Source organism: Plectropomus leopardus, chromosome 6 (assembly GCF_026936395.1).
Source record: "Plectropomus leopardus strain MGB_pleo_1.0 chromosome 6, ASM2693639v1, whole genome shotgun sequence".
Classification (NCBI taxonomy): Eukaryota; Metazoa; Chordata; class Actinopteri; order Perciformes; family Serranidae; genus Plectropomus; species Plectropomus leopardus.
Genome location: NC_142181.1, coordinates 8,812,734 through 8,877,218, shown reverse-complemented (window position 1 = coordinate 8,877,218; position 64,485 = coordinate 8,812,734). Strand labels below are relative to the sequence as shown.

General features: G+C 38.5%; 1 long non-coding RNA gene and 1 pseudogene across 1 annotated transcript; one reads left to right on the top strand and one right to left on the bottom strand.

Moving 5' to 3' along the window:
* Positions 1–9,976: 9,976 nt before the first annotated feature.
* Positions 9,977–36,813, top strand: LOC148189316 (uncharacterized). Its single transcript, XR_015776776.1, has 2 exons — positions 9,977–10,221; positions 35,601–36,813. It is a non-coding gene; the product is annotated as an uncharacterized LOC148189316 (long non-coding RNA).
* Positions 36,814–36,981: 168 nt separating this feature from the next.
* On the bottom strand, positions 36,982–38,843 carry LOC121942930 (cytosolic non-specific dipeptidase pseudogene; annotated as a pseudogene).
* Positions 38,844–64,485: the final 25,642 nt, after the last annotated feature.

Here is a 64,485-nt window from a genome sequence, read left to right as displayed (position 1 = left end):
GGAAGAAGAAGCACCAGTTAGTTTGATGGTTATGTTGTTTTCCATCTGATAGAGTTGCAGAAGTTCTATAGATGTTGTTAACTCCTGAGTCAGAGGTCACAGCAGTCAGTCTTGGAGAAAATCAGTGGAGAATGTGGTAGAGAAGAGAGAAAAAAAACAGGGTGATGAAAACAGATTAAGCACAGTGATGGACAGGTTGGAGTTTAGAGGAGGACAATGGCACAGAAAAACAATTTAAACTTGGATCAAGAGTTTAGTGGGGATGGATACAAAAAAGTAACTCTAAACTTTAATCATTTTTAGAGCTTGGAAATATATACTGGACAATATCAAACGCCCACTTCTAAAGCAAAAAAATAAAAACAAGATGACTTTATTGTTTCCTTAAGACACCAATAAGAAATAACATACAGTAAATATGCTGCAAATGGTATGAAATGTACTGTGTGATGCACTGCAGTCAGAGGGAAGGGCCGAAAAGAGATGACAGGGGATAATGTAAAAGGAATTATATTTATAAGCTCTGTCATTTAACTCTCTGCTGTAGACACTTTGGGTTACCTGACTTCTCAAGTGTGTCTAATGGGCAGGACAAGACCATCGCTTAAGGAACAAAGTTTGCTTTACATGTCAAACTAAAATAGTGACGCATTATCGTGGTCATCAAGGGTCATTGAATCCATAAGTCCTCATTTTAACAGTTAAGTGGTATTGTCACATATGGCCTCTCTGTTCCTCGCTCCAGTCACATTCCCACTTCCTCAAACCTCTTCTTTGCCATTCTCCACCTGTCCACCAGATGCCCTCTGACTTTTTCCCTCACTCCCACACCCAGCCACCTCTTCCTGCCCTGCAGTAACCCCTTACCCTCTAGTCACCTGACCTGCCTTGCTCACCTCCTCACCTGTTCCAGCTTTCCCCATCAGCCCTGCAGATCTGTAAACAAGCTCTTTTCCACTCATTCTCTGCCAGTTTGTTCAAGTTCCTACTGTATGTTGCCGCCTTTGCTTTCGAGCCATCTGAACCCAAACCCTGACCTGATCTGTTCTTGTTTTTCCCTTGTTCCTGGACTTTGACCTGTTTCCTGTCCCTGACCTGCTCACCAGCCTTGTTCTCTGGATTTGTTTTCCTGTTTGGACTCCCAGTGTGGAACCCTGCCTGCATTATGAATCCTGTACCATCCTGCCTTCCTGTAAGCCTACATATACCTTCACTTTGCAAGTATATCCCTGAACTTTGCCCACCTGTTTTGTCTGCATTTGGATCCTATCAGCATTGCCCCACACTTACCAGTCAAGACAGATATACTACCATATAATCTGTTGAGATGAAACAATAATAATTCCTAAACATAATTATAAATAGTTTCCTGGACATTTTCCCCCTAGCTTCTTAAAGATATTTTCCTTCCACTAATTCCTTGCAATATGCACAACATTTCTTGCCAAGATGCTAACTGCCATTCCCCCCATGTTTTAAAGATAAAACAGACCAGTTGTTAGAGGTTCAAAGGTTTTAATACTTGTGAAAGCTGTATGAATGCAGCACAAGAAAGTAATGTCTGTTCAGGTTTCAGAGGTTTTTTTTATGATATCAAAATATTTTTAAATTTAATTTAATTTTAAATCTGGAATGTGATGACCATCCACCAACTGAACATGTCTTTGATTCTTACCCAGCTATGCATGGATGCTAACTTTTAATATGGTTATTTGCATATTGTATTGCCATAGTTTTATTTATTTTCTCTGTCATATAAACACCAGATGCTTTATTGCAAACTTTTTTGTGTGCAAGTATCCCATAGATAATTTTGCCTTTCCTTGCTCTGGAAGTGGAATAAGAAGACATAGAGAAACTCTCATCAAACTGATCTGCAGTTTTCCTGTTCGCATAGAGACCTATAGAGAGAAAAAGCCTGCTGGCGTGTAAAGCCCAGAGTGAAGATCTACAGTTCCCCCCTGTCATCTCTCTGAAACACAGACATGTACTGCACATGAATATGGAGAAAAGGGAGGCAAAAGTGTATGCTGTACTGTAAGTGCAATGTAACACACACACACACACACACACACACACACACACACACACACTTCTTTATATGGTCACACTCACATAAATTCAAACACTTTAATTCTCAAGATGTGCTGAGTTTTGCCTCTGCCTCAATTAGCTTGAGGCACCATATAAAAAATTCACAGTGCGTTAAGGATAAAGGCATTTTGTGAGGGTGTGTGTGTGTGTGTGTGTGTGTGTGTGTGTGTGTGTGTGTGTGTGTGTACCTTTACAACATTGTCAGGAAAGGGAAAGTAAAAGCAAAAGTCTCCCTGAAAACAAAACGCTAGCTCCACTCGATCATATTTGCATATTTTGATGAATCTGGTGATGGAGAAAAGCTAGAACTTTCAGTTTAGAAAATGAACTCCTTATGAACTTGTCAAAGCCAAAAAAATATGTAAAAAAATGTTCTCATTAAAAAGTAAAGAGGAGAGGGATTAGATGAAATGACTCAATCATTTTTTTCTGTCATAGGAGTAAAGATATGGGATCAGATCTGGCAGACTGGGCATGGGATGCAGGTTGTCTTGTGGAGCAGGGAAACCACAGAGCTTTCAAAATAATCAGACAACTTGACATGACACACAGAGAGAGAAATGCTAAGACACATTTTCACTTCATACTGTGCCAAGTTTTCTCAAAGCTGTGGCTTGACACTGCTGTTTTGTTTGAATGAGTGCCTTTTAATATACAGATCCAAGATTACATTCCCTTGCAGTGCTTTACTGTGGTTCAGCTTTGACCTCTTTACCATGGATGTCCGTGTATTCAATGCTACAATGCAATAATCAAAATTGAGATTTCGGATTTGTTCAGTTTCAATTACAAATAAATGCTTTAGGTTAATTGGTTAACCTTGGGCTTGTTTAACCCCCCCCCCCCCCAATAGGCTGATGCTTTTCCATATATGACTTGGCTGTACATGTGAGGTGCTCAGTGTTGCTGCACATCCAGAGCTCAGCAGTAAGACTCAATAATGAAAATATCCCATTGCCACAATTTAGAAAAACACACCTTAGAAATGCAAACTTGGCCCTACATAATGTTAAAAGGTTTTTAGGGAAATTATTTTCCCTTGTAAGAAACATTTTACATCTTTGTGAAGTGAGTGAGAGAAAATCCCCCACAGTAACACCCCTTTAATGAAATGCTTTTGGGGAGACAATTGAAGTGAAGTGAGGGGTCATTACTGCCTCCATCCTGCCTCATTCTCTTTATAAATGTTGGAGTGGTGGAGCCTCAGTCTTTTCTTTTTGCCTCCATGAGAAGAAAGAGAAAGGGAAGATTGCATTGCAGGATGGAGAGGATGTTGCAATGGCATGATGGAATCAAATTTAAGTCTGTGTCAAGGCCTTGCCACCTGTCACATAATCGGTTTCCTAGCTGCTGGCATGGACTGTTCCTCTTCCCCCTCTGTGTCTGTTCTCAATCGATTTCTACCCCTTTCTGTCTGTCTATGTTTGTACCCTCTTTCTCCTTTCTTAGTCACCTTATCATTTTGCTTGCAGTCGTATTGTATTTGTCCAGAAAATAGGTCTGTTGGACATCAAACAGTTTAACATTTTATTTGCATTGTGGTAGGATAAGACAGTGTTTTGCTATTGCATATAGAATTGAAGGTGAGGTTTTTTCTGATAATTTGCCTTTTTATTTTATTTTATATTAATTTATTTTATTTTATTTTTAGCTGCCCCTGACTACATGGAGCTCTATAGCAAGTTTTAACTAATAGCTGTCTGGTTCGCAGACTAACTGTTAATGATCAGTTGTTGAACACATTTTGCATTCATGCTCTCTTCACACAGCAAAAATGAAAGAGAGGGTTTGCTGGATGGTAGTGATACCAGCTATGGAGAATGGTTTGGAGGCAGTGACACTGACAAAAAGACAGGAGACCAAGCTGCTTTCAGCGAGAGCAACGATGGACAGGATCAAGAATGAGTATATCACAAGGACAGCACAGGTTAGACAGTTTGGAGACAAAGTGAGAGAGGTGAGATTGAGAAGATGTGTGCAAAGGAGAGATACAAGGTAAATCAGAAGAAGGATGCCAAAAAATGTCAGTGAAGAAGAAAAAAAGAAAGCTGAAGAGGAGGTTTTTAGATGTACTGAGGGGAGGAAATGCAAGTGGTTTTGTGACGTAGGGAGATGCAGAGGACATGGCATGACAGATGATCAGCTGTGGCAGCCCCTACAGAAAACAGCTGAAGAAGAAGGTGCTAGTCTTTTCAAATGCACTTTTGTGAGAGTCATTAGTTCATTCTTGAAGCTGATGACCGGCTGTATGTTCTTTCCCGATCACCACTTTCAGCTGCCACACATTTCTTGCAGTTCTCTCAGAAACTATTCTTGCCTCTCCAAAGCTCCATCAGCTGTCCCAGTCTGCCTTGATTTCCCTCCAGCTGTTCTCGTTTGGAGAAAGGCAGCTCTGATTCTTTCATTTGCGTCCTTCAACTCCAGTCTTTTTAGTCCTTTCTGAAAACTCAAACCTCTGATTTCGTCTGAATATAAAGTTTCAGTAGAGGGGAGTCTCTTCATTTTTCTTTATATCTCTGTCTTGTTTTGATTATGTACTCATATCTCCTTAAAACTCCTGTAGATATGTTCTCACTTTGAATTTGCAGTTGTAGAATTGCTTTTATTTCTTGCACTTTAAGATCAGTTATTGTCAGAGGACTATCAGAGGAGCAGCTAAAACTATTATTTTTTCATAAATTAGACAGGTGTTCTGGTGAAGCTCCATTTCTAAGTTGTCGTCCTTATTTAGTTTTGGAAGCTTTATCATAACTCCCAGTGTTGTTCCCACTCAATCCGTCAGTGTGATTCCTTAAAGTGAATCTGAGATGCTTTATAAATAATGTCCCAGGCAGTCAACAGAACAATTGGGCAAAGAACAAAAGATTTGACAGCATGGACAACTCTGACATCTCAGACAATCTTAGAGTCACAAAAGCATCTCCCCGTATTGAGAGCATTGATAAACAAATGCAGAACAGCTGGGCTGGCAGGTGGCAGGTGACACAGTCAATCATGTAATGAGCAGAGGAGAGAAGCTCTCTGGAACCAGTGAGCCTGTTGAATAAACACTGAACACACAGAGACAAGGAAATCAGAGAGCCAGAGTGTGAGAAGGCAGATGGTGCGGGCATCACCATGACATGAATGCAGTGATTCCATATCCCAGAGGGAGGTTTGGGTTGCCTGAGTGAGCAGGTCAGTTCTACTTGGGCTTTCCTTCCTTTTGACAGCTGTGAAACTATTTTTGAAGGGTAGTTGACAGCCAATCACCTGCTCAGCGGACTGGACAATGGATTGGCTGCTATCCCTGAAAAGAGAAAAAGTGGTAGAAAGCCAGACTGCAATAAATATTTAAGAATGGTTCTGGATATTAACCAGCAGAATTTGGCTTGAATTTGACATGATACAGGTCAACTGCGCCAAGTATTGGACTGGAACCAGAAGGATACTGTCATCTCATTAAATTAAATAAAAATGAAAGGGAAAGGAGTGGAGGAGTAGGACAAACTTTTCATAATTATTCAGTCCTCTGTGTTATCCAGAACTCAGTCTGAAGACGATAGCAGACCGGGGGATCCTGAATGCCTTGAAAATCACATATAATTGAAGACATGTTCTGGAGGAAATATGGAAATATTGTATATCAGAAGGAAAGACTAAATTGGTACATATAGATATAGATAAACTGCTTATAGTCGTTGGAAAAAATTGTCTTTACAGCTGAGAGCTTGGCTCTGTGCTCTATTACCGTACTGTCTCTGTCCGTGGTGCTGAACTGGTGGTTTGCAAAAGCCACTTACACTATGATGTTTCAACAGACATATCACAGCACCGGGTAAATAGCACAAACAACACAGTGGCTGCTCTCTATTCGCTATTCAAGGACTGTGGTGCTGAATGAGCAACAACATTAATCCATTAGTGTAGTTCAGCTTAGTTCAGTGTCCCTGGACTTCCCTTGGCAATGCCTTCACCCATGTCCTATTCACCCTGAATAAACAGCAAAAAAGGCATTTCAGTGGCTTTTACCTCAGCGGAGCATTACAAAAATGATGATTTCCTCTATTTGGGCTGACATAAAATGCTTGTGTAAAATCTTGGACTTTTTTACCCTTTTTACCCTGTTGACAGAATGCAATAAGGCAATTTCACCTACACTAATTAAATGTCTCAGAATGCTTTGATTTGGAGGCAAGTGTGAAATTAAATGGACTGTTAAATTCACCATGTTAACCGCATGATAGCCACTTAACTTAATCCTTAATGGGTTTTTCAAAAATAATTTCACACCAGGAAATTAATAATTCTATTCTACAATTTATTGAGGCTACCATGCGGTCACTACAGATTTATATTTATTGTTAACAGTGGCTAAAGACGGCGTGTTAACAGCAAGAGTCATATAGTTTGTTACACAAGCCCTGCTCTGAGACACTTTTCCTCTTTATTGCAGTGCTATGAGGTTACTCAGCATTTGCAATGGGAGCATGAAGACGCACATACAGACATACACAGAAACAGAAAACAGTGATGGTGTCATGAAGAATGTATGAATATATGCAGTTTGTATGCTAAAGAAGATTTTTAGATGTCAGCTCTCTGGTCTGTGGTAGTTGCAGTTTTCACACATGAAACAAGACTTCCCATCAGTGGGAAATACCAGTCTCATATGACCACCTGTTGGGACTTGTACATATTAATTGATTTATGTCTGTCCCCTGTCCTCTCCTATTTTTTCAGTCTTTTTATCATGAGCATATATTTCCCATGTCCCTTTTGTAACACCTAAAATACAGAGAGATTTAAGTAGTATTTTGACATGCTGTTCAAAATGATGACTGTGTCCGCACAGTTACCAGTCTGAAGCTAGGTACAAAGAGGTCAGATGAAAAGATTATTCATGCAATTGCTGCAAAATAAGCAAGGAAGATAAAATGATAAAAGCCACATACATAAACATGCACAAATGCATCTGCTCAGCAGAAACAGTAGCTGTTATTAAAGCTGGTTGCAGTGTATTCACTTTCTCAAAGCAGAGTGACACAGCCCTTATCAGTGCTGAATAATTCATGACTCGCCAACATTTACAAACTGACTGATGGCAAATGTTCTGCGCTACTGTACACTGTTCTTGGAGAAGTGTTGCACCAATCTCCTTTGCTCCCTGAATTATTAAGCATTTGTCACTTGGGGAATGCATTTCAGTACTGTGGTCTGCCATCTCAAAACCACAATGCATTGCCCTTAAGGGACCCAACAAGCTTCAAGAAAAAGACAACCCTACACACAAAAAACATGTCAAGTGTTGTATGTGTACTTCTGTATGTTGAGGAAGATGTGGATAGAACTGGAATGGATGCTATATGCAAATGTTTTCTGTGCTTATCTAAGTGTAATAAAATGTAGAGAACCAAGTTCAAATGCAAATGCATAGCTAATGCAGCAAAACACTGACACACTGCCAGACACACTTGTGAAGCACCATATCCATCCATCCATCTTCATGTCCTCACCCTATCATTGTAAGTGAGGACACTTATCCTGCGGGGAAATCTTGCATCCAAACAGAGATAAAGTGCAGCCCAAGTGGGTACATGAGGCCAGAACAGCCTTTCAGCAGGACAAGAGGTCAGGAGAACTCTTACAATCTGTAAGGACTTTTGTGAATGCTTGTTTTTCTCGCCTTCTTAAACCTAAAAAAGAGCTGTTTTCAAGTGTCTATCACTGCATCCAGACTGTGATCCAGGATGCCTGTAGAAAAATTCAGATCAAAGTCCCTGCTGAAACACTGTATGGCCCTGAGTATAGTAACATGCTGGAAATTTCAGAGCTGATAATTACACAAAAGCTCCCTTGTAGCTGAGAGAGTGTCAGAGTTTTGCTAGAGGCCCCCTCATATGCACGGATAATAACTTTGCAAGTGAAGATCACTGAAAAGGACTTGGTTCAACTAAAGACTTAAAGATATTCTTGAGGCTTTTTGCAGAGCCCAAAACGTGGCAGTGAATGTGGAAAGACAAAGGGTTATGTTTGTACTATGTTACTTTTAGTGCTCCCGCCACAATTTAAAATAAATGTCTGTCCCTCATGGAGGAGTTGTTGGGAGAGACAGAGGTGCTGCCTCAACACCTTGATTGATATCAACAAGAGTTAGATTACACAAGCCGAAGTTTCAAAGGTAGGCCCAGGGGTAGAATGTTCTCCTGGGACTAAAGCTGAGATTAAAGTACAAAGTGTGTCAATACTGTGAAAAAATATATTTAAAAAAATGTCTATCTCTAATTCTTGTAATTACTTTTCAACATTTCTACTTGGTAAAGGCAAGGGCATGTCCATCTAGCTGAGAGGCTTGCAGCAAAAAATTAATTGGAATTTTTTCATTAAAGCTTTGGGAGTTTACAGAGTGTGCAGACTTTTGCATTTATCAATTTGTACTAACTGTTGTCCTTAAAAAACCCTTTCATGTCCAGCCTAACATTTAACAATATTCAGTATATTTGATGGCTTGAAAAATATAGACAATGAGTTCTCAGAGCTTTGGGTCTTTCGATCCAGGTCAAGTGAGTACCAGGACCATTGTTCTGCATGCAAGAGATCACCATACAATGCATGTTGCCCTGAGGGTGGTTAAATACTGTATTTTCTGCACTGATGCCCTGACAATGGTATAGCTGCTTGTTAAAATTTCCATGTTGCCTCTGACTGTAACCACAATGCCATCTGTAATGCAATGGAGCCTGGTACATCATTAACAAGCAGCAGAAAAAAAGCTGATTTGGTGCTCAACAACCCCCTCAAACTCTGCCTCACAATGAGTGTTTAACATCCTTAATTATTCATGAGTTTCAATTCATTTGGTAGTCATTAATGAATTTTTGATTGTGGAATACTTTTAAAAACAATGTTTAACCAAGCTTTGCAAAATATTACTAAGATATTCAAAATAAACCAAGGCTTTTGATTTGCAAATAGATTAAAACACTTTTAAATAATGTATGATATGTTGATGATTAACTGTCAGAATTATGTCATCTACATCATTTTATGTCATCGTGATATGGACAGCACATTGCAAGTCTGAATTCTAAACAGGTTTACCAATCATGGAATAGTCTGGTTTTCTCTTAATGTATGTTTAATAAAAAAACACATAGAAAACAAATGTCAAAGTATGGTCTGTCTATAAAAAAAATAAAAATAAAATCACAGTATAGCATGTTAAAATAGAGGGAAAAAAAATATGTTGTAGTAAATTATGCAGAAAAAAAAGTCATAGTATAGCATGTCATAAAGAGAAAAAGAAGTCATTGTATAGTATGGCGAGAAAACTGAAGAAAGAAACGTTGCAGTATAGCAAGTCAAAAATTATATAGATAATTAAATAAAAATTTCTGTTGAAAAAATGGAAAAAAGTCATGGTATAATATGTAAAAAAATGGAAAAAAAGTCAGAATATAGTATGTCAAAAAAAAAAAAAGTCTTAGTATAGCATGTTCAGTGTGTTAAACCTGAAGAAAAGAAAATATTATAATAATATTTATTTTGAATAATAGGACAATTAGCTGATTTTAATTGTATTAATTGATGGTGGTACATTAGACCAGAGGGAGACAGGGATAACTGATGTTATCAACTTCATGTAACATATTAACAATATTTGTCAGCGCAGACTCCTTGGAATATATCTCCATGGCAACCTCAATTAACCTTGATTTATTCAAGACACGGTTTTTAAAAACCCTGCTGAGATAACACACTGCTCTAATGTGGATAGTGGCTCATTGAGCTCAGCTTGAGTTCCGCCTCCGTAACAAATTCTCCTTTTCTATAACACCGCTAGATGGCAGCGCAGGCCAAGTCATGATCGCCGCGCAAACACATTTAGCAGAGTGAGACTGGGTCCAGTGTTTGGTTCTCCAGCACTTGTGCGGTTCGCATCGACTGCTGCTGCTCAGCTGTGTCACTTTGAGGCTTTATTTCCCGAGGATAGCTCCTTACCTTCGTGATCAAGATACTACAAGTGGACACCGACCCTCGTCTGGAGACCAAGTTTTGCCTGGAGGACCCGATTAAAGGACGCCATGCATTACTTCTGGATATACAGCGTTTGGATCCCCGGCGTTGCTTTCCTCTTCGGATTTCAAGGTAAGGATTTGCTGTTTTTGTTCATTTCTTTTACATTTACCCGGATGCATTTATTTTAGATTTCAATTTAAGTGTGGTGATGTGAAATGGCGCAGTTTGTAGTAGTTTTTGGCGATTGTTTGAGGCAGTGCTGATTGCCTGTTAGTGACTGTCATGGTTCACCAGGCTCTTGCTAATAATGCCTGGCGCTTTGACTTCTGGCTGTTGCGCATCTTGGGTATTGTATCTGCATTTGGTGCGTGTTTGAAATGTCAAAATATCCTGGGTGAGACAAACCGGTGCTCAGCAAGGTGTAGATGCACTCATTTGCAAACTTGATATGTGAGAGAGCTGAAGGAATCGCACACATATTGTAGACTCTATCTGCACAAAGACGCATGATGAAGTCATTGTTTTGTTGGGAGACTCATCGCCATTAGGCATAAAGTAAATCTCTTTCCAAGCTGTAAGAGCAAAGCTATAATGTGCACTTTACTGTGACAGACACACAATAATCTGTTGCATTTTGTGTGAATGCCTGGTGTAGGCTGCAACAGCACGCTCTTATCCTGAGCAAGAGAGCTTTGATGGCCCTTCTGGCAACTGGCTGCTTGTCATTTACTGGCCCAGGCTTGTAATTTATGGTCATATGTTGCTGGCCAGCCAGCTTTGTTGTGTCGTTTAAGATGGTGATGACAGAGTTGGTTAAATGCCAATCAGCCAACCATGCCCTCTGCACCAGTTTAACCCTTTGAAACCTTAGCAAATTGGCTGGATTTCTCTCAAAAAACATGAAATGAAGACAATAAGCAAAATTCATTTGCAAACATTTGCAAGAAAATTGCCAGAGATTAGCATAATCAAATACATACATAGATAAATATATTTAAGATACATAAAAACACCTTGACATTTATCCCAGTCATTGGGTAATATTCTGATTTTTATTTCATTTTTAAGCTAAAATCTTATCTATTCATCGGATGTCCATCAAGTTTAAAGCATTGCAGCTCATTATTTGTGTTGGTTGCAATTTTGGCAAGTAAAAACTGGTAAAGATTATGACAACAACACACAGTTGTCTTGTCTTTTCTACCAGCATCAGACAACTTTCTGTAGTACTGAAAATGACCAGCAATAAGCATCAGAACCTGATGTTGCTAGGATATGTGAAAGAGCAAATTCCACTTACCCTTTGTGAAACTAAGGAAAGTGACTGTCACATTTCCTTTAGTCAATTTAGTGTAGACTGAGTCTCATATCCTTTTAATTGCATCGCCTGTCCACACTGATCTCTTTTCACTCTGAACATGACTTTTCACTCTGACCATAGAGCTGAATTGGGAGCTGAGAGTTGAATCAATTAGCTTCTTTAGTCTCCCACAGGAACACAGGAACACAGTACCTAGAACAGTGTACAGCCCGACCAAGCATTGGATTCACTTTAACAGTGTTGTGATGCTGGCAGGCAACGTGGATGGTGTGAAGTGCCAGATGGGGAGGAGGAGAGAGATGGAGAGAGGGGCAGAGTGTGGGAGAGAGTGTGAGGAGAAAAAGGATGGAAAAAGAGAAAACTGTGATGACTGAGAGAGAATCCTTTAAAAAAAGGTACATGTAAGGGATACTGGTTTGCAGTAAGTTTCTTTCTTTCATATTTGTAATTAGATATCAGCCGTTAGTGATGCTGTTCTGCGTTCTATTATTTCACCATTCTACATTGTGTAAATTAATCATTTCACTGTCATGTTCCAAACATACACCGTGTTTCATTCACGATTCCTGAATGTGAATGAGCGATTTTAAAAACAATGACTGAATCTTTCATTGTGAAATTAACTGTGACACCACTATTGTTCTATCACAGAGCAAATGGTGTGAAAGTGTCTCACCACAGTCTCCCTTCACTGTTACTTACAGTAGTAACTCTCTTTATTCTGTTCTTTCTTCTTTCCTCGCCCACACGTCTTCTTTTTATTCTTATTCAGCTCATGTAGAGTTTGCTGCCTGTTCTGAATTTTAAAGTGATACTGGAGCATTTCTGCTCACAGCAGAGCAGCTTTTTAACTTGGTAAGATTGTGAATTGTTTCACATAATGGAAATTACTGCTTACTACTGCACTGCAAACTAGCAAAATTTCACATCTGTCTGTCTGTACCATCCTGATCCAAACCCAGACTCTTCCATCCAGTCACCACACAGTCATGTTGGTGGGTAAACAGCAGGTGATTGCAGTGATTTTAATATCACAGACAGCAAAGTGTGCTGTCTGTTGATGTTTTTCATGACTAGAATGTCTTTCCAAGATGATGAGGATGGAAGCTGTAAATTATCTCTCTCAGAGTCTCATTACATTTGAGATTCAGCAGCTGCTTCTGCTTCCTCCTTCTAGCTGTGTTTCAGTCTACTCCTTCTTGCACAGCTCAGCAACTCATCCACACACACTGTGTGTGTCTGTGTGTTTATAACACTGACTCACTCTACAGCTACTGTGAGCTCTATGGAAAAGAGGATCTCCACCAGTTTTCTAGGAATATTCCAGCTGGATGGAGGCCTCTGACTCTGTGTTACTTTTCTGGTTGTTTCATATTTCATAGGCTGGACTCTGGCGAGCTGTAGAGTAAAGACACACACAAAACAGCCACATACAGAGAGAGTGAAGTAGCCTCAGTGTGTGTCAGAGACCAGACTCAGCATGTATTTTTACCACTAATGTCCTCTGAGGTGAGGATAAGTTATATTTAATGACAGGTTTTAGTTTTTACATCCTAAGGTGGAGGATCAAAGTGTCCTTGTCTTTCTTTCTCTGGCTGCAGCTCTAAACAGCTGAAGTGCTGTATATGTTGTGCTTCAGTGAATCTGACATCTTTTAGCTGTCAGGGGTTCAACCTCAACCTCTGGGGGCCTTAGACAATATAAACGTGTTTGTGAGGTAGGTGTGTATTCTTTTCTACGACTTAGGTATGAATAATATCTGAATACGGTGCTTCATCATCAAAGATCACCTGTCTTTTTATCATCATCTCCAATAAGTAGACAAAATTAAACTAATTCAAAGTGTCCTGATATTATTTGCTGTTTTCAATACCAGAACCTTGTCTGTTCATCCTCCTGTTTTCTGTCTCTGTCAGTAGACACTCTGAGCTTTACTGAGGTCACTGACTTCCCTTTTCTTTTTCTTTTCAGTATGCATCTGCCCTCAATGAAATCAAGCTCAAGCTCTTTCTGTTTTACTGACTGGAACTATCATCGTGAAATAGCTGCCTTAATGCTCTGAACTTCATATACCTGTTCATCAGGGAAACAGAGAGGTTTTATTTAATCAATTAGGACAAATTACATAATGTAATTTCCATCAGCTGCAGTGTACATGACCTTCATAGTGTGACAGAGATATACTTAGAAAGATAAAGACTCATGGACAAATTATGTTTCATTTTCTGAGAAACATTATCTTGTTCAGTCCCTTAATTAATTAGTCAATCCCAAAGCACCGATGGGATGATCTGACTTCTTTATTGTAAAAAAAAAAAAAAAATAGATGCACACAGTTCTTGTTTAGATTAGGTATTCCTCAGCCATTCCAAAAAGAAAAACTATCAGAAAGCATTATGCAGGTTTAGAAGCTCAAAAGTAGTTTAGGGCACAGATAAAGATAAAGTAGCACTGAGATTTGGATAATCAGAAATTGGAATCTCTTCATTCTGCTACAGTTTTTCTTGTCAAACAAAACCCATTTCTAAAGTTCTCTCGGACAGGTTTGCTTGCTGTCCATATAAAAAAAGTTATTTGTAATGAGCTGGTAGATATTGCCAAATGTGTTAATTAATCAACTTTTTATATGATTTACTGGCATTCTGAAGCTCTTTTGGAGCTTGTCTTATTCAGCCTCACAAGTCATGATTGTGGAATTTATTATTTATTAATTGATCTCGCTTCAATGATGCATCATATCCAGTGAAGTCCTCAAAGCCTAAAAAATGTTGGCTTCCTGTGAGACATGAAACTTTCATCCTGTGTGAATTCATGGCTTCGAATTGATCGTAGCGGGATTTAGTGTGTAGGAGGACAAGAGCCCACAAGTAGAGATTTGTTGTGTAATGACATCAGGGAAGTGCTTTGAATGTGCTCACTAACACTTTTATTAGGATCTCTGAACATCCACTCTTTGATCTGACATTATTAAATTGGCTTCATCAAATCACTGTGGGAAAGGTTTCATGGCTTTTGGGACTGTAGCAGCAGCATCAATTAACTCACACTATGTATACAATATATACACAGTGTGTATGGCAGAGAATATCTTGACAGGAACTATACAGATAAGGAAGGATGGTCCAGCAGAGAAAAGGTGGTAGAAGGAAAGATGAGCTGAGAAAAGCTTGATTCCTCTGTGATCGGAGTGCCACTGTGCAAAAAAAGATTTATCCTGAGACTCTCACTGACTTTGATTTCTGTTCAGTGACACCATAAAAGTCTGAGTCCTATTTGACAGACACACGCACGCACGCACGAACACACACACACACACACACACACACACACACACACACACACACACAATATTTTAAGGAGAAAAAAATTAATTCTTTGACATATTTTTAATTTGGAATTGGTAGAAGCATTTTGAAAGAGCTTTTCACCAGCGACTGTTCTCGTAGTTGACAGTAATACCCTATGTGACCTACAGAGCTGAGAAAAAGCTCTCTAAGTGGTGTTAAATTGGATAATTTCCCCCCTAAACCAACATGCACTCAGCTGCTCCATGGTTAAAGCTTGGATTGTATTTCAGGGAAAGCATTCAGGTGTTTAGGCACCAGGTGCTCCAATGAAGTGCAGCAAAGCTGGAGAGAAAGGAGCAGAATCAAACCCTGAGTCAGCTGTCAGTCAGACTGTAAGAGTGTTTCTGGTTATTGTTTCATTAGTGCTCTGGAAGTGACAGTTGTCTGCAGTGATCATTTTGGTTGTGAGCAAACACTTACAAATATTCCCTCAGCTCTGTGATTAAAGAGCGGGCACAAACTGGGTGAGTTTGTGTCGTTAACACCATGATGCCACTGTGGTGTCTGTTACAAATATAATGTCAGGTTCACCTCAGACAGTCTTTGAGTATGTTAATCACTTTGCTCTAACTTGTTTGCAAATTTGCTAAAATGTTTTTTTATCTCAGTAAGATCATGTGCCAGGTTATTACACAATAAGTGTCATAGTAAATCCTATTTCTTAACAGAATATTAAAATGGAAATCTCATATTGCTTTGGCTCTGCCTGTCAATATGCAAATATTTGACAGTTTCTTAGTTCTAATTTCATGTCAGGGATAGACTTAATCTGTTTGTACAGTGAGATCTGTCACTTATTGAGGAGAGTGCAGAGGGAATATAGACAAATGATTCACCCCTTTGAGCTCATTTTCCTTTGTCTCTGTGTTAAAGTGGACATATTTTATACATTTTATGCTGCATGTTGAACACTTGAATGTGTACTAAGGTGCTAAGCTGCACATATGCTTAAATTCCTCCAACATCTTTCCATTATTCTCTGAAGATAATTTTCAGTGACTTCTATTATTCAGAACATTCCGCTAGGAATAAATTGCCCCATCTCATCTTAATGAAAATAATAACTTTAGATTCTTCCATTAGAACAGTCTCTCTGCTGACACTAACGTGATACTAAACTTTTGACTAAATATCAATGCTGCCTCAGCTCAGTCCATTTAGCCTCCATGGCTGAGTGAGCGCAGCTTTTCGTGAGCGATTGTTGGACTAATCTGATCTGAAGACTTGAAATAGATGTTGAAAGGTCAGGAAAGGAAATGTTGGTTACATTACCAAAGCCACCAAAATTCAAGACGAGCAGGAAACAATAATTACTAACAAAAACAAAAAAACAAACCACAAAAAAACAACACATGGGAAGTGTCCTCATGACATTTTGAAAGACTGCTTGCTTCCCTTGACTCATTTGCATCCTTCTGCACAACCAACAGCCCGAGAAACAGTCTGTTATGTTAACAAATATTACAGCATCCCCCCACTAGATGACACCATGTCTCATATGAGACCAAGATGTTTCAATCTCAGCACTGAGACACATTACGTAATGTTTTGAGTTTCTGTGAACAGGCGGCATCAGATCAGGGAGATGTAGTGTGACTCCTGCTGAAGGGGGGAGGCTGAGAAGAACCAATCAAACACTCTGTAGCTGTTCTGTAGCTGCAAACCTGTAAAGAGAGAAAATGAGTCTGACTGGAGCAGCTCTGTCTCACAGAAACAGCAGCAGGAGCACCACTGAAGCCCAGCGTCTCTTTATGAGAAAGACCTGAGGCACTGAGTCTGCTCATGTTGGATGGCGTTACACTGCCTGCTGTTAAATTGTTAGCGAAGAGCATGTTCACATTGACAGAGGAAAATGTTGTTTTGTTGCAGTAAGTCCTATGTGGAGTTAGGACTTGACATTTATCTGTGGAATATTATGATTGATTAAGGACTAATTACTGGCTTGGATTCCTCAATTAGGTCAGACCAGCCCATTTTCCAAAAAGCTGTTTCCAACATTAGGATGTGATTTTAGATCTGAAGGGCCTGTGTGTGTTTCCAAGGCTTTAGTGTCAAACTCATGTTGCATCGTTGTTCTGGTGAATGGGAAAATAAACTGTATGAGGTTAAGGCTTTATCAGGGATAAAAAAAAAATATAATAAATAAATCAGGGAGATGCAGGATTTAATTTAGCAGCTAATTAATTCCAGTCTGATTGACTGGATGTTTTGTATAGAAACTCTGGTGCTTTGTGTTACTTTTGTGACTGTAAAAAGACAAATGTGAATATTAGGAATCACCTGCTGTCTCTAAATGTTGGCTACCGTTAATGTGTGGGAAGTGTTTTATATTAAGTACAGGGCGTGTTTATCAAAAATAAATACGTAGTGTATGTGTGTTAACTTTACAGAGTCATTTCAAAAGTTCAGCCTATTGTCACTTTAAGGGCAGAGCTGAGGATCTTAGCTGAACAAAAGAAAACTGAAAAAAATGTAGCTCTAATTGAATCAATTATTTACTTTCTATTCAGTGCATTGTGGTCTAAAACCAAAGTGGCTGAGCTTTTGTTAAACCCTAGTTGCCCTGAGTTATTTTATGTGATTAATTTCCACACTACAACTAAGTTTGTTAATCAGTGAAACAGGTTAAGTGATAATTCTTATTAAATAAAATAGTGACAGCCAGCAAGGAAAATTGAGGAAGAAAAACCATCCATCCAAGTGAATCCTTCCCTGTCTCTCTTTCTCTTCCTCTCTCTCTCTCTCTTACTTGTGGGTTTGTATCTAGTCGATTATTTAGTGAGTTGACACTTTCCTGACTATTTTGTTGCGTGTAGAGTTCAGAGGAACCTGTGTGAGAGATGGACAGTGGCACAAATACAGATAAAGAAAGAGATAATGTCTAAAGGGATGGAGAGAAAAAAGATTTTAATGCCACCCTTTAACAAAAGCCAGGTATACTCTCTCGCGCGCCTCTCTCCTTTTCTCACCACAGGCTTTTTAAAATGAACCTTGATAAGCAGTGGCAGTTATTTATATGGTAATTCACCAAAGAGACTCATCACACAGAGTACCCACATTTTAGTAGAGTGAGAATGAGATAGTCTGTGTGTGTCTAAATCTCTGTATATGTGTAAGCAGTTGCTTTGGCTTTGTGATGTTATTATCTGTGGTCGAAGGCAGAGTATAGACTGTGCACCTTGAAATGTTTCCTCCTGTTGTCAGACATACTGGAAGTGACACATATTATGTGACATCAGTCAGATTTTGAAAATCATGTTTTTATGCCTGGGCCACAGCAACATATTAGACATTTAATGGGGAAAAAATGGTCTCTCTGTCTTTATGCAGTGTAGCCAGGACCACATTCCACCTTTTTGTTAGCAGACACATTACTGCAATACAATAACGGGGAAGATAAATTAAGCAAGGCCCTTTTAGGTCACAGAGGAGAGAGTCGGAGCATAACAGATGCATGACTTGGCAGATCAAGTCAGTGGAATACAAAAGTTGGGTAGTGATATGCTGCAGAGGTGTTTGATTCACTCCTGATTCTGTCTCTCCAGTCATAAAACAGAGGTGGATTGACACACAACCATAAATTAACTTAGCAAGAATGTCCTCTCAGATGACCCCTGGCCACAGTTAACCTGCGTATCTTTGGACTGTGGGGGGACACCCAGACAGACAAGACGATGACATGTGATTATGATTTTTTTAATGGCTTTTTGGCTTGGTAGGCTGCTTGTGTTTGCAGTGTGCGCAGTTCCTGTGGTTGTCTGTATTTTTGTAATGTACTGCCTCAGTTTTACCCATCATGATCTAAATTTTTTGATTTTTCTTTCTCTCTGTATTTCTTGGTACTTTTTAAAAATGTTGCTGCGTCCTTGCATCTTTAAAAAAAAGTAAAGTTACAGTAATGTTATTTATTTGGTAATTCACCAAAGAAACATATCACACAATTTTAGTTAAATTGAAATGGCAATGCTTTGTGAGTGTCTGCAGTAATAGTGCATTTTGTTTAGTCAGGGTTATATCTCTATCCTCTGTCCTCCCAGCCTTAATTCATCATTGCTACAGTAACCATAAATCCTCATTTATAAGTAGAGCTGAAACAAATCATTGAATGCTTGGTCTATTGACATTTAATTAACTGGCAAATATACATTTTTAATCAATGAATTGTTTACCATAAAAGCCAAATGGTCCATAGTTCCTCCTACTGTGGACTCGCTGCTTTATTTTGTTGGATATGAGGAGCTGTCTGTGGTGCTGAACCCCAGGATTTTCTTTTTCTACTCTTTCCTGCAGTAATTTTTTTTAACTTAAGGTTTTAGTACCAAGATGTCTTGTTTTGACAGTGACATGTATCACTTAAATGTTTAAGACTTAAATATTTAATTCAGCAGTTTTAAAGACTGGCCTGGCTCACCAGCAGCTATACCAAGATCTTTGAACTGTCCGTGATGAGTCACTCCACATGCACTCTATGACATTAAACATCTGTTCTGATCATGATCATCCACTTAACTTTGCTGTTTGATGCTAATCTAAGGCAGTACACTGTGGTAACCTGTAAGAACCACAAATGCCATGAGTTTATTGGCATTTCATTAACTGTAGTCATTGATCTGCACAACATTATCTGATCAGAGCTTTCAAATAGATGGAGAGGATGATTGTGGGTAGAGCAAATTTACAATAGAGAGATAGTGGGTGGAGATGAAACATCTTCATGTGAAATACAAACGCTGTGCTGTTGCCAGGTAAGTTAAAGATCACTGTAGCCTGTGACTTATGTGTTTTTTCTAGGCAGCAAAGGCTACTATTTTTGGGTATTGTATATTCTCTGTTTTTTAGTGCTCGTTGTTGTTGTTGTTGTTGTTGGCTGCATCTTTGTGTAGTGGAAGTGCATATTTACCTCTCAGTTTGTCTGCTGCCGTGTCACTGCAGTGAGTTGAGACCAACATTAGACACAGTTACAGGTCTATAGACACACTCATTCTGGGTTCACTCTCCACAGGTTTATGGCATCAGGGTCTGTCGTGTTAATGTCATGTGTCATGCTGTCAGTGTCAGGAGAAGCCCCAGGAGTGGATGTGACCCACAAAGAGGTTAAGAGAGACACTGCAGGAAGGAGAGAGGAACATGCCACAATCCACTGCCAGATTCACACACTGACTCACTGCCAGAGGTAACTCAGTTAGCTGGCATAAAGATTTCCACTTCTGAACCAACCAACTGTCATTAACAGCCTCTTGGCAAAGGACAATGAACAGCCAGTCACAGCAAAAGAGACCAAGATGGAAACAGTGAGGGAGCAAAGAGACAGAATTTGTCCCAGAAGGAAGATACAAGACTGACACCGACAGTGATGGAGGTTTAAATGACAACGTTGCACTGTAGATCTGACTCAGTTCCAGAGGAGAGAACACTAAGGTACAGAGGAAGAGAGAGGGCCACATATTCATCTGATGCAGTATGTTTTATTCAGCACTCTATAGAGGTTTTACAGATGACCCTTACTATGCTGTGATCACTGTCATCCATTGTGCTGCATGCTCTGATAGTCCTCTGGCATGCCTGCCTGGAAGCATGAAATGCACACCAGACAGCTAGAGAAAGAGAAACACTAAGAAACACCACACATCTGGTGTTTATGAACATTGCTGAAGCAGTTTACTCAAAGTTTGTAAAGCCTTGACTCTGACTATAGGTTTCAATACTGTGATACTTGTAAAACTATATATATATATATATATATATATATATATATATATATATATAATCAGGCTTTTTCAGGCTTTTTCCTTATTTTCAGCTGTATCAAAGATTTGATCAGATTATTTAGAGCTAATTTAGAAACTAAATTCTTGTCAGTCATATAAATGTATTTGATAAAGAATAAGGTGTAAAAAGCAAACAAACAACATTATCAAGGGAAACATAAGGACCTTTGTTTAACAGACACAAATCAGAGGATGTTCTGTGCATTTTATTTTTCACATTCTGATGTTCAGTGCAGCTCTCTGAATTGACACATTTTTAGTCCATGTGTTCATTTAATGAAGCCACTGCAAGGATATAATTAGAAGATCAGTCTAAAACAGAGTGTGACAATAGACTTAAAAAGGAAAAAGAAAAAGTAGTCGTTTACTAGCTTTTGTCCAGTTGATCACCATAACAGAAGATAAAGCGCACGAAACAACCAGTTCTTTATACAGCAGGCAGCAGTATTTGCACACTTCAGAAGTTTGAGAAAGGGAGGACAAGCTTTTAGAATTTATTCTGGGCCCTATAGCACAAGTTATTGAAGGTGCCCCGAGCCTTGGGATGTTCAAACATTAGGCAGTTTGACTTCTGACTTGCTATATCGATAATTGACACATTAAAGGTGAAGATGATGAACTGAGACCACAGAACAAAACGTCATGGGGGGAAACATCTTTCCACTCTTACAATGTGTTTTTATTCCATGTTTATTAGTTCGAATGAGATCTGGAAGAAGAGCAAGTCTAAGCTTTATTCTTAGCAGTGACTGTGGGACTTTAGCATGAAATGTGAAGTCTGAACTTTTTTTTTCTTCTGGCCTAATTCTGGCTTGTTAGTTTGGATTAATGTCACTTAAGGAGTTTTTAAAAATGTATGTCAATAATTTGCAACACAAACACATTGTCCCAGTATCTCTGGTCCAGCTGGAGATATGTGGTGCTGCAGCCTCCAGCAGTAGAGAGGAAACATGGAACTGTGAGTGAATCCGTAAATCGCTGAGACATCCCTTCCAGCTGACTTTATACATGAGGCTTCACTGTCACCTTCATTCTCAGTAAATATTTGTTTTTCAGGTGCTGTTTTGCATAATTTTCACAAGCAGAAACATAGGAGTAGAACTGCATTGACCTCCCTCACACCTCAACAATAAATATTCATGAAAACATTTAAATAATGTGATGTTGTTTAGACAAAATATCATTTGGAGAAAATAATGGTGGAGAAGAAGGTGGTGCAGAACAGATGGACTTTTCTTGGGAGTTTTGGAGGTTTTTCTTTTTCTTTTTCTTTTTTCTAACTAAAGTTAGTACCTGTTAAGTAGACCGAGCTAAAGAAGTCAGATCAGCCTGCGGTTCTCTTTTGCTTATGCCCTGCCATTTAATTTACTTTGTGTCATTATGTTTCATTTTGTTTGCACTCTGCAATGCAGTTTTGTTTTTGCTTGCTTTTCGTAAAGTCATCATTATTATCTCTCAGTAGACTACCAGGTACAACAGCAGAATGTGTCACGTTAGATAATTATCTTTCATCTCAGAGTTTCAAGCAGAAACTCTGATCCCTCAAAAAACCTCTAAAAGATGCTGAATCGACTTCCATCGTTGCTCAAAGCAGAAAAAAAAATGTCAGGAAATAAAACAAAACAGAACAAAAACAAACAGCACAGAGCTCAAAATGGTTTTTAATAGATGATGACAGACACAACAGAATGGAGAGAGAAGCTGAGATGAGGGGACGAATGAGAAAAGGAGACTTAAAATACAAGCAGTTGAAGGTGAGAAATGTTTTATTTAATTCAGTCAAACAGTTCTCACAGCAGAACCAGTTTACAAAGCAACTGGTCAAATGTCTTGAGTAATTGTAGTCTTTAGCCTGTTCAGTATATTGTTGTCTTTACTTTCTGTGTTTTTATTGATATTGAGTTGAGTATATAAAGAAAATGGAAAGACATCTATAAAAACACAGTTGAGCTTCGATGAATTTCCAATATATTTCCAATTTCCAAGAGCAAAAGACGGTCTGAAAAGGTTTTACACATTATCAAACTCAAAGAACTCAAGTTATGACATGTTAAAATTTAAACTTTTCCCTTTAATTAATTGCAGTTTTGTGTTTTACGGAAAAGATAAGATGACAAATAAACCCAGATAAATTGACCTTGTACTGTGTGACTATTGTAGTGCATTCAGTTTGGCAATAATAAATAATAAAATGGGTCTAAATCAACACTGCTTGTGTGACAGTGACAGAAACCAGTTAAACTGCTGAGTAGAAACATTTTAGAAAGTGTTAGCTCAGTTTTGCTTTATTGGACAAAGTGAATTAATTTCTGCTTAGATTTATGCTGCTGCAGAATAACTGAAGGTCTCTGGCTGCCAGTTGTTCCTGTTCTGCAAGCCTTGCATTTTTGTAGATACATATAATATGCATGGCTTCTGTGTTGTCATGAGAAAAGCACAGACACTTAATAGTTAGAATAATTTAAATTAGTAATGTGTCTGAAAAACATTCGGACAATCATCCATTACATCCCTTCACTGAACTTCCCCCAGAGACTAAATCTGATTTAACCAACACACAGAGCAGTTGTTAAGTTCTTAAACTCATACATATTTTAAAAAAGGCTCTAAAGACTCAGGCTGCGCTGCAGTAAATGTTACTGTTGCTCCCAAGCAGCAATCATATCACCAATGTATCATTTCCCTTTAAAGCTGTCAGTCAGAGCAGCCACAGTGTGCCTGTTGCTCTGCAGGAGAAGCAGCAGCAGACAGAGACAGAGGTTTTGCCATCAGTCTCTTGTGTATCCATTGCAGTGTGAAATGCTGCGCTTCACTCCGTCTCCTCAGGTCTGATGGTCCTTTTTAATCAGCAGCTCCTCAAATATGAGTTGGGCTGTGAACCACATGATGATAGCCAGGAATGGAGAGGACATACAGATAGTGCAGAGAATGATAGATGGGACGTTATGTAGGACTGGGCCTTTGGTCATGCACGCAATCTGTTGTGTTAAAGCTGCAGTAGTTTGTGTCAACAATGAGGCTGAAACACATCAGGAGGTTGGACTTGGGGGAAAACTTTAAGTGTTTGTTCACAGCTTATGGCAATATCACAGATAAAGGGGCTGCTTTATGTTTTTTAGTGTAATGACTTGTCACAGTGTGATTTTCAGAGTGCGTGTTGTACAGTGGGTTACACAGTGGTACACTGACACAAATCAACTACTGGCTGACTCTTTACCCTGTTTTTTTTTTTGAAACAGTCTTCCACATCATTGAGCCTGTATCATTTAAGTTACATTTGTGCCTTTTTGTGCAGAATCTGTCTGGAGGTGTTACAGTGTTTGCTTATCGAAATTACATTTTTTTCTACCTTTGCTCTTTCTCACGCTTATCCCTCTTACTAAGTCACATCCCATGGGCAAAAGCACAAACATAACATACACTGTAATGAATCTTTTGGACGATTAATGAGGCTCCTCCGCTTTCTGTGTGTCAGTAACATGAAGTCCAGCAGCTGTTTCATCAGCATCATGCTGAGCTGCTGAATATTTGATTGTGTCTGTGTGGAGATCTTTCCTCATCAGCTGAATCTTTCTGACTGTAAATGATAGTCATTAGTAGCTCCTAGGTCTGGTTGCTGACAGCAGGGCAGATCTGCTGATGTGTCTGTGATTAGGGCCCAGTATGCTGCATTATAGCTTCCTGCTGGGAGATCTGTGAGATTTTAGCTACATTGTAACTAGTATGGAGGTTGCATGAAGAGAATGGAGATAAAATGTACTGAGATGGTATTTTGTGATGGTTCTGTCTGGTGCTTGTCTCTTTTTTGCCGGCTGCTATTTAGAAGTAGATTTACAGGATGTTATTGCCACACAGTGACAGAAGTGATCACAGAAAACAAGGTGCTTTTGTTGCTGTATTAATAGCTGTCAGTGCTCTGGACTGTAAAGCAAGATATTTTTATCATCCATGCATGACTTAAAGAACACAATTGTGTTAAGTCAATCACCAGAATCACAACTGCTAATAAGAGGTACTTATTTTTCATTGTAAACTAAACTCTTGGTCTTGAATTCTTTAGCATTTACATACAATAATTGTACAATCTGCTGTAACACAGAAAGCATGAAACATCAGCATCTGCATCAAATTCAAACAAGAGGATGGATTTAGTCTAAATAAATAGATGAATGAGAGATGTTTGTCTCTGCAGCTTTACGTGTCAGTAGAACTTATCATGTTGTACTTAACTTATATCACCATTTTTTTCTAATACACATCAGTTGCATCAATCTGTCCCTGCCTAATGGACAAAATTTGTAGATTTTATTTATGATGACAGCTGATATCATCACCACCAATTTAATATGCTGTGTTCACATCCTATTTCTCGCTAACAGTTTTAAGGTAATTCCCCGTAATAAGCAGAGCTTTTGGATGACTGCATCAACTACAGAAACCATTAAGACTTTTAATATTTTAAATGATAGGAAATCTTAAACATTTTGCAATCTCATCAAATACACATCAAAGGAAAAATCAGCAGGTTTCCAACCCTTTAACCAGTGAAACATTTCCTAACATCCTGCTCAGTCATACTTAATGTTAATTAGCATCCTGTGTCTGCAGAGATCCTTCCTGCTGCAGGATTTCTTGTTTCTGAATGTTCAGGACATTTCTGTTCTGTGTCCACGGGCAGATTTTCATTCACCCTCAAACTGCACAAATTGCGAAACTGCAAATGTAAAATATGCCAAATGGAAACACATCAATAAAAAAAAAATCCTATTTATAGAAAAAAAAGTTTTTACACTTGCATGAGGTGGTATTTCAGGCGATTTGAAAAAGCCATGTTTCGCAAAACTGCAATGGAAATGCTTTTTTGGCTGTTATAGGTCATGTGATGTTATGGCTAGGCACTCGTAGAAACTAGCTCCTTCGGGCATGATGCAGCAGGTGCTACAAGACTTGCTCACACACATAAAAGTTTTGACTTCACAATTCCCCTGTGAAATCATGAACTATTGTCTCCCAGAAATCCCTCATACTTGGCCGCTATATAGGTATCGGGGGCTTGCCTTTCCATTATTGCTCGCATACCAGGCCTATGTCGCCTTTGATTGGAAATTATGACAACTAGTGGCTGCAACGTAAATAAACCTGCTAATGTTATAACTTCCATCCCCATGCTTCTTGGAAAGCTATTGTGAGAGGAGAGAAGTCGCATAACATCACTCAATGAAAACATGGTCTTCTTGTAATTGTGTTTTATCGACATTTCAAAAATATCGCTCAAGTTTTAATCATAATCTGTAATAGAAACCCACCTTAAGTTGTGTGGAGCTGAGTAGCAAGCACATTTTTGGTAGAATGCTACTTACTGTGCTGCATTTAAGGTTGATGCTGTTCATTGATCTGATGATGGTAGTTGAGATGGTGCTGGATCATTTTATTCAACCATTTCTACATACTAAGGCTGTTTGAACTCAGTCACATGCGCGCGCGCACACACACACACACACACACACACACACACACACACACACACACACACACACACACACACACACACACACACACACACACACAGGTGAACACTCACAGCGGCAGCAGCTGCACCATGCTGCTGTTCTGCAGACTTCACTGAGCCAGTCAAAGACTTGGCTCTTGTGTGTGCATGCGTACGTTACAGTTAGTGTCTGTTTTTCTCCTGAGAGTCCCCTGGCTCCACAGGAGTCCTGAGAAGGTCTGACTGACACATTACTTTAGTTAGTTTTTAAATGTCTCACTGACACATGATGGATACATTAAAGTCCAGGATGCTTCAGCTGTTCTCCAAACGATTCTACAGTGAAGTTTCTGCAGGCCTTGCATCAGCTTTCTCAACCATATTTCTGACACACCTTTGACCTTACTATTTGCTCAGTCAGACACCTTTGCATTGAACTGAACATACATCCTTTACAGACCTTCAGGAGAAGTTGTCAGTAAAAATTGAAGCCAGTGTGAGAAGTTATTTTGAGACTCAGTTACCTGTGTGTTGTCTGCCCCGGAGAATAGGGAGCCTTTCATGTTGGGGAGCCTGGGGATTCTACCCTGTGGCACTAACAGCATAAGAGCAGCCTTATCAAAGGATTGCATTGATGTTGACACGCAAACACACACCAAACACACACCGAACACACACATGCACACACACATACACACCAGACAAGAGGTGTTCTTCCCCTGTGTCAGTGTCAGTTACAGTACATGATAGTAGTCAGGGTTGCAAAAAACAAAAACAAAACACTGGCACATCATTACAGTATTTATTAATCATGTAAAACCCACAGCATTATATATATTATTTTTCATATCTATTTATATTCTGTTGTCCAAACAAATATGACACTTGAATGTTTGATGCATGTGGCTCTCTTAAACTGTTTCTCCTCCTCCTCCTCTTCTTCCTCTCTGTTTTGTAACTCTGATCGATGTCTGACCATGACAGTGTTCAATATGGATCTGAAGCTGCACAGCAAAAAACCTTTTAGCTGTATTAAACTGTCAAGACGTCACACATTATGCAGCTCAGAATTGTAACATGCAGCCTGAGAGTGCGAGGGAGTTCAGTGGAAGAGTGTCCTTCCTTTTGTGATTCTGTCTGGTTACTTTCTCTGCGTTGTCTGTTGCTTTCTCTTTCTCATGTGCTCTTTGAAAAGTGTTGGGTGGTCTAGAAAAATATGTGAATAAATGATGATGTTAAAGAAGAATGTCATAGTCATTCATGTTATTCATGTGGTTGATGGTGATTTGGTGTCCTGATGTGTGGGAGTCACAAAGTGGAGTTAAGTCACTGGTTTCTTTTCACAGTTTAAATGTTGGTTGTCTGTGAGTATCTGTAAATGTGTTTGTGTGTGTGGGAGAGAGAAAGGTTAAAAGAGGAACTTTCTTCAGCATTAAACATACTAAAACACTGTCTGGCCTCTGGAAACCTAAGCTAATGTGAACTTAAACTTCATTAAATTTAATTTCTAATCATAGTGAGAGAAGTCCTCTATTGTAGTCCAGCTGGAAATTTTGAATGCTGCAGCACAATTATGAAACAGGATTCCTGTCTTTATCTAGTGACCCCGTGCTTGGCCTTCTCAGTGTGGTCAAAAAGATTAGATTAAACTTTAATGATCCTCCAGGGGAAAGCACATTAAAAGGTGATGTGTCATGAGTTTTACCTCCTGGGCTCCAGGACTGGCTGTTTGCCTCCATCCTGTGTGTTTTGTCCTCTCCCACTGCTCTTTACTCTTTTCTTTTTTTTCTTTTTTTCAGAACAGGCTACGAGCATGTGAGGCAGATCGAAAACAAAATAATTGGCGTCTGAATATCTTGGCCACTGTCTTTCTTCTCGTTTTGCTAAGTTTCGTAGCTTTAACTTGTTTGCCCTGTTGCATGCTGGATTTTTTTTTTGCTTGCTGTGGTGTTTATGTTCCTTTTGATGCAGGATTGTAATGTCAAGCAGTGATCAATGCGATTATGTAACTTGTACCAAGAGAAGGAGTCTTGATTTATGTAAACCTACATTTTTTTTTTAAGGTGAGGCTCAGGAAAAATACAAAACAGACAAACAAACAAACAAAAAAGAACCACTGCTGGAATGTAGAAGTTTGGTGATTTGTCTTTTTTTCTTTTTTTTTACATCAAACATTTTATCTATTCAGCATTCAGTTTCTACATCTTCTACATCTAAAAATGTTCTTGTTGATATAATGCAGTTTTACATTGAGTGTTACTAGTATGCACAAAGAAACAAACAAAAAGCTCATCACTTTAAACTAATGAGGCTGCTGTTTTTCCAGACGGCTGAACACAGTCACTCTAATCCAGGTCTATTGATTATCTTTCATCCTCATATCCCTCATTTATGAAGAGACTCTGCTATATTGACCCTCTGGTTACAGCAGTGAAGTAATGAAAAAGCAGTGAGATGAAACGTATCATCTCATATCCATTCAGTCATGACTTTCTTCTCCATATGGAGATTTGCAGACTTGATCTCATGTTGTTTGCTCTTAAAAAAAAAATCTAGGTAAATTAGTCAAATTAAGACAAAGAGTGAGCCAAACAAGAACAGCAGTTAAACTGAACTAGTCAAATGTGTTTTAGTTTTGACTCTTTCTCCTGACTCATCATGTATTTGTCCATCTTTACCTATTTACATTATCTATCCCAATTACACTTTGTGTCTTTTAGTGAAAAGTCATTAAACCGTCTGATCAGAACAGTTTGAGTCAATGAAACTTAAACACGCCAATCAACTGAATGTCTGAGGTGAATGAATCACTAGACAGGGCGACACTTAATTCAAGACCAACAACATGAGCCATTTGTATCAGAATGAAACTACGACAGATTATCTGCAGCTTCACAGTAAATGATCCTCTGGAGGTCACAGCTCAGAGTGGAGAAAGTGCTGTGTAGTGTGCTGTCATAAGCTAAAAGATGCTGAGAAAAAAACAAAAAGGTGCCTCTTAGAGAAACAGTTGAGTAAAATCCGGGTGAAAAAAAAGAAAACAATATTCTCTGGTTTTGTCTCTTCTCTTCTATCCTCTCCTCTCCTCTCCTGAAACAATGTTACTATGGGCTGCGTGTTAGTATAGTACATAAAGATGATGTAATGCACATTAAATTCACTGGGAACAACGACACACTTTCCAAATATATGATCCAACACATATTTTATTTGCCACAACTCTGTTTTAGAGATTAAAAACAAAACAAACAGCTCCACTTCCGTTCATAGATTTAAAAGGGGTAGAAGACTTGAATCTGATTGAAGTAAACTTGATTGCTGCTGCATTTTTCAGTAATTAATTAAACATTCTGATTGGCAGATTTATTCGGGTTTCGAGTCATGTTGTTGTGTAAAATTGGCTCCCTTTATAATTGATGGCTGATTTCTATCTTCCACTGTGCTCAAGCTGCCTTCTGCCCACATATCAATTACTCAAGACAGTTGTTAGCGGGGAATATTGTATATTCATGCTTTTTGTTCTGCTTTTGTTCTTCGTCTTTTTTTTCTTTTTTTTTTTTAAATCAACTTTCTGATTTCTTCTGGTCTAATCCTAAACAGCTTGATGTGTTTTTATGCTCTGCACATACTGCTTGCTTTGTAAAGGTCAAGAGGTTAAAAGAAGGTCTGTGCTGTTGTTATTGCTTGTTTCACTGAGATAAAACACAATTCAAATCCTCTCTCAAACAGATCTGATATCATGTAGCAGTGACATGAATAATGTATGGAAACATGCAGTGAGGATGTCAAGACAGAAATCATTGACATTCCATCGTCCTGGCCAACAGCCTCTGCACTTTTGACTCCAACATGAAACAAGACTTGACTTGTCTTTGATAATCAGTTTCCTCATCATCTGTGAGTCATTTTTCATTGTCGGATTCTGATAATGTTCAATCTTCTCTTTGTTTTGTTTCTGCTTTGCATTGCTGCTGACCTGTTTATTTTACAACGTGGTATTGGGGAAATCTGAGGCTAAAATACAAATGAGCAGTGTGATGGAAACTGGTGGCAAATATAACTTTAATGTCTTGTGTTGAAACTCTACATGCATTAAGAAGAAAATGAATGCAATACATTTAATACACAGCAAAGTTCAACTAAATTGATTATTAGATGTTCGTAACACAAGATATTACTGTAAATTCTGAAGAAATTTGTCAGTGATGCAAGTATACTCTGAATTAAAAAAGGGGATGCACTTCACTTTTGCACACTGTTTAATTGCTTTAACATTGCATTTTCAATCAACATTTTAATGATCTTTCGCGGCATCTGTACATGGGGCACCCGCTCTACTATCTGCGCTACCAGGCGCTCCATCAATAAACATTTTTTAATCAAGATTGAAAAAAGACTAAAAACTAAAATCATGCTGTGCTTCTAAATGTGTCAGCAACTTGTCATTTGGCAGTTATTACTGTGAATAAGTGATTCACAGCATCATTGTCACCACAGTAATTATATATCTTTCTCGAACGGGGTTATGTGATAATGTATCATCACTGCTGTTGTTTGGCAGAATGATTTTAATGAGAGGAAACTAACTAGAGGAATTAAATTTAATAAAACATTTCCAAATTATAGACCTCTATAACAACCACATGACTTCAGATACAGTGTATTTATTTAAATGTTAACTAAGATATACTGGTTTTGGACTTGTTTGTTAGGGATGGTGGAGCTTGTTTTACAGATGTATTTACTGTCAGGTAAGAGGTTAATACCTTAGAAAAATAATGTAAAAATTAACAGAGGAAGTAAAATGTTATGTTAGTTATTGTTGATCCTTGCAGTTATACTGCATTTCCCAGTGCTGGGGAACTTTTTCCTGCAGAGCCTTGTGAGGTGATGAGTCATGTCTTTTAAATGATACCGGTTACAGAGCATTCAAATATGACAGCTACAGTAGGCGACATGATGCAGTTCTCTCTCTCTCATCTGACAACACATCAGTGCTTAAATTGAAATGATGTAACTTTTGAATAACATGCTCAGAGTGGGAGTTAATATGTGGGATTCAAAGTGTTTTTATAGTGAAGTGTTGTATTAATCATTATGATGGAGTGGCTCTGCTGCTCTCTGGCAGGTGTGTGTTTGTGTGTCTTTTTCTAAAATCAATGAGTCACTTTCTGCAAATCTCGACCCGAACAAACCAGATAAACGAAACAAATGCATTTGAGCCAATTTAGTCAATATCTTTCTCTTTTGAAAATCCAGTCAATTTCGAAATAATAACACTGTAGTGATGTGAAATGGTATCATTATTAATACATTTGGAATCATTAGTTCCTTATACCAGGAGATAATTCCGGCCCACGAGGCTCAAGTCTACAGTCCAGAGTCTTAAGTTCAGATCTTATTTAAAAAGTTAATGATTTATCTTAAATAGTTCACAGAATATTAGAAAAGGGGTGCAAATATGGAAATCAAGCACTCACATTTGGGAATCTTACTGATGCTAATGCACATCATCACAAATGTCCTCATTCCCATACTGGGAGTAAAATTCAGCCCGCCTGGGTGACTAGGAACTAGGAATCCTGACCACTAGACCATATGGGAGTCAATTTTGATTAAGTATTAAAGTACTGACAGCAATTTTGTCTAACCCCAACTTCCTGACCATTAAATTTTGGGATATTTCTAGCCATCCCCTCCTGTCTTCATATCCTCTATGGTCTAGCGGTCTGGATTTGGTTTTGGTTTTCTCCCAGGCAGCCTGGGTTCAGCTCTCAGTTTGAGAAACAAACTGCCTCTTAACAGTTAAATGTGATATTCAGTTGTTTAAATATCCATAGCCAGATGTTGGTTTGAATCTTGATGATATCAAACGGATGTTGATATATCACAAATTGAATGCAAACTATGAACACTATGAGTTGTTCAAACAGGTGTTGATGAATCTTAGTTTGTGCTCAATATTTCAGATACTAAATGTATTCTTGCAAATTAATGAGCAAATTTTTGCACTTACATTCATAGTCACAAATATGTTTGTGTCCATACTGGAACTTTACCCTGGGCCACCTAGGTGTAAACCAGGGCCCTCATTTATCAGTTAGCATATTCAGATGTGTGCATGGTGAGTGTGCAAGAACATTCCCACACAAATTAGGGTAGTTATCAACTTATATATATTGTTTGTAATATAAGCACAGCTCTAAACATGCTTATGCACATGATTTAGTAGTAGAATAGTGAAACTAGAAAGCATTTCAAGTGTCACAGCATATATTAAGCAATCTTAACATCAACAGATGTTTCGGTTTTCCTTGAATTAAAACCACTTAGTTACAAATTCTGTCTCATTTGAAATAGATAAGTTACATGATTGTGGTCAAAATGAATAAGTGGGATTTATCAACACTAATTACACACTGATACAGATTTTTTTTTGTACTAATGCATACTTTACAGCTCATGAATTAGTTTAATATTAAAGATGAATTTCCATCACCACTAACTAACTTCAAGAAATTTAACTGCTCCTTAGTCTTCCGTACTCAGAAGTCATTATGTGTTTCATAAGCTGAATAATGAAGCTATATAAGAAAAAAAGGTATTTTAGACAGCCAGTTTAAATGTCAGTTGTGTCTTTTTGTAGAGGTGGAGCAAATCTATCTTGATGTTTTCCACTGCTGAGTTCAGGTCAGTCAGGGTTAATTGTATAGCTTTTAACACTGAACCTCCTCATTCCTCCTCTCACCTGCTGTGTTCAGGTCAGACCTTCATTTTTATCTGCAGTTTAATGTGGCCAAATATTTTAGATTTACATTCTTGTATCTGAAGCAGGTGTCTAATCCAAACAGAATGGCACTTGTTTAAGCTAACAATCACAACAACCACAGTGCAGTGAATGATACTTTATTATCTGCATCCTGTCTGCAGATGGTGGACTTCAGAGAGAAAGTGTTGCACACAATTAAGAGAAATACTTAAATGACCTCTTAACTGTTCCCTTTATGTGAAAGCAAAACTGATTTATTTTCAGTTAGGGGATATTTGATCTGGAAAAAAATTAAGAAGCTTTATTAAAATTATTATATGCCTATATTAAGGTGCAAAAGCTATCTGCACTTTAATTAGATCTCTTGAAGTTGTGTAATGTATTGAATTTAATTAGGTACATTATAACATTAGAAGGACTACCTTTTATCCAATTACAGTATTTTCATTTAAAACACTAATGAAGTCCACATCACAAGGTCAGATCTTTCTTGTTCTTCTGTTGCTCAGCATAGTCACACTGTGGATTCGGACTAGAGGTGGATGAAGGTATAGACACTCTATAAGGACAGCAACGGTACACTGGAGATATATATATATATATATATATATATATATATATATATATATATATATATATATATATATATATATGTGTATATATATAAATATATATATATATATATATATTTCTTGGATGTTTGTGTGTGGGCTGATGAGAACTTGAGACTCCTCTGACTCAATGTAATAAAGTAGTAACGAGGCTTTTATTTTCTACAGTAAAGGATGTTATACATTATGAAGGGATTAAGTGGCTCTGCTGCTAAAATATGTGAGATAGAATAGAATAGAATATTCCTTTATTGATCCCCCATTGGGGGAAATTCCAAATGTTACAGCAGCATGAAAAAAGAAAAGTGAAATGTAACAAAGAAAATAACAATAACAAATAACAATAAATAAGTAATAAAATAAGTATGTAAAATAAGTATGTACATAGAGGAAATAGGGTATGTACACATAATAATAATTAAGTAATAGAATAGTATGTACACAAAAGATGTATTTGGTGATTTGGGTTTTCTATGCAGCTGCTATAGATGACCCCATCACATGCACACCTTTTGTGTAATTGATGAATAATTAATAAATAAGGACTTTTATAATTGTAATTTCTGCCTCTGCATGATTTCTAAATAACTACAGTCATCTCCATGATAACCCACTGTGGAGACCCCCCACGTTTTTTATGCTATTAGTCTGTTTCTGTTGCATTTAGTGAAGTGTAATCTGCACAGGCAGCTGTTTAAATCAGTCCTACTGTAAATGTGTTTTTCAGCTTCTGTTTTCTGTCATCTTCCACTTCATGTATGTTGCCCAATCATTTTCCATGCTTGGGGCTATTCCAATTTTCTGATTAGCCAAAACAATCATTTTGGTAACTGCAATTATAGACTATTGTTAAGTAAACAATAGACTGTAGAAACAGTATAACAGAGCAGCTTGTTGGCTGCATTTTCACAGTTATGTCTTAATGCTGAAACAGCACGGCATGTCAATTCAGTTCAAAATACAGAATCCTATGATAAAACCAAAACTCTTCCATTTGGGATTTTCTGAATATACCAAGACCATTGCAAAATAAAATATAGACAAGAAAACAATTCACTAGGTTGCACAGTTCCAGTATTTTACACGCTGCCATGGAGAGAGACAGTCACTTGTCATGAGTCTTGGACATTGTCTCTTTAATACACACTTCAACTGAAAGATGAATGTCTGTTTATTCTGTTTATTCTCTGACTGTTTATTCTCTGACCTGAGCACCGAAAGTGACCTTGAGCCATAATATAGCCACTGACCTCCAGTGAAATACAACATCAGCTAATAAGAGCTTCCAGCTCCGTAACTGAGAGATACCTGACACAATTCACTGCCAGATTCACACACTGACTTACTGCCAGAGGTTACTCAGCTGGCTGGCATAAAGCTTTCCATCGCTAAACCAACCAAGTGGCATTAAGAGCCTTTCGTTATGGCAAAGGATGAGGAGCAGCCAGTCACAGCAGGAGAGGCCATGATGGAAACAGTGAGGGAGCGAAGAGCCACAATCTGTCCTAAGGGGAAGATACAAGACTAACACAGACAGTGATGGAGGTTTAAAAGACAACCCAGCAATGTAGATCAGGGAAAAGAGAGACTGGCTAGACAAGAGAGAGGGAGGAAGAGAAGAGGCTGAGGATCTGAGAAGAAGCTCGGGGAACAGACGTACAGTTTATGTGTGTTATTGAGCACTTTGCAGTTACACATCACCCTTGGCTGTGCTGTGATCAGTGTGATCAATTTTGCTGTGTTGCTCTGTAATTCTTCTGGCCTCCTGCCTGGGGTTGAACAAACATAAACCGGTCAGCTGTTGGAGGAATTATGATCTCCTCACTGCCATCTCCTCTGAGAGCTGAACACAGATCTAAAGTCCAGTGCCTCAAAACCTTCATCACAGCAGTTGTGATCAGTTGTGATGTGTTACTTTAAGGTTATGCTTTGCATTGGTGCCGTTTGTCAGAAGGTTTTATCTCCACGGACAAGTGAATATGTGGATGGTTTCAATGGCTTTTATATATTGTATATTGTTGCTTCAACTTTGTGACAATTGAATTATTGCAAACTGAAGGCATTTCTTGCAGTCAATCAAAAGGAAGTTGTACACTAGAACAAGATAAAGGACAGAAAATAACATCCAAAGTTACATTAGAAAAAAGGGGCAATAAGAAAGAATGAAATTAGGTGATGGTGGTAAAAAGTATTTTTGTCCTCAGGGGAGAGAAGACACAAGAAAGATGGAGACAAAATGAGGCTCTGAGGGAGGAGGGTGAGGACAGCTGGAAGATGGTAAATGCAAGAGAGCTGTGAGTCTGCTGTCTCTGCAAGGAAATATGAGTCCACTCTAATTGTGTGGTAGACAGGTCTCAGTGTCTCCTAGAGGGAGAAGTAGCTTAGCCAGGAAGATAAAACACAATCTTTTAGCTGGGACAATGGTTCTACACTTAAATGATATGCTTAGGTGTGTCATTTGTCTTCCTCCAGTACCTCTGTCATCTTAAAGGTGTAACTGTTGTTAGTACTTGCAATGTAAAAGTCTCAATTCTGGACCAACAGGAAGCCATTTTTAAGTAATCATTACTAACCACCGATCCTCCTCCACTGCTAATTGACATGGGAATTTAAACTCAGTGAGAGTGGCCTGTGTCAAAGATTGGACTTGGCAGGAGGTTAACTCAGTGGACCATGTAATAAGAAAAGGTACAAAAACATAAAATATATATTGTAAATATGACATTTTTTCTGAGTCGCTGTAATTAGTTTTGCTGTGTGATTCATGAGTACAGCAATTTATATTTGTAAGCTGGAAACAGCTCTTTAGTACACATTTTACAGAAACTTAAAGAGACCATAAAAAGATATGAAGAACTCACTGAAGGTTGAATATTTCATTGGAGAAATCCAGGACTTTAATTCCCTCGCCTCCTTTTTATTCTGATTGACAATGATTTTCTGATTGATGGTCATACAAGAAGAGAGGAGACTCTGCATTCAGGCCACATTAAAGACCTTTTTCGTTCATCTGCTTTCGTTGTCATCTTCAATTTCACTTTCACCTTGGAAGACTGCCAACTTTTTTAGTGTAATGTAAGATTCTCTAAGCATGTCCTTCAATATAAATTCCCTCAATATTTCTCCTTTATTTTCCAACTAATGATATCAGCTGTTACTAGGTATTGCATCAGGGCCTGTGCTTTTTATTGTTATGTTTTTCTTATTTAGTAAATAAGTTCCATAATATTCTGTTCATCATATTATATATTCAGTGCTTCGGCCAATTTCAGGTTTAACGGCTATATAGCTGTAATAAGCTGCATAAACAGTAGAGATACATTGTGTATGACTTCAATACATTTTGATGATAATGTCTCTTTTAGTCTAATGGCTCTGTCTGGGTCTGATGTCTCTGTGTGTCTGGCTGTTTCCTTTGCCTCAAAGAGGAAAAAAGATATTTGGAGTCTGAACTGTGAGAGGAAAACCATTTACCATATATACCATTTTCTCTATGCACTGAGCTGAAATGCTGTCTGTAATAACTCAACTACAATCCTGAGTTCAGATCACTGCAGTTGTAATATAAACATAATTAAAAAATAGCACTTTTAAAATTTATTTATTTTTTTGTTTGCATTGCTCAGCTTTAACTACATGATACAGACAAACACACATGCAGTATGATGTGACATTATAGAGCATAACATATGCCACATGTGACAAGAGAGTGACAAGGAAAGCAACTTGCGATGAATTCAGACATTTTAACCAATCAGAAAAAGAAGCACATGGATTATATTACTAAGATTGCTAACAAGATAGATTATGTCAGGGACATTGCTGTAGCTGGAATGGATGAGGATGTGATATAAAGGTGGAACGACACATCACACACTAGTCTGCTTAATCTGAGATACTTCATGCAGGTAGGACACGAATAGCTTGGTTCCCTCAATATAATTGTACCGGCTGATTTTTTCATTTTGGGAGTGCAGCCCATCATCAAAGCCTCCGATGGGCATCATGATGATGCTTTTCCCCGTCACATCCTGGAAGGTTCGGGTGATAGGGATGGTCCCGCCCTCACGGATCAGATCAGGATGCATGTCAAAAACTCTCTTGACAGCAGCCTTTCCAGCCTCATAGAGAGGATGCCGAGTGTCAGCCAGCCAAGGCTTGGCCCCGATCACCATGGTGACTTTCAGCTTATTGGGACTCTTTCGCTTGGCAAACACTGAGTGAAGGTAGTCTGTTACCTGTTTCTTGACCATAGCAGGGTCCATGTTAGGAACTTGTCTGATAGAGAACTTGGCAATAACCTTAGCAGGGATGACAGTCTTTGTGCCAGGGTCAGAGAAGGCCCCCTCAATGCCATGGATGGAGACAGTGGGGTAACGCCACATGTGGGCCAACAAGTCTACCTTATTGTTGTACATGAGCTGATTGATACCGGTCTTGTTCTTGTAGTTGTCAATGTCAAATTGGATGTCCTGATACGTTTTCCATTCTTCATCAGAGAGGGGAGCCACAGCTTCACTGATCCCAGGAATCAGGATCTTACCACTGGGGCTGATCAGTGTGTCAAGAATGCCAATGAGGTCAGTCATTGGTTCGATCACAGTGCCTCCATAAACACCAGAATGTAAGTCCTGTTTGGGTCCTTCAACCTCAGCAAAGAAGTAGCAGTTTCCTCTGGTGCCGTAGGTGAGGGCAGGCCGTCTGCTGAGCCAGCCGCAGTCAGAGATAATGATGTAATCTACATCAGAGAAGAAGGTGTCTCTCTGGGCCACAATCATAGCATCCAGGCCATTGGAGCCTGTCTCCTCCATACCCTCAATAACAAACTTCAAATTGACGGGCAGCTCCATATTGAGGGCCTGGTAAGCCCCCACAGCATGGATCCAGGCTAAAACTGGAGCCTTGTTGTCTGATGCTCCTCTTCCATACAGGTTACCATTGATGTCAGTAAGGTTGTAGGGGTCTGTTGCCCAACCGTCTTCTAGCTTTGCTGGCTGGACGTCCACATGACCGTAGACACACACTGTGTGTTTGTTTGTGTCATTTCCAAACTGAGCTGTCACCACTTTAGGCAACGCTAACGTCTGCCCATCAGGAAGTTCTTGCTCTCCAATGTCCACCAGCTCTACAGTTCCTCCCATCAGCCTCAGCTTCTGAGCCACCATCTCCATCATGCGATGTAGGTCTGGTCTCTTCAAGACGTTGCTGGAGTCACTTTCGATTGCAACCCAGTCCCGGAGAGCCTCCACATATTCTTCTTGATGCATGTCGATGTACTGTGCAAGCTCTGAATACTGGAAGGCATGGACAGAAGAAAAGACCAGCAGAATGAAAGGCAGGATTGGAAGAGTCATCTTGTTTTTGCCGAGAGGTGTATAACAGTCTCCTAGGGCAGGCACACTGTGGCCTTGTCTTGTTGCTTGAACATTTATAAACCCTCCCCTCATAACACTCCTACTGAGCCCCAGGGTCACAAAGTCAAACATTTCCTGACACAGTGCCAAGACAGCTGACATGTTTTGCTGATAGGAACATTCATTAGACTCAATCTATTGATCTTGCTCCAAGAATGCACACTGGGGCTCAGCAGAGAACAAAAGCAGCATGGGGAAATGAACAAATTCCTGTTGATTGTGTATTGGAATCTCCAAGCAAACCCTAGTTACTCAAAAGTGAAGTAGCTTTTGAGTTTCCATATTAGGCAGGTGCCCCATTGTTCTGTACCTAACACCGAGCTTCTTGTAAGCATGCCTAGTTGTCATGCAGCTACATTAGTTTTATACACTAAGGTTATACACAGGTCTATCTGAAGATATTTAACCCATCACCTCTTCATGTTCATTGGGCAAATTGGGCTTGGTAAAAAAGCTTCCTGTCTCTTTTTGTATGTTATATAACTTGTTTGACAGTACAAATCCTAGTGTTAAAAACAGGTAGAGTTAATGAAGTTATACAATAATCAGACATTACCAAGACAACAAAAGAAAACAAACAAACAAATAAAACAGAAAAAAAAATCAAGTGCAGCTTGATTGTTTGTAAGGGAGGAAATGTTGAACTGAGAGTGGTTATTGTGGCTTATTATGCATATCAATGGTGGTGTACAGTGTCTTTGTGGTAGTGTGAAAAGGGGCTCTTGAAGGGTAGTTTGGTTGTATTGACAGGAGCAACAAGGTATTTGTCACCAGAGCCCCATTGTATATAATAAGAATGGTGCAGTGGTAAAAAATATATGAGGTATGGGCTCATTAAATAAATGCCACCCCTACATAAGATGCACATGATGCACATAAGGTGTTACCCCAACATCTGTTTGTTTTTGACACCATGGCCCCTTCTGCTAAAGCACAACTTTTCCACAATAAAGAAGTACTTATTACCATCAGGCAAATATGTGTGGGGTTTGGACTGAATGCAGCAGACCATGAGAGGATCCCCACTGATGGCCTGTGACAAGCGGGAAGTCAGACCAGAGGGGAGAAACGAAACAGAAAGTGTCGATGATTTTAATCAACTCTTCCTTCAATTCTATAGATGTAGCAGGATCAAGGACAGATGTGAGTTCATTTTTTAAGACTTTGTTTAAAAATGACTAATAAATGTACCTTCTACCTTCTTCTACCTTCTATTTTGATTGTAGAAATTCTGTCAATAAGGGGTATTGGTAGCCCTAACTTTGACAGCCTAGGGGAAATGTTAATTCCTAAATATTTGATATTAACAGTGCGCAACAGGAATGGTGATGTTTAAACTGCTGCATCCTCGCAATTTGTGGTGAGTGAAAGAATGGTAGATTTAGGTCAGTTTACATTTTAGTCAGAGATTTTAGAGATAGTGTTTATTCGACAGATGGTTTGGTATTAGAGAGGAAGGATTTTGGTAGTAAAGTAGAATGTCGTCTGCATAAAGGTTGATCTTATGGGGCTTATCTTTTGTTTTGAATTCTGTGATGAATATTTTGGACATATGGCTGTTCTGAGTGGTTCAATGAATATGGCAAATAAATACAGAATGGGCATTCCTGTCTTGTCCCGCTGTGCAGGATGAAGGGGTGTGATATTATTCCATAGGTGGTGAACGTGGCCATTGCAGATGTAGGAAAAAAAAACTCTTTATTCAGTGGATACATGATTTACTGAAATCAATTTTCTTTAGTGTAAAAATGTAAAATTTAAAATCTACTTCATCAAATGCCTTTTCTGCATCCAGTCAGACTATGGCTGTTGGAGGTATTGTTGCCCTCATGAGGCCAGTTTGGTTTGAGAGGCTGATGGATGGAGTGGCTGTTTAGATTTGTGATTGTAGGGTTTTGATAATGATTTTCATGTCTGTGCTGATGAGAAATAGGGGGCAACAACTTGACAGGCAGTGTAAGTCTATTTGGGTTTTAGTAATAAGGAGGTTGTCTCCATTCACAACTATGCAAGGTTTAGAATTCTTATTTTATTTAAGTTATCAGTCTGTAGAAAACAGGAGCTAGAGCATTCCAAACATGTTTGTAGAACTCAGCAGGGAAGGCTTCAAATCTTTTTGAGTTATTGTTTGGCATGAGTTTGAGTGCATAGTAGAATAGTCTGGGAAATGCTGGAGAGTCTTGCATGGAGTCAAAGAACAATCTGGCAATGAGTGTCTGTGGAGCTGGGGAATATACTATACTGGGTAGATTGGAGATGATCTGCAGCTGTGTGTGCAGGTGGGGGGAGGAACTGATTGGCAGGTGACAGGGCAGGTAGAAACAAGTGGCAGACCTGCCATGCAGAAACTGTGACAGTAGTGATGATGCTTCTTCCAGTTTTTTTTTTTTTTTAAGGAAATAAGCCCAATCTTTTTGAATGTAAGTATTAATATTGGGGTCTTAAAATGAGGATGCATTAAATGGCCATCCTTTGGAGTTTTTAAAGAATGATTTATAATCCAGATGAAGGAGAGAGAGGTCTTATTTTGGTCGTCTCAGAGAAACAGTACACAAGTGTGTTTTGGATGAGGGGGGTCTGGTATTGCTCTAGATCAGATTTATTTATTACTGCTTTACTATGCATTAACTCAGTGAGTACCACAGTAAAACTATACTCAAATAAAACACTGTCAGGAGAGGAGTGGTCCACTCATACGGGTTTACTGCAGAACTGATATCAGTGTCAACAAAGTCACGTATACCAGCTAAAAGGTAAGAAATCTAGTCAACAACACACTTAAGTTCAGCATTCACTTCCCTTCATCTGTAGCTCTGTAGCCCGCCTCCTTCCATTTCCCTCTACAAATAACTCACAAATGTTGCTGTTGTAACCATGGCTTTCTCCGTGTTTGGGTATTTTCCCGCTGACCAGAACATTTTGTTTATCCCAGGAGCTGAGATTATCTTTCCAGTGAACATCTCCAGAATTCCTATGCCCCTATCCAAACATCTTCCTGATTTCTTAGTCTTCTTATGAAGACAGAGAAAAGGGAACATTAAAAAAAAAACGGTTAAACAAGAAGAAGAAAAAAAAAGAAATAAAACATAAATGCAAAATTTTCATGTGCTATGTTGCCTAGTGGAACCAACGTGCATTGTCATACATACAGGTCAGCATCATTGAATAATCTCATGGTCACAGATGCATCCTCTAGCCACCAAACACTCTCTGTTTCCCAGTGTGAGATTGAAAATAGATGATGTCTTGACGACCTGACAAGATCTCCCATTCAGAGGTTTTTGCTCTTGAATTGTTTTTGCATTTTAGTATTAAAGGAAGGTCAGTCTAATTTGAACATCCTGAAGTGATTGGGACAACTAGATGAATATATATTGTTGACGCAGATTTCTTTTCCTCAAAGACGTAAGCACTAATAACTTACTTATACTCACTAATAATTATTGCTACCATTAGCGTAGTGGCTAAAGCTGCTGAAAAGGTCTTCCTGTCTGCTCTGTGATTGATATGAATGTTTTAAATCGGATTGGAACCTTTTACAGGGCCTGTTGAGATTATTTCTCATTTCACAGGTAAGTGCTGCCAGTGACCTCCTTAAGAATCTTTAACAAAGATTCTCTAATATCTCTACCATCATTCAGAGAAAAAAAAGTGTATCCAGATGGATGCTTAGTATCTTCAGGCAATAATGGTCGGGCACAGGCTTTATTTACAGATAGGTTTCCTCTGTTGGTCCACACAAACACTGAAAGTGAGTCCTAAGACGAAACGGCAGCTTTGTTTGGGTCTCAGTACCATCATATGTTTGGTAGAACATGTATGTTCTGAGTGTCTAAGAAAAAGGCAGGTAGACGTTCACAGAGGGAGCAATAAAGCCACATTAAGACTTTGATTGTTATTCTGGAGTTTCAGACAATGTTTGTTTGAGTGTAAGGGCCTTACTGTACATTATTTAATGTTTTTATGTGGTTGTTAGGTTTCTAAATTCCCCACAGAGCAGAATCCAGCAGATACCTTTAACCTTGTTACCATCACAGTGTTGTAGCTGGCAGGTCAGGCTTTGTGTTATCAGACTAGAGGATCTGCAGGATGGTCATATTTTATACAGAAAGCCTCAGGCTAAAACATTTGGAAGTTGGATAGAGTTTCATGTGTTTGTTCAGAGCCAGTGGAACATTTCTCTTGGTGTGTATGTGTGGGTGTTTTGACTGTGTGATGCAATGCATATGAAGTCTGATGGAAGGTGTCATGGCTGACATCAGGAGATCAGCAACTGGCCTTTTCTCCACCTCAGAGAATGCTGTTCATCTTCTGTTTGAAACTCTTTTTTTAATATTCCCTTTTCCCCTATTTACTTTCAGTAAAAAATGAACCCATCTATCACATTTTACTCATTCAAGTTTAGACGGACTGTATATAGGTATTTTTTATGCTGCTGGAGGTACTTCAGATGTTGTGCCATTGATAGCTTTTTGGAAAGATCAGCCTTGAGTGTCTGTACTACCAAAAGAGGTCAACATATATGCTGTTTTTAAAGCTCAGTAAGATTAATGAGGTGAGAGTGATGACACTTAATCGGTCCAGCAGCCACATCAACAGATGGAACACACTGACTCTGGCCCTCACATGTATTCTAAAGGATTAACAAACATGCTAAATGTAGTTCCTACCTTACAAAACATTTGTAGAATCTTTTATTGAATGTTGCTGAAACATGTCCACATGAGCTTGTTTTCTTCTCCTTTTTACAGTGCTGTGTGATTTAAGAGTCATGCAAATTACTAACAGGCCTTTTGACACTTCAAAACAGTTAAAGCAAAGGTCTTATTAATGACATGAATGATGGCTTCTTCTATTTATTTGTCCAAGTTGTAGAGTGTTGTGCAGGCTGCCTCTCTGTCTGTATGTCAGGACACTTAAATGGAGCAGAGTCCTTGTTAATGTGACACCTATGCTTCTCCTGCTATAACAAGTCTCTTTGCAATGCTGCAGTATGCTTCCATGCTCTGGTCCTGCACTGTGCAGTGTTATTATGTCAATATAAGACACTAAGCTGTGGGCTGTTTGAAAGCCTCCATACAGACAGTTTATCCTTCAGTGCTAATGATGTAGGTGTAACTTCCCTCTGCCAACTCTGGACTGTTCAGGATCCTGAGACAGTGATGACTTCATCTTATTTTTTGACCAGCCACAATATAATATTAAATAGACTCAGAAACACAGCTTCACTGTCTTGTGACATTGTGCTTCACTTTAGTTATATATAAACCAGAATCAGCTGAACTCAGGTCAGTGCTATGGTGGACGCATCAATTTGAAACAATGAGTGACAGCACTGGAATTACCCTGCCAGTCAGTCATGGATCTCACTCTTTCATCTATCAGAAAACCTGTCCTGTGTTAATTGATGCTGACAAGGGATCAGATCAAAATGTAGACAAGAAGATATGATAAAAATGACATCAAACCAAAAGCATTTATCTTGGATTAATATTTTCTGCGAGAAGTTGACAGAAAAAAAGCAAATGCAGCTGAGTTGGAGATGATACTCAAGAGGATCTGGAATTATTTGGCTATTACATCAGATTACCAGCTGAAGTATTAAGATACATCTCAGCTCTCTGATGATTGACATGTTTCACTCAGGCCTGTGCTTATGACTTTACGATCATGAGGTATTTGCAGACTTAACTTAGCGGACATTTTAAATGTGTTTATACTATAAAAGGTGTCTTGTCAGCATTTAATTCTGATCTGCTTTAGGCTTGGAGGGTTGCTGATGCATTTGGTGGTTTTGATCTTGTTAAGAAAGCAGTGGCCAGCTTCAGTTCATGTAAGTTAGAAATCAGTTGATTTCAATGATGACAAGTTTTCATGCTTCCCCAAGCTGTTGCCTTCAATTATGAATACAAGGCTGGATTTTGAGTACATTCTAGAGCTCTCTTTGACTCAGATCACATTTACTATTTCCGTGAGAGGACCTGAAGACCTTACCCACCCACACACTTTGCCCCTTCCTATATTTGACTCAAGATATCACCCACAATTATTCTTGTCAAAGTCCTCTATTTGATAACACAGATCAAATAATAAGAAGTTCTCTGTGTGTCAGTCTCTGTTGTTTTAAAGACATTGAATGAGCTGTCTGGATAGATGAACGTTTACTTCGTCCGGACAAACTGAAACTGACACACACATCTGCACAACTATCCAATCTACAGATGGTTTGGTACCATGACATCTGTGACTCCATCAACAACATCAGTCTTCTGCACAGCTGAACACACAAAAACATTTTGTACTCCACTGAGACAGCAGATGGATATAGTTTGAAGAAGAGGAGACACTGTGATGGTGTTTGTATGATTCCTTACTGGCATTTGGCAGCTGAACCGTACAGTAAGACACTGTGAAGGGAATAGTTTAACCATTCTTTCTTAAAACCTTCCCCACAAGGTTTTGCCAACATTTTATTCATATGTCAAATATTGATCGATAATCCTTCTGATAGATACATCCATTTTTGTACATGTGGGGACAGGTAATGTTCTTATATGCTCCTAAGACCTTAATCTGAAAAATCACATATAATTTATTACTACTGACTTTCAAATGGCATTTAATGTGTTTTGACAAAATTGGAGCATTTCAAATTTCTGACAGCAGTAAATTAAGACTGAGGGATGAAAGCATTTGCAAAGTTTCCCTGTCTTGTTTTTCCCTGACTTTATTCATTGTGACACTGAGCCTCAGTTTAAATTTCAAAACATAGTGTTTATCTGACAAATGGTGATGAACGCCATCAGCAATGAATCTTAATACCCACCTAGACTACACACAGTTGTTTTGTTATTGACGGCATCCTGTCAGTTCACATTCACATCAGTCATAAATTATATTAGTAGTCAAATGTTTACTATGCCAGTAGAACTGCTGTCAATGCTCTGCCTTGAAACCTAATTTTCTTTAAAGTTTCTTGCAAATCAAAACCTTCACCTTATTATTCAGTCACCTGACCTCAACCATGTATTCCCAAACAAACAGTTTTCAATGTGTGCTGTTTTTAGAAAGTCACATTCAATGAGAAGAAATTATTATATATATACACCCAGACAGTCCCTCTCCTAAACCCCAAGGTCACTTTCTCTCTTTGGCTGTACAAAGATCTGAAAGATTCATTGACCCGCTACTTATGAAGCACTATCACGACCCTTGTAGATTATTCCTATCCTAGTTTTGGGGTCCTGATTAATGGTGAAAATAGGAGCTGCAGATTTTACAGATCATTGGTGAGCCTTCTATGTGCATTGTGGTGTCTTAGAGAGAGAACTTTTTCAGGCATTGTTCAGGCTTTGTTAGAAGTACACACTTTCATGTCAGCCTCAACCCTTAATGGCTGACCACAATGATGATCTGAGACCTCCAGTGTTGGTTATTACAAAGATTCAATGGTCCTTGAAAGCTATAATGTAGTGAGGAAATGGGAGGAACACCCCCCCCCCCCTTCAATTTCTTCACAAGCTATTTCACCCTATCTGCAAATATCATTATTTGTGTCTACGTGCATGAAATTTGTATTGACTAGCACCGTGTGAAGCTATGGATAGTGGCTGGCAATTGTGTCTTCTCTCAGTGTCTTGAATTTCCTGAAATCATCAGCTGTCTCTCTGAGCAATGAACTGGTAATAAAACAAAATGTAGATCTGTAGAGTGAATGCATGCAGATTTATTCCATGTTTATGTCTGTGTGAACTGCAACAAAGACACCATGTGTACTGTAGTAAAGTCTGATTAAATTCTCCTGCTAAGTTGGCTGTTGAATGTTGAATTATTACATTTTAGTGATGTCTTGATTCCAGAGCTGTCTTGCACTATTGGATGTGCAAAATGTCAAAAATGCTCTGTTGCACTTGTTTAAGCACTTGAACGTGTTCCGGGTAGATAGCTGAAAAAAAGAGCACTAGCTTTTCTGATATTGGCTGCATCTTCAATACATGATTTGTGGTACCAGCTGCTTGTTTTTTTTTTGTTTGCTTATTTGTCTTTTTTTACATGATCCTGCCTGCCAAATTTTTGTTGTGTTTAAATACACTAGTAAACATCAAACTCTACCTGTATCTTTAAATATAGAACCATCCCATCAGCAGCTACTGTATGTTTTTCACTGGTTGTTATTGTTCCAGACAGCTGAACATTGAGACCAACAGTCTCAACAAAATCCCACTATTCTCCTGAATCTGTCTATTGATTTTCCTTTTTCCTCCTCATTGCTCTCATCTATGAATATAGATTGCAGCTACTGGCTCTTTGTTCACACCAAAGATGATGCAGTGATGCTGTATTGGAAAGTAGGGAGGTGGAAACAGAGTGTTCGTAATTTAATCTTATTTCTCTTTTCTAGTTAAATAATAGAAAAGCACTTTTTTTCTTTATAGATGTGGTTGGGGTATATTTTAAGCACACTATTAGTTCAATGTGTGTTCTAAACATAAGTAATTACTCAATAGACATTTGACTGAAACAGATGTTCAACTGCATCAACGCAGTACTCCATTTCCCTAAAGACAGACCTTTATTTCAGGAATGAAGTTAAGAGTTTGGATTTTGATTCTTACTTAATGGAATCTTTCCTGCTCTCTCTTTGGTCTTGTGGGCTTCTCCCCATCATCCAAAAACAAGGCTTAGTTGGCTAAATGTACTGATACAAGTCTGGAGATCATAATGCACAGTGGATTGAGTGCTGTGTTTCATTTTAGGAAGTTAAATCAATGTACGGCACACCTTTCGTGATGTATCCTGATACTTGATGGATATAAAATATTGAACATTTGTTAGTGTTAATATTTTTTGTGCTTTTGTTCTTTTTTGTGTGTGTTTGTCCTTTTCTCTTTTTTGAAAGTAAAACAAAAAAAAAAACCTCACAGTCAGAAGGTGGTGGTTTCGGTATGGTTTTAGACTTGAGATTCAAGTGCTGGGCTGCTCTACACTCAAAGAGAGAACATGTTCAGAGGAGAATCCTTTCAGGGAAGCTGTCTGTATCCTGCTACATTTAACTCTAATAAATTGCACCATCGTGAGGTATTAATGAATCTATGTGATGCAAGCTAAGTGGGACACACGATACTTGTTTACATGTTGCAGAGCTCTCAGCCATTCGGAGGAATGAGACAATCAGGAAATGCATTTGGCCTTTGATGAATGTAATTATGTGTCTGCTTCTAATGCCTCCAAGTCTGTGTGGAGCAGCTAGTGTGATACATAATGTATATGGCTGTTTTTATTTGACGGGATGAATAGAACACAACATTTGTTTGTTTGTGCAGATGGCACCATTATGTATCTGCAGTCATGACATGAACACATGCACGCATGCACCCGCGTGTGCGCACACACACACGCACACACGCACGCACAGACACACACCTTGCCTGTACAGTTACAGTTTGCAGCTTATGTTATTTTAGAGAAGTATTTGGTCAAAGAGACATTCAGACCTCTATATCACATTGGGATAATAGGCCAACAGGCGTTTTATCAAAAAAAAAAATAAAAAAAAATTGTTGCTTACTTTGGAGGTATGAATTAATTTGTGTGGAAATAATACAATCCATCAGGAATCATTAGAAGTGAACAATTGTTTTCTGCTCTCCCCAATGCATGTGACTGGAGAGAGTTAAAGTGTGTGTGCAGGTTTTTCAGAACCTCCTGTCTTTTCTTCGACTTATTTTGAGTTGCTGTGCATCCCCTTATTTCCTCTCTTCCATTTCTTCATATTTCCCCCCAGTCACTTTGTCTTTCTGCCCTCTTCCTTTTTTTACTGTCTTTTTGCCTGATCTTGTGTCCACCCACTACATCAGATGAACTTTTTCTCTCCACATCTGTTATGAGTTCCTAGCCCTACTATGTCTTCACTACACAGGGGGAAACAGAACAAGCTGTGCCCCTCATGACTAGTTCTCCCCAGGCTTCACCATTCATCTCCATCTCTCTGAACACACAAAATACACACATTCACACACTCTTCCAAGGTCTTGGGAATGTTAGCATAAGTATACAGCCTCTCTCTCCTGCTGTTTCTGATACATGCACTTCTTCAACCTCAGCTTTCTACTCTGACTTTAGATTCTCGTATCTAAGATCAGACTCATGTGAAGTGGTGACTGTATACTTTACATGGACACTGAATAACGGATCTATGAATGCCTTATTCAGTAATGCAGGAAGAATATGGCATCATCTGTGTCCTGCAGCTCATTTCACAGCTCATTTCATACAGAACTCCCTGTGCTTCGTGGAAACTAACAGCCAAAATATTGGATAAGGTCCTGCAGGCCTTCTCTGACTGGTGGGTAGAAAGCAGCAACCCTCATCCAAAGCAGGAAAACTTCACTATTATCTGGTACCTTTCATCAATTTGGCCCCTTTGCAGAGGCAGTGTGATGACTTTCTGCCAAAAATGACAGCTGGGATAGTAGCCAATGCCATTAGGACAAACTGGCAGGCACCATCATTTAACCACCCTCTGCTTCCTAAAAGCCTTTGGACCTAAAATACAGAGCTTCCGTCATGATTTTTGCCCACTCATTTGCCTAAGGCGGACTTGATAATGCCCCCACCCAGTTCCCCACTTTTGGGGTCTCACTGTCCTTCCAGTTTATTTTTGTAAATGAGATCATACTCTACCTCTGACTGATTCGGAGCATATTTTAAACATTTTGAAATACACACTCTGCATATAAAGTGTGCCTCTTCAGCAGGTTGTCATCCTCACTTACCACAGAGTTAACGCTGTCTCAGAAGACAACTGCTGAGCAGCTGTACAGCTCTTGACTTCATATTGAACTCAAAGAGCTTCACTCTCCCCACATCTACTTTTATCACTACACAAGCTGCACTGGGAAGATGTTTATGAATGGAATTATTGTGATGCTTCCGCTCAAATGGAACTGAACTTAACTGAACTTGACATTTGCTGAACTTAAAATCCTTTTGCTTGACAGGTCCATTTAAAGTCATTTTTAGCCCTCTGAGAGGAATAATATTAAAGCTCCTGGGAACCCAAATCACCCCAAACTTCTTAATTCTTAATATGTAATGTAGGGTATTGCATGCATATTAAAATACATGCAAAATTATCCTATATTAGCCTCAATCTAAAGTAGAAATAGTTGATTTGGGCTTGGTTTTTCCTGATCCATATTAAGTAATTTAGATAAAGCCAATCAAAAATCAGGTGTCAGTTGATACTAATTTGACATGCCATAATAAAATATCTCCATGCTCCTTTCAGTACTGTAGATGTAATGTTACCAGATGTTGCAAAGTCATTCTGGCAAGTCTTCAACAAACGTAACGTTATATGTGCAGCACACAGTGTTTGTGTATGATACCTGGCTTTTACCAACGTTACACAGATCGACACCTGTGAGCATGTGAACAAGGGGAAAGCAATACAATAATAAGAATGAATTATTAATATTGCACTAGTGTTAGCTAACCCTACAGTGCCATAATTTATAATTGGATTCATACTTTTGATTACCAATTGGTGCATTTCAGCTTGTGTAACATGTGGTTATGCTAACTGTATGCTAAAGTAATATTGATAACAAAGCATTTTGTGAAGCCACCATTCAGTGACAGAGTGAAATGTGTTACTTTGAGAATCTTCTGATTCTAAAAGTTCAGAGGGTGCATTCAGAAACACTCACTCTGAGTGCTGGAGCAGGAGTGCACTCTGGCTTGCTGTGTAATGAACTTTAACGTTTGTTAATTAATGGAGAAACAAAACGCTCTCTGGCTCTCTAATTTTAGTGTAGGGTGTCAGATTTGATTTACGAATGCACCCAGAATCAGAGGGCTAGAGCAGATAGGGCTGTACCATGCCGACTCTGCTTTGCTCCATTGCTGTTGTGGAGAGGAGAGGCAGTTGACAAAAGTGGGATCCAAGGAGGTATCAATCAAAACATGATCTGCCACGCCCACACAGTCTGGAGAAATGCCATTATCCTCAAAATTAGCTGTTTTGAACTGGGCTTTCTAATAGTTTGGAACATTTATTTTCACTCAGATTTTTGTAGATACTTAATGAAAAACTCAACTTTGATATTGTATGTGTATTCTATCTAGCCATTTAGTATTGAATAAAAATATAAAATGTCTCCGCCCTGTTTGCATTACAGTTTTTTAGTGTTCCTGGAAAACAGCAGCAGTGTAATCAGGACCATAGTGTCCAAATTAAGTATGCATTGCATGCCTTATTTTGTCTAGCATCCTGCACAGACCCACAGCCCCTTAAGCACTCCATTATAACAATATTGCAGAGTTCCCCACAAGGCTAAATAATGTCTCATATATTTTCCTCAATGTGCACTCACTGATGTCATTTGAAGGATTACTGCATACTGAGATTTGATGGAGGATATAACTTTCTGCTAAATGTCAACCCATTCAGCCCCAGAGACAGATATCTACCTCAGCATCGAGTCTCATCAAATCCCTTTCTTGAGTGTCTTTGGACAAGCACTGACTGAAGTGATATATGTGGTGTGACTTCTGCTGCAGGGAAAAGGCCGATAAGAACAAATAAAAAACAGCAGCTTTTCTGTTGCCTGTAAAGAGTGAAGAATGGGTTGGACTGGCGTCCAGTCACATCACAGAGCAGCGGAGGGAGACAGCAGCAGAACCACCAATGTGGGCCAACATGACTTTCTGAAAAAAACTCATCTGAGAGAGATATTTGAAAGCTTTAAAATGAGCACGCACAACAGCACATACACACATACATCATGGTTCCTCTTTGGTTTGAATGTCTCCCTGACAAACCTGCTACAAACACCCTGCTCTTGATCTGCTGTTGTAGAGGCTGAACAAATCCAGCCTTAACACAGACTGGGTGCTCTCCACTGTCATTGTGTTTACAAGAGTGACCGATTACAACAGATGAGAGATAAATATGAAATGAACAAGAAAAGTGATTAGAGATAGAGGACAAAATAAGAATTCAAGAGACAGAGAAAAAAAAAACGAGACGGGTAAGAGGATGTAAAGTGAGACAGAGCCATATCAATGATAATGATGCCATTTACTCTGAACACTGTTGTATCATATTATCAGTGCTGTTGTTGCTCAGCGTGTAGATATTGTAGAGTCACAATGTTTCTGCTTAAACAGCATGAAACCTGAAGTCACTTCAATAGATACCAAGTGTATGTTGTATCCACTCTGTCCAAATTGGCTTCCAACACAGAGGGATAACTGCATGTGGTATGAAATGTCTTTTGAATGAAGATATTCACAAAAACCATCAGTTAGTGTAGTTAAAGGAGCTTGCGGTTTGGCTGCAGCTTGTGTTAGTGATGTTTCTATAACAGTTCTTAATTTACAATTTTTAAATTAGGGCTGCCAAGTGATTTAAAAAATTCGCATGAATTACACATTCTGTGATAATCTAAATTAGTCGCACACATCATTTTTTGCTGCGAAAGTATTTTTAAAATGATTTTTCAGGCTTGACGTACTCTGATTTTACGAAAACATGTTATAAAGCCACTGTGGCCTTCAATGACGCACTGGGTCAAAGGGCACCACAGAACGTTATTAATCAGTTTTAATTGTTTTTTCTGTAATTAAGTAATCAAAATTAAGACATCAGTTTGACAGGCTTAATTTAAATGTTAATTGTATGATTGAAAATTGTTGTTTGACATTTTAATTCTTTCACCATATTTTTGGTGGACAGTAACATTGCATGCAATGCATTTATCTCTTGGTTGAAACACAATTTTGTTCTGTTGAATGGGGATTTTTTTTGTCTTTTTTTTTTCACAGCAGGTTGGATTTACTGTAGTGGAAAACAAGGAGGGTCCGTTCAGTTCTGTGTTACAGTTCAGCAGGTTTAACAACTCCCTCCTCACTTTCACCTATCACCTGAAAGGGTTTACATCTATCTGCTGGAGAAATCACTGTAGTGGATCAGACTGTGTTGCAGCAGGCTGTGTTTCTGTACTTGCCACTGTTGTTTAGACAGAGTCCTGTATAATAAAGAACAGATTGCTTAGCTGTCCATGGGTATCCTTTCTACAAATCCATGATTTATATAGTTTAACTTCAGCAACTGTAGTATTTTTCTGTAATTACATGCTGTTGCAATGTTAACAGATGTTTACTTTAGTCAGTGAACCAGAAAATAATGTTCCATCTTCTGTATGGGAGAGATATAAAAAGTCAAAATTGACTATATAATAAGACGTACATACACCAGGTTGCTTCCAAATAGAAATTCTCAATCAATAGTTTTTAAATTTTTTTTTTCAGGGAAGGTCACCATTGAAAATGAGGCCCACATTGTGAGATTGAAGCTCCACAGCCTTGGTTTATTTTTGGATTGATTTCTTTGTGGACCAGAAACGATTTAGTACTTGTGCAGTGATAGATGTAATTACTATGGTTTATGAGAGGCCTGTTTGTGGAGATTGTGAGTTTTGATATCCTAAATTGAGTCTGAGCATTCAAAACTAAAGTACCATTTCATAACTCTTTCAGTATACCTCTCTTCTGTAGTCTCATCAAGACAGCTGTCTTATGATATTTTCTGTCTTTTAAATGAAGCTGTATGTGTGAAGAATACATTTTCAGACAGTAAATTGCAGAGCTTGATAGAACTGGCTCAGCTGGAAAACTTATTTTTTTCCTATTTTCTTTCTTCTTTTTTCTCTGAAGGAAGTTGCATCTGTCTTTTTAGAGAACTTTTCTTTACCAGTGTTCACAGTTATGTTTTATTTCAGAGGAAAGTCTGGTCTCATGATAATCACATGTTTCTGGTAGTCTATTCAGGCAGTCTGGCTGCTGTTCAACAACAGCTCCAAAATGAAATGAATAGTCTGATCTGAATAGTCGGGGCCAAGCAGCCATACAGCCTGTGATCAGGTTCAACAAACTGTATCCACCAAAGACTTCACCACTGTGCAAAAATAACTGATTGATGAAGGTTAAAGAGTCAAAATATTTCAGATGGATGAACTTCAAGATGGATGATCACAGACTGGAATTTGCTTTTTCATAAGGACTCTTTTATCAGGACTTTGGCCTCATCAAGGCCTTTCTCTCAGTTCAGTTTCAGGATAAGATGGAGTTCATATGATTTACTGTTCAGCTCAGTGATATAAAATGTTCAATTGCTTTTGGACTTACAGTTTACTTTTTGTGGAAGCAGCTGCCCAACCTGCAGGACCACTGCAGTTCCTTCATTGTTCCTACATTATTAAGGGTTCAACCAGCAATTACCCATTTTTAGCCTCATGAAGCTGAGTCTAATTATCTCTTCTCATTAAGACTTGCCAACTCTCATCTTTAAACCCCTTGGTAAAAAATAATTATAGTTATTTAATTTATATAATGATAAAAAGTCAGTATTTGACAATTTGAAGGAATACATGTGGCGAAAGACACATCAAACAAGAGCAAACCACATCAAGATCAGTTCTCATTCCTGTTTTCATCAGCTTATGCAAGTTTGTGTGAATTATCCTAAAGATCCACAAATTGCTCCTCACTCCAGAACTAAAGCCTACATGATAATGTTATTTATTCATACACCTGAGACTCTCAATTAGCCTCCAGCAGATTTGAGATTGTACTCTTTGTTTTTTTTTTGTTTTTTTTCTTTCCTGAGATATCTCTCAGAAAAAATCTTAATTTGATTAAAAAAAAACCCCAATAAGTGGCTCTGCTGTTCAGTGCTTCAAGTTGGAATCAAAGCTAGTCTAAACCTTAAATAATTGGATGTTGATAATCATCAGTTACTCATATCTACAGCTTATGAAAAAATAAAATAGCCTGAATAGCAGGTCCACTTTTATTAACTAATATTTTACTAGCATCATAAACTGTTGACAAAGTCCTCCAGGCTGCAGTGTCCGACTATCTCAAGTCTTACTGACTGGTGGCATTTTACAGACTGAACACAGAATTTCACATTTAACTGGGAATTTTCAAAAAAAAGAAAAATCCCATCTGGCACCATTTTCGTATCGTGTCCAGAAACAGGACCTCTATGAGTGGAGAGAGATAAAAGACAGGGAATAGACTGCAGGAAACTAAGAGGTACATGACCCATTCAAACTGGTGGAGACTCTTTCTCACAGAACTGACAGATTTATTGACCTTATATAAACCTTTAGGTGCTTAAAATGTAGCAACGGTTGACTTTTTTTGTTCAACTTCTTGCAAAAAGGTCAACGGCAGCAGATTTTTTGTTTTTGTCAGGAATCCTAAACTCCATCCCAGTTTTCCTTATATTCTATGATCCATTTTGACATATGAGAGTAGAGCCTCTCAGAAGTGACTCCAGTGACTCCATCTTAGTTCTTTCATTTTCTCTTCTCACCACATGTCATTTTTTGTCACTGTAGGTATTATTTTTTGTTGTTGTGTGAACTGTTCATTTCTGTGTTGAACTATTTCACAGCTCACTGTGGTTCTTCAACCTTGTGCATACTATTACAGTAATGATGCAACTGTTACTCAGAAAATAATTCAAAATAGATTTTTTTTTTTTTTTACTCAGACCACAAACTGCTGTTGTTCCCAATTTCTGCCTTTACAGTGCTTTTATATATTTGTGCAGAGTTTTTTGCTGCATGTTGGATGTTGAAACATGTTTTTATGAAATATTTATTTTGGGTTTTTTTCTCTGCATCTCACTGAACATTAAACAGCAGTCTATTCAGACACCATCTGTTAATGTGACCAAACCCTTTTCACCTCATCTCAAACCTGACCTCAGGTCACCTTGTCTCAAACTGCTATGCCAGGCAGAGCTGGTACAGTCTCAAACATATGCTTTAAGTCCCATTCCTCCAGTTTATTTGACAAATACAATAGTTTTCAGCAGCGGAAGCAGAAGCTCTGTTAATTTTACACATATTTAATCTGTGGCTAGATGCTTATTTTACAGAGAACTTTCGTGTCTGAGAGCTACTGATGTTGAAAGTTCATCAGCTGTCTAACTTCTCATCTCTGATCACTTCTATATCTTGTTTCCACGCTGATATTGTACCATTAGATTACCTCTCTGAAACATTTAAAAAATGTTAGTTGAATATTTAGCCTTGATGAGCACAATCACTCCTGATCTTGTTACATGATGTTGGCTGTCCAGAGTTTGTATACTATTACACCCCTGGAAGTTAGAATAAGACCTGCCAAAACACAAATATGCGGAAGCTATGTCATCTTATTCTGGGAGTATAAGACACAAAATACAACCAGGCAGGGTGCAAGGAGATATTTTTTATTTTATTTAGTTATTTATTTTGACATAATGTGCTACAACACTATTTTCTTTCATTGGTGTTTTTCTCAATTTTGGTAAAGATGCAGAACTTGCTCTGTTTACTGTAATGACTTGAAGTTCATTTTGTTCATTTTTATCTTTTAATTGTATTTTTAATAGGTCTGTAAAATAATTATTTAAAAAAATGCCATTTATTGTTAATCGTGATTGATCACATTATTTAATTGCATGTTTTCAATTCCATTATTTTGCATGACAAAACAGTTTTGAAGTCTGTCTGTAAAGGAGAGACTCATGGGTACCAACAGAACCCATTTTCATTCAGATATCTTGAGGTCAGAGTTTAAGAGACCCCTGTGAAATGACAATGCCATTTTTCCATCGCCAAAATTTAACCTAATGTTGGAGCATTATTTAGCCCTTTAATATATATGATAACAGTACCATCACTAGCTCTAAAACTCAGCTGGATACAGCCTCTGAAAGACAGAAATATCTACTGGTGATTAACACAATTTAAAAAATAAAAACATTGTGTACGGACTTTTCACATTGCGATTAACACGTTAACGCTGACAGGACTTTTTTTTTCTTTCCTTTTTTCCCACTATTTTCTGTCTCCTGAATCCCTGCATCCTGAATCTTCTTCTGTGGATCCTGGAATGCAGGTAAAACATGATTATTTCTTGTACTAACTGCTATCTGTCTATCAAAATGTGATTATGTTTTTGAAGTGAAACCATTTATCAGTGGATACAGATTATGGGTAACAGGCTGTTAAATTGCGTGATCTTTTCTCATAAAGTTGCACCTGCTCTCACACCCAAAGCTGCTTTAAACTGTTACAATATGTTTACATGTTGATGCTATAAAGTGTGTCAGTGTACACACAGTATGGTTTAAGATTATTAGTGAACTGGCTGTGAGTTCAGCTCTAATAAAACCTGAATTTACTGCAACTTTTGGGCCACAACAATCTGTGTGTTTAATATATGAAGTAACTCATTCAAAAATGTATCACACAGAAGGACAATGATATATATATTCTTAATTGTGGTAGAATGACTGATATGCAAAAAGTGTTAGTACTGCATGTATGTTGATAGAGACAGAATGGGTTACAGTTTATGGCTGTCTCACTCTCTAATTATACAACTTTGCTGATTCATTCCGTGCTGTTGTTTATTAAATTGTACAGCTGAATTCTTAGTTAAGTTTAAACTTTGGTTTGGGAGTCTGCATGCTGTGTAGAGGTGTATTTATTATGATATACCAGGGGGAAAAAAAAAAAGTGAAAAGAGAGTCATAGTGTTGCATGTTGTTTCACCTGTCACAGATGGAAACACTGAATTGGCAACTGGTGTATATATTAGTGGCATTGTGTTGTGAACCCGTGCTAATGGAGAGCCAGTCATTAGACTGAACAGTTTAGTTATCTGCGTCCTACTCCAACAACAACAATCACAAGTTTTTGTTCTTAGTATCTCCAGAAATTAATCTAGTTTCAGAACTTTTACAGTCAAATGAGTTTTCACACAGACATCAAAAGTTTTGCTGGAGGACAGAAATACTGAGAGCTGGAAATTAATTATAAATCATGACACGAGGAGGTCAGGAGCTTTCAACTTAATGTTCAGTAGTAGATATGAATGGCCTGCACTCTGTACAATTAATGTGAACGTTCTCTCTAATGAAGGGGATGTAATGAGGAGGACTTGTTTTTTTATCACAGTGATAAAATTTCTTATTGCAGAACTGTAAAATGCTGAGGAATTGTCTGTAATTATAGGTTTGTGGCAAAACTTAAAATGCTAACTGTCTGCTTTTGATATGTAGAAAATCTGTTGTATTAGAATAGATTCTCAAAGTCATTTATTATAAACCATGCTACACAGATATGTTAAAGCTGTCACCTGCCCACAATGGGTTTGGTCATTGTAAAATACCCACTGCAGTCTGTGCTGAAATTTTCAGATATCTTGGGGTTTTAAAAGGTTTTGCTCAAGATGTGCTCCAGTGTCTTGTTAGGGCTGAATATATGGAGTATAAACCCAGAGGTCACTTGTTTGTTTTAGTTGTGCAGTAGTGAAGTAAGCCTTGCTGCTCTGCTCTCCCTGTCTCAATGCTGTATTGAGAGGATCAGACATGATTTGTGCTGGTTCACAGGTTCTTGTAATACAGTGTAATAAGGGAGAGCAGGATGAAAACAAGCTGCTAGTCATGTATAGAGCGCAAGGAGGAGGGAGGAATGACAGAGAAAGGCAGCAGGTATTCGCTCAGGAGCAGTGGACGTGTACTGTGTGTGTGTGTGTGTGTGTGTGTGTGCTTATGAGTGAAAGAGAGGAAATATTATATCCAGTATCGGTGTCCTATCTTCCCAGAAAGCATGTATTTTGTCAGGTGCAAATTCATAAATCAAATAGTTAATGCATGAAATCCCACAATATGGAAGTTTCACTGCCATTATTCCATGTGCCAGCAAAGCACTAAGCCTTTCTCTCTCTTTCTCTCTCTCCTACCAAAGGTTGAATTTGAATAAAGTTATTAATCTCCTCAGCTGGATATTTATATTTACTCAGGCTGTAAAGGCTGTAAAGTTTGGTGTCTCTTAAAACGGATCAGCAGGAGTCTCAGAAGTAGTTATCAGTCAAATGGAGCAATATGAGAGCAGGTTGTCTTTGGTGGACAGTGTTCCACAGGAGTCCTCAAACTCAAAGACATGCATTGACAGTAATGTTTCTTTTATATGATCAACTTCCTATATTTTAGTGAAGCTGTAAAGTAAGAGCAGCAGCAAACAAAAAACAAAACAAAAAGCAGTTAGCCATTTGAACCTCCTGCAGACAGCAAAGCACATTTTTGTGGGCAGCTAGTGGAATAAATCTTTCTGGGAGGACTCCCACTGGTCTACACTGGACAACTGGCTGCCAAAGAATGAGTGCAATAAAGAGAGAAATGAGCAGTAAAAGCAGAATGGGTGCTGTATTGGGAGTGTGGGTGTTGCTCAGGAGGTGATGCTAAAGGTCTTGCCTCAAACCAATGATGCAGCACTGGTGCACAATGTGGTGCTACAGTCTGCACCCATGAGGCTGGAGTATTCCCTTTCTAAAGATACCATGTTATGAGGAAAGCTCTTGTTCTGTTTTTCTTTCTATGCAGTATAACCCTACGTGTGTTTCAAGGACCAGAGGCTACTTTTGTATTCAATGTGTGTGCTGCAGTAATGGCCCATTTCCCTCAGGAAAAGAAGAGCTGACACACATCTCAGCATCAACCTGTGTTTGTGTGCATCCACTCATGTAAAGTGAGTCTTTTGTTCTAAACTCAAAAGTCTGGTCTTTTTTTTTTCTCTCTTCAGATATGTATTATGATAATGTCCTCACAGTGGCATTAGTTAGTGTTATTCCTAAGGTTCATATAATACACGCCCATTCTAGTTCTGATAAAGAAATTCAATATGTCTAATTCTGTGGGATTTGTTTTACATTTTGAACATGCTGAACCCCACGTTTAATTTTTGTATTGTGGTATTCACTATATGTAGTGTAGCTGTGTCGACTAAAATGCAATTTCGGATGTCTTGTGTGCTACATTAGGTTTATAAATCCTGTGCATTTGAAACAGTGCATGTGTCTCCAACACCAGATCCGACACGTTTACAACTTGTCACTGTACCCCTGTCACCCCCTGTTGTATTCATGATCAGTATTTTATCGAAACAAACAAATGAAAGCCCATCTTTACGACATGCACTAATTTAAGTTATTACCGTATGTAACTAAATATCTCTGACTAACTAACTGAGCAGAGGGTGCTCTGAACCGAACTGCATTGCATTACTCTTAATCACAGGTAATTATTTCACTTGCAGCAGAGTAGGTTGAAGGAATGAATCCTCTGAAGCCACACTGCCACAGGAGGTATTTCCTGAAAACTTGAGTATTTGGGAGCTGACCTCAGCTTCACTGCTTCATCAACATTAAAATAAAATATGAAATATGGAAAATGTGCCTCTAATTAGCAGAATACATTTAGTGAAGTCAAATGTTTAGAGCACTTATTATAATCACTGCGAATCAGAATCAGAATCGGAATAGGAATAGGAACTGGTATTACGATCACTGGCTTTAATTTGTACACACAGGCTTTGGAAGAAGTTGACATTGTTTTTTTTTGCTGTCATTGTACTTACAAAGAAATAGACGTATAGCAAAGAAAAAAACCCCAACAAAACTGAATGAGGTAAACAAACATTTAACTACTATGTGTAATTGGCTGTTTTTTTTCTTTCACATATTTATGTGGTTTTATGATTTCATAGATGCTATGAATCAGCTGGACAGCCTGACTATGAAATAGGTTGAAATTGGCTGAAAATCGGCTGAATGAATCTGTTTGAAATTGCAGATTTTCTGATTTGTTAAAATTCGATTTTTTTCCAAAGTCAGAATATCTAAAGCCAGTTAACTTTTTTTAAAGATGGAGTCCTCTGGTCTACACATCTACCTGGCTCCCTTGAAAAGTTACTTGAAAGCACTTGATGCGCTGTCCATTTCAGTCCAGTGGAGAGAAGGATATGGTGATTTCAAAGGTACTGTCAGAATTTTTCATAGGATGGCTGCAAAGACTGCCTTCAGTAAATGTAGTTTCATGTCGATTTTGATTTGCACACACACAGACACTCCCTGTTTCTTTTTCCTTTTTTTCCAATTACTAATCAGCAAGTTGCAGCATTATGAAGCTTTTTTGTGTTATTAAGACAGTTCAATAAAATGCCAGGTGCAGATATTGACAGTAACATATATTGACAGCTCTGATATATAATATATAGCCAGCCTGTAGTCAAAGTAAGATCAGTGATTTTTGGGATATTGTATTGTAACACACTCTGTGATAGTCAGTAGAGGTTGGCACCTTGCCACAGTTTGAATTTCCCAATGTGCTGATGTGTGTGGAGAAAAAAAGAAAAAAGTCTGGATCTAAAGTGATCCTGCTCTCTACTCTTCAGCCAAGTGCTTTACATTTCTATTACTGACACAGTGTCTGACTTTCCTGAGGCGATCACACACCATGGAGAGTCAAAGATGGACCCTTGAGGTTTTTTTTTTTTTTTTAACATCTGCCTTCCTGTTTTTTTCTTTCTCTCCAGTCTGTCTTTTTTACACTCCTTATCATTTCCACCTCTCAGTAAATGTTCCCTTTTAGTTGTTTCTCACCAGCTGCGTTTACATCTGCTGCTTAAGGCAGTCCAATAAGAGAGGGCTAGAAAGAGATTAGGGCTTCACTGATTGTTCTGTAGTTAGATAGTAGGCGGGTTTCCATTACAGATTTGTGCAAAACTTAAGCAATGTTTTTGAAATTTCGATAAAACACAATTGTGAGATGACTGCATTTTCATTGAGTTATATTATGCGACCTCTCTCATGATGTTACACGACTTTCCTCTTGCGATAATATTTCAGTAACCATGGCGATGGATGTCCAAAACACTGGCAAGTTTATCTCTGTTACAGCCGCTCAATAAAGCCAATCTTACATTGCCGTCATTTCTTTGTCTCGTATAAGAGTTAAGAAGATTTCTGACTCCTCCTCCGTCCACACGTTTTAGAGAACATCATGTCTTGTATGTACTTGTATGTACAGCTGAATTTCTTGAACCTAGAATTTCCATTCTGTTGTTTTCTCATCCGTCCAGTAAATTGACTGATTTTCAGCCTCTTCACTGGCTGTCTGTTACTGTTACATCCTAATCAGATCTAAATCCTTACAGCTCCATATGAGAATCATCCAACTGCTCTCAGTAAGGGCAGGACAGGAAGTGCTGCAGCGGCCTCATCCATCTGTCTGTCCAATATGGATCAGCCTGGTTTTATGCTCTTGTCACATTACACTATCAGTTACTGTTGTGAAAATGATCTGACTCTTTCCTGATATGTATTTTCACTCCACAAATAGATGTTGGATATCTGATGGAGAAGCCTCTCTTCTCTACCTCCAATCTGTAGAGCTGGTTTGAGTGAAATAACATGCAGCGAGAGGAGAGATGGCCCTCCTTAACCTGACTTTGCTGTTTCAATCACGAACTTGGTGCCGCCTATCAATTGAGTTGTTTCAGCATGTGGCTGAACACCTTAAAATGTGTCACATCTTGTTTGTAGAGAGCTCACAGAGATTAAAGCTCAACACACAGCAGACCACGAGGATGAATCTTAACTGCCTTGTCGGTGAGCAAATGAGGGCTAAGAATCAGCTCATCAAACTCTTCACCAGTCACATGTTACAGTGTGTAGAAACAGTACCATTGTGCTTTGTCATCTACAGAGATCTCTTCTGCTCTCAAGTTCACTAAAGATTAAAACCTTACATGTGCTCTTTGTAAATATACAAGGAAGCAGTAACCAGTTTACACAGAATGAAGTTCACATGTTGTTGTGTTAAATCGTTTGTGGCCTGACCAGAAGACATCAGCACATGGACACACTGAGGACTGATCTGTGAACTCAGGAAGTGATGAATATAACATTGGCTGACAGCTGTTATGGTGATGAGGCCACAGTGAGTGAGTGTCAGCAGGGCTGACAGGTGACTGAGAGCTAGAATACTACCACAGATCCCTCTCCAAACACTGTTGTTCTGCTGTGTGTGTGTGTGTGTGTGTGTGTGTGTGTGTGTGTGTGTGTGTGTGTGTGTGTGTGTGTGGCAGCAGCAATGACAGCTGATGGAAAGCTGAAAATACACTTTCATACAATGACACAGCCCTATTTTGCAAGTCGAAGTTGACAGGAAGTATAAACACATTTCATGCTCCACTTTCTGTGGAGCGACCCAGCATGTAAGTGTATTTAGTACCTGTTTTAGGTGTTCTGATTTTCTCATATTATTAGCATGGTGTGGCTACACTCCTTTATAAGCAAGAAGCCTGATTTAAGGTCAAACAGTAATCAATCTTAAATAATGCAGATTTAATTTGGAAGTAAATTAGGTCAGGAGTCAAAAAGGTTGCAAAAGCAACTTTGCTTCAGAGAGATTCATTTAGACAGAGAAGAGGTGATGAACACACACAGAGAGAGAGAGAGAGAGAGATGAGAGCGAGAGATGAGAGAGATGAGAGAGTGGGGAAAAGGAAGAAAAGAGAGAAAGAAGAAATTACACACATTTAATCATTTATCTGTGTTGTCTGACAGATGTCTCTCTCTCTCTGAATCAGTTGTACTCTGAGTCGTGCTCTGCTGCCAGGAACCAGTCACTGTTAATAATGAGTTAATACCCAGAGACTCTTATTCCCCCCTTCTCTTTATAATACACAGACCTCCTGGAGCTTTTGCACATAATGTAGAACAATTAACTCAATCTGGATCATGTCTTCATTTACATTTGTAAGTCAGGAGGAAAATGTAAGCTAATGTTCTTTAAACTGATTCCACTAGAAAATCTAATTAGTGCTTATTATTGTCTTCATGAATTCATGGTCCTTACAAGAAAGAGCTTATGTGATTAAAGTCCTGGGGGCTCGGCTGGTCCTGGACTGAGTTTGGTTTGGTTTCCAAATCCCATTACTTAATTTCTCTGTTGTTTGAAGCGCGTGTTACAGTGTCTCTTTGTTCAAGCTCTGACTTCTATGTCAGAGTTTCCAGTAAAATTGTGTCTTTAATTTCATTAAAGAAAACACTGAGTGAAATCCAGTATCTATGAGTTACATTTTAAATATATCCAGTAACTGCAGGACTAAAATGTCCTGATGGAATATGGATGCACCACATGTTTTTTTCTGGCCTCCCACACAACCCTTGGTCCCTAACATCATCCATCATCCATCATCAGTGTTGCTAACAGCAAAAAAAATAACACACAAAGTACACAACAACAACTAGTTGCTTTATCCGATTGGATCTATTGTGTTGAGAGACAAAGGTCAGTTCAGCTCTCTGTCACAGTTCACGAGGTTTCACAGCTCCCAGGTTTCTGGAGAAAGCACCATGGTGGATTAAGCTGAATGTTGCAGCAGATAGGGTCCTAAAACTTTAGTAAATTTCTGAAACACATAATCTCTGTAATATATCCCAGTTTGTGTTGCAGCTTTAACCTCCCTGACTATTTAGAGCAGAGCTACAGACCTTGAAATGAATACACGAGAAAACAGAAATTACTCAGAATGCCCGGCCCACTGAGATGTTTCTTATATCCTTGAATGTATTTTAGAGAGTATGCTCTCACAGTACATTGTTTTTCTTGTCATATGAGACTCCCTCCATTCCAATAGAACTGAACTGAAAAGCAAAGTTCAGATGAAAACACTATTATTGGTTTTGATTTTATTTGGCTCACTCCTCCTGTCTGATTGCCTGAGCTGTTCTGATATTCCTGTTCTGAAGAGGACGT